Source organism: Nyctibius grandis, chromosome 3, assembly GCF_013368605.1.
Source record: "Nyctibius grandis isolate bNycGra1 chromosome 3, bNycGra1.pri, whole genome shotgun sequence".
Lineage (NCBI taxonomy): Eukaryota > Metazoa > Chordata > Aves > Nyctibiiformes > Nyctibiidae > Nyctibius > Nyctibius grandis.
The window spans coordinates 17,443,801-17,515,889 of record NC_090660.1 but is presented as its reverse complement, the minus strand read 5'-3'; the positions used below and the strand labels follow the sequence as shown (position 1 = coordinate 17,515,889).

Below are 72,089 nucleotides of genomic sequence, written 5' to 3'. Positions count from 1 at the left end.
TAGAGATGCTCCCTGTGTGTGTACATGAGCAAGCTTTCCCTTGGAGGTGTAAGCATTGTGAAGGACCTTTAGCCAGAGCTCAGATACAGCTGAACTGTTGTGGGTAATGCATTACTTGCTGTCCACTGAACAGTGGCAACTGATTGTTTGCACACTTACAGTCTGGTGTAAAGCGGAAAGAGAAGGCATTGGTAAAACTCATTGATTGAAATGTTTCTTTTACTATGATTTTACCTTACATTTGCAGAGTTGTACTCTTAGTCATTTACTGCAGTTCAGTTCATAAGCTGAGATGTATTAAATTAGTTAAACCACAGTCTTATGTACCAGAATAGAATTTCTGCCATTATTAGTAAACATTAATGCGAATCCTAACATTTGCTAAAAAAATGTGACTTTGTCAATTGCAACTTACTGTTGTGTAAGCAGTAACCTCTAGTAGCTCTATAGCTCTACTGCCCTTGCTATCCTCCTTGAAAGAACAGAATTGGCAAGAAGCAGAGCTGCTTTTTCCTTACTGCCATATTTCAGGGCTTCTTAGTCCTGCTCTTTTAAGGAAACAATAATTTAATGAGGATTAAACCTCCCACTAGCTAGTTTTATTTGAATAGATGGTTGCTATGCCAGTTCATTTTGAAGTTCGGGAGACATTTGGAGTACTTTCAGTTCAGGACAGGTGTTTGTTTTCTTGATTTTTTTTTTTTTACAAGGGTGGAAAAACTACTTCTCATTGGTATTTTGTTTCTTGAGTTAGAAATACAATTTTCCATGCAAAAGTATCCCTTTGATGATATTCTGAAATCAGTTTAAGGACTAACTTTTAAATATTTAGCCCAGCTGGAACTGTTGGATGTACTCAATATTTGGTGTTCAAGGCCTGGGGATGGCTAATTGTCCTCTAATTCCTTGTCTCCTGTCAAGATGTGATCAGCCTTGTCTCCTTTGAGCCTTCTTTCTCCCTCTTGACCACCACCACAATTTCTCTAGCAGTTACTTTCTCTGCAGCCTCTGTGTTGGAAACGACCGTGTTGGTAATGATACCTTTGCAAGTTCCTTTTTCCATCCACAGGAGGCCAGGGTCATGGCAGTATTTCGAACAGGAAACAAAATGATCACTATTGCATAATTAACACCAAATAACTTTCCTCTGCCCCCAAACACTGTTCAAGATATTGATCTGAATATTTTGACAGAAACCTATTTCTTGTTTTACAATTTTAATCAAGAACGACTCTTTAACAAAATCCTGCAAGGGATTCTGTACATTTGCAGTGAGACTTCTTAACTAATGAAGAAGAGATGAAAACCCTCCAGGCTTTCTTCAGCCTTGAAATCAAAGCACCATGTCTAAAGCTTGGCTTGGTATGCTCAGCAAAGTGTAAGTGGACTTCAGCCAAGTTTGGGCCCAGTTTTTTTTACTAACCTTCTTTTCAGCTTGTTTGAAATGCTGTCATCGGGTGTCGTGTTGCCAGCCTCAGCCTGGTGCAGCTTTACAGAATGTCCTTTCTGTGGTGCACTCTTCAGGTCCCAAGTTCATGGCACTCCATTGTTGTGTGGCAATGTGTGCGATTCCATGTTTTCAGGCAGCTTTGTTTTACTTAATGCTCCCCGTTCCTATGCTTATGAGAATATATGTCTGTCTTTCTCAGAAAGAGAGAGAGGAGTATCCCCACTGAAAAAACCCACAACTAAACGCATCCTCTCCAACATAACAGCTACATGATAACTCAAAATGTGACTTGAGAGTGCTTTGAAGTCTCAGAAGCCAGAAGTTGGCTAAGGAAAGGACAACAGTCATTATAATTTTTTAATCTCTTGACTTTTTTCAAATGATGTCGTGATTTTCGTAGTTTGATTTGTGAATTTTTAGTATTTGAGATTTCCGCTAGTCATATTTCTCAACAGCCAGAGGGAGTGTTTTAAATTCTTCTCTTATTATTTATCTGATCAGATAAATACACAAGCAGAGAATCACAGAATCACAGAATCACAGAATGTTAGGGATTGGAAGGGACCTCGAAAGATCATCTAGTCCAATCCCCCTGCCAGAGCAGGATTACTTTGATCATATCACACAGGAACGCGTCCAGGCGGGTTTTGAATGTCTCCAGAGAAGGAGACTCCACAACCTCTCTGGGCAGCCTGTTCCAGTGTTTGGTCACCCTCACCGTAAAGAAGTTTTTCCTCATATTTATGCGGAACCTCCTGTGTTCCAGCTTGCACCCGTTGCCCCTTGTCCTGTCAATGGATGTCACGGAGAAGAGCCTGGCTCCATCCTCATGACACTTGCCCTTTACATATTTATAAACATTAATGAGGTCACCCCTCAGTCTCCTCTTTTCCAAGCTAAAGAGACCCAGCTCCCTCAGCCTCTCCTCATAAGGGAGATGTTCCACTCCCTTAATCATCTTCGTGGCTCTGCGCTGGACTCTCTCTAGCAGTTCCCTGTCCTTCTTGAACTGAGGGGCCCAGAACTGGACACAATATTCCAGATGCGGCCTCACCAGGGCAGAGTAGGGGGGGAGGAGAACCTCTCTTGACCTGCTAACCACACCCCTTCTAATACACCCCAGGATGCCATTGGCCTTCTTGGCCACAAGGGCACACTGCTGGCTCATGGTCATCCTGCTGTCCACTAGGACCCCCAGGTCCCTTTCCCCTACGCTGCTCTCCAACAGGTCTGTCCCCAACTTGTACTGGTACATGGGGTTGTTCTTGCCCAGATGCAGGACTCTACAATTTCTTCTCACTCTGTAGTAATGGGCACCTGTTGCACAGAAGATGTATAATCCTTATATGTAAGGATTCCTTTCCTATATATAGACCTAAGACCTTATGTAACGATCCTTCACAATCCTTCTATATATCCTTATATATAAGACAATAAACTATGATGTGCTTTGTTCCTCAGATTTTTAGTTTTCTATCTCTAGAAGCAAAATAGCTTCCCTGAGCTTGTAATGGAGCTGGTGGCAGGAATTTTTGTTAAAGTTGCTTACCATTTCCAATTTTAAGATCCTGTTTTCAGTTGTTTAAAAATTTCCCAGGTTTTTGGCTGCTCAAGCCAAAATTTTCCAAGCAAAATTTGCATCACATTGAATTGCTTGGGAAAATTCAGCAGAAGCAGTCTAGCTGTTTCTGGAAATTTTAGAGGAAAGAAGTTACTTTGATGATATTGAAAGTCTCACATCCATGTGGTTGAAATGATCAGGCACCCCCATCCTTTGGATCAAGGACTTGATGGTCGGCAGGTGAGCAGATGCTGGATATGAGATGGGGAGACAGCTAGGACCCACTTTCTGCATGGTAGTGGTTTGGATATGGGAGCAATGTAGATAGACTGCAAGCACAGGAACAGAAGGGACTGTAGATAGTAAAGCCATGGCATTTCAAACTGACCTTCCTCTGCATGTGCACCATGACACATTTTAAGTATTTGTCTTGAATTTTGCTCTTTGGGTATTTTTTTTCCATTTCTTGCCTGTTAAAGCGGAAAAAAGGTGACCTGTGGCCTAAGCTGCTAACTGCAAAGGGTTTGCACTAACAGTCTGCTTTCATTTGAGAAGTTCTGGGATGTCAGAGTAATTGCCTTTCAAGTCCATGCAATACACATCTCATGTGTAGATCCCTGCACCTGTTTCATGCTTGTCAGTAGGCCATCACTTCTTTTCCTTATAGGTTCAGGGAATGTGTTGAAGTGTGAGATGGGATCCTGCTGCGTGTCTGAGCCTTGTCTAGCTAGGTGGTACTTACAGAGTTGGGAAGAGTTTTGAGCGTGCCTGCCAAATTGCATCTGCTAGAGTAGGAGAACCAAGTTAATCAGTTGATTAAAAATAAAGGGATGGATTTACGCCTGCAAAGAAATGCTTCCTGGATTGCAGGTAGTTTCTGCCTTTTAGCTTCATATCTCTGGCACGCCTTGTGGACTGTATTAAGCTGTGGAAGAAAGAAAGAGAACCCTGCATCTGGAAATGCACAGGTAGTAGATACACTTTTAATAAGTTAGACATATTTCGCTGATCAGTATCGATATTGTTAAACTGGATGACTGCTGCTTGTGTTCAGATGTAGCCAGTTAAACCTATCTGTTCTTTCATGGAGTGGCACATATTCCTCTCTTTGGCGAGAGTCTATCGGGCAGTAAATCCTAGACAGTTATTGATGAGCTTTTCAGGAACGTGCATCTCTCCCCTTGCCGTCAGAGTGCTTTGTCCTGCCATTAGGACATGATGCATCCTCTAGTGACCTCTACTGGGTGCAACACAAGGGACTGCCTCTAGGTTACCCTCTTTGGCCACAGTGGGAGCAAGGTTGCCAGCCGTTCCTGTTGTGGGACTCGGAGATCCTCAGTAAGGCTCATGCCGTTATTTTCCTGTTGTTGTCAAGTGAATGTAGTATTATCTCCCCAAAGAAGTAACATCACTAGGTGCAGTCAAAGATAGTATGTACATTTGCTGTGATTTCCCAGAAAGTAATACAGTGCTGTGATGACCCATCATGTTTTAACTGAAGAGCTTTTAGAAGAATTCTCAACAGGAAACATTGCTTAAACAAAAGAAATATATGAATTTAGAAAGGCAAAAATGAAGACACTTGTTCTAAAGTAGCTTCAGGGATGTAGATTGCCAGAATGCTTAGGATTTTAATTAGTTTACAGCAAATGAAATTTTTCTTTCTTTCTGTGAAGAGATCCACCTTCAGAATCTCAAAACTGATTTCATATCAAAGGTTTGAGATCTGAAAAGTCTGCAACCTCACACTTGCATGTTGTTCTAGTACTGTTAGCCAAAAGAGCCATGACCTAGTGTGAATATGTAACAAAATTTTTCACACATTGTGTGAGGAGCTTGCAGGACACTGATAAGGAGAATGACTGAAATATTACTACACATATCAGCACTCAGGATTAGTAAGATTCATAAAGAAATTGAAGAAAGAAAAAAAAGTGTAAAATTCTTTATGTACTCTTCCATGATGACTTAAGAAGCTCATTGTACGAATGCCCTCTAATCCTTCAGAAAAATTGTTCTTTCAGAAATACGTACTAGTATTTTTCTCAGTAAAAGCAAACCAGTGAGATTTTATTAAGATTTTTGATGTTGTTTCCATTTATACTGATTCTGCTTCTATGACATATATGCATGGATAAATAGAAAGAAAAGAAAAACTAAGGAGACACTCAGAAAGTAAAAACATGTTAGAAATGTCTTTATCCATGTTGTTATTGCATTTGGTAGTGTCAGTTGCTGAATGATGTTTTTTTTTTAACGTTCACTTTAAGTGATGATCTTTAAGTCCATTCTTTAGCCAGCTTGATAGAAGATGAAGAACCAGTTGTTCAATACCATACTGTCAATGCGAATGTTGTCCCTGATATGCAGCTCTGTTGAATCTAAAGTTCAGTCACATTCAACTACTGAAACCGCTAACAGTGTAGAATTGTGTGTTTCATGCAAGGCAAGCAAGAGTGGTAAAGAGAAGATAATTAATAGACGTGTACAAACCATACTAGCACTCTGTTCTTTCTATAAAGTGGTTTCTGTAGATTCACTGGTAAATAAAAAAAAATCAAGTCTGTGGTTGCTGGTTTGCATTTTGTCTCTGATGCAATCTGAAGCTGTTTCTGCAGTCACGGCTGAGCTTGAAAAAAGATCCACTTTTCTGTTTATGCCTAGCTCACAATGATTTTGCCTTTTTTCTTGAGTGAATTGTAGTTTGTAAGGAAAAAGAAGTTCATTTCATTCCACTGTACTATTTTTATTGCAATTCTACTGTTTTGCTACTGTCAATTTATTTTCCAGTTTTTAAGACCCTAAGGCCAGTGTATGAAATGGTATTTGTTCGCAAGAGAACTAAAGCCATGGCATTGCAAAGAAACAGATTTTAAAATACCCTGTGTTAAGACTACCAAAGATTGCTTTCTAGTCCTTATCTACACTGAAGTATTTTTTCCTGAATTTTGTGTAAGTCAGTGACTGTTAGAGCTCTTTGCCAGTTTTGTTGCACACATTGTGAAGCCACTTTTAAAGTTGGAGTGGTAACATGTGTCAGATTTTTTTTTTGATTGATCTGCATATAAGTTACATTTGTTCTTTTGAGTTAAAAGGTCTCTCATGAAGCGCAAGTTTTCCAGGCTATCTCATAAGTCCTCATACATATAAAGGTGGCATGGACTCAGAGGTATTTCAAGAGCAGGGCAAGTGTCCTTGCCAGGGACCGGCAGTAGGGCTGTGCTCGTGCAGGGACTCCTGGATAATCTGAATCCTTAGCTTTGGGAGGAAATGAGCCAACAGCAGCCTGACACCAAGATTGCTGTGTCATCTCAGGACCCTATGGCATGTCCATTCCAGACTCATCCTTCTCCCTCTCTTTCTAGAGAAGTATTGTTGTCAACTGCGAGTAAACCGTTCCTAGAGCTCCCTTGTTCCTCTGCATGCAATGTGTCCTGTGGCTCTCAGACCTGTGAAGGTTTAGACTCGTGGCTGGTGTGATCAGAAAGACTGGTGGTCTCTACCAGAGTTCATATTTGAGAATAGTACTTCCTTGAATTCACAAAGTGAGGAAAGAAGGGGGATGGGATCTAAAGAGCTCTATGGGTCTTGCTCACTTTTCTGTGGTTCTGGAGAAAATGTGAGTTTGGCTTCCTAAGGGAGTGTGAGGGAACAGTGCTACTCTTTGGTCATGATGTTCCTTTCTCAAAGCAGTGTTAATTGAGAAAGAAAATTCAGAGCGAGTAACATCCAGTAAATCCATTTTCTTTCTGTATGTGATACTACAGCTGCCAGTGGCAGGTAACTGTACTTTTGGAAAGCCTGCATCTGTTCAGTGAGTTGTAAAGGGCCTTTGGTAATAAATACATGTGTGACTATGAACAAGCAGAGACCCTGACTGAGACTGTGTGAGGCACAGTACAGGTCAGATCCACTCCACAGAATTCATTATCTGAACAGCTGGATAAGAGAGAAGTAAAACAAGAAACGAGTACAGAGTCTCCTCAGGTCATGCTCTCAGTCAGTGACATCTGTACAGAGACATCTGTAATATGGAAATGAAACTGCTGACTCTTTGTCTGGTATCCTCTTTACATAGCTATATGCCGACATCTGAGGGGAGGCATGCCTCCGAACCCTCAGCCTACTGGATCCCAGCCATTTCATGAATGCCGATTACTTTGCAAAGGTCCTGTAAAACATTTGGTCCAGGATCTAAAGTTTCAAAGATCTATAGCAGCATCTAGATGTTTTCTTTATTCTTCTGGTGTTCATTTACATGCAATTCACTCCTTCCTCCCACAGTTCGTTCTCCTTGGTTTTTATTTAGATCCTATGAATACTGTGGTGAGAGGTTTATCATAACCTTTGGAATATGTGACTGTTAAAACATACAAAAATCAGATCAGTTTCAATACAGCAAAGGCATAGATATTTATTTCAGTGTAAAAAATGTTGAATCTTGTCTGTCTTCCTTTAAAAACTCCGCTTTGCCCTTAGATGCATGGCTTAGCAGAGAATTCTTTTGGCCATGATCATTCAAAGGTGTCTTGTTACAGGTTACCTACCCAGCCAATTTGTAATATACACGGAGGTGCAGGGAGATAACATCCAGACTGTCCCTGTGACCTTTCTCTTCTGGCACCCTTGTGCAATATCTGGTGGACACGTTTAGCAGAAGTCACGGTGCAGTAAAAGTGACTTTCCAGTGCTGAGTGCAGCGTGAGGATTCCACACAAGGGCCTTTGCATAGGAGAGGTCGCGTTTCTGCCACCTCAAACAGAAACCTCACGTGTAATAAGCATTTTGAGGAGCTGAGGATCTTCATTTTTCCCCTTATATGGAAAATCTAACGTAATTCCTTGTGTTTGGTCCTTCTGTGTCTGCTGAAAATGGTTTAGTTTTCACTCCTGAGTTAAACAAATCCTTTAATTGCTTATATTGGAAACATAACTGTTTGTTAAGCACACATTGTGTAGTATATAAGGGAGGATTTTTTTAAAAAGTACTATGTAGTCAAGTACTTTTAAGTGCTTGATTGACATTTACAAATGAAATTCCTGAGAGAAATTAAAATGGGGCTCTATAATATGACCTTATGCTTAAAAAAGCACACAGAATGTTGTTATAATACACGTAAAGGAATTTGTTATTGCTACTAAAAAGAGAAGAGAGAGGTTTTTTCCATAGTTCCCTGTCTTCAAGGCTAACTAAGCAGACATACTGGTACACAAGATCACACTAACTTCGCGCCTGGACTAAACAGTGATGGAGCAGATTTGTGGGCAGATAGGTTTAATTTCAGCTATGACCCTATCTAGTTATGAGCCTGTCTGGTTGACCTCATATCTTAAATAGTGACTGTAGTTGAAGACGATAGGAGAAAATTATAGCCTTTTATCTTAACTATTGGCAGTGAAACAACAAGGTGCAAGATGATTTTCTCTCGACCTTTGATGATGCCACAGCCCTTAATATCATCATTACATTTTAAAGGACATGGACACCGAGAGAATTTATGCTTTTGTCAAACCAAACTACACCTTCTGCTGTCTTTCTGAAATTTGTGGTAGACCCATGTTTGGTAGTTCTAAATTTGGAGAAATTGTCTAAAGCCTCTTGGTCCTGCATCTTTTAGACCATCCCAGAGTCATCTTAAGTCTCCTGTTTATACCTACCCTGTGTATTTCTTCCAACTCATATGTTAACAGAGCTTTATTATGGTTTCATAAGAAATCTGTTCTATTCTGTAAGAATAGAAATGTATGGTATCGAAATGTAGCTTGCTGGTGAGGTCATCTAAAGAGTTGGAGGGTCTAAACATAAGTCCATATAGCACCACTAAAATGGAGAAATGGACAGAATTCAGAAGATTAGGACAAATGAATTGGACAAATTGACTAAAACTATTAACTTATGTTTCTATAAAGATGTATTGTTTTTCAGTCACTTCTAATCCTCTTAGCTGTCCTCCTTTCAAGAAGTATTCTAACCATTACAAGGCAGATCTGTCTCCCTGTTGCAGCTTTCCAACACTACGTCCAAGATCTGTATCTTTAAACTCCGTTGTGTATACGCTTCATTTTTAGCTGTAGAATAAGTCACTGTTAAATAGAGACACATGCAAAGGTATGGATTTATCCAAATACTTAAATTGCCCAGGTTTTTGAAGGCATTTTCGCTTCATTGTCCTGATTCCACATATAACTACCGCCTCTCCTGTCATGTTAGTTACCGAGTTTGTTAAACACAATATTTACAGCGCTTTCCTTGCTGCAAGGAGAACACTTTATAGACATAATTCTGCATAATAAAATCGGTATTACAAATCTTTATTATAAAATTGTACAACAAATATAAATTGTAAATTCAACTGTAAGTCACTTATTAAAAATTGTTCACATTTATCAGGCAGCTCCTCCAGAGAGCAAGCACGAAAATCTTTAGCTAGGAATTCATGGTTAGAATTCCTAACAAGTCAAACAGATTTTATTTAATGATCTTCTTAAAGAATACCTATGAAATATTTTCTGGCTGCCACCACTTGCTAACAGATTGATTCAAAATGTGTGTGAGGGCTAGCATGGGACTTGTAAAGAAAGCTTGTGTAATGCCTCTTTGCACTATTCCTGGCTCATACCTGTGCTGTATGTGATCCCCCTGCTTCGTTAGCAGTAATTTCATGCATGGTTAGATAGTTCAGGAGGCCAACTCAGGATGAGCATTTGCTCCTTATGTCCTCAGGCAATACAAAGTTTCACTGCATTAGATTGATTATGAACAGTGTAAGTGAGTGACAGTTGTCACATCAGAGACCTGACAGTCTAAGTAGGCAGGCTGTTACAGGACTGTATGGAGAAGCAGGAGCTCAGAGGGATGGAAAGAAGCACCCAAGGTCACCCAGCAGATCTGTGACAGCAGCAGGGATATAAGCCAGACTTTCTGACTTCCAGACCAGCGCCTGAGGCATACTGCTACCGCAGCGTGACCCTGTTGCAGTAAAAGAAATGTCTTCCTTATCACACCTGTTTCTTATATCTGGAATTGTATTCTCTGACACACGTTGTTTGAAAGCCTTCATGTTATTAGCTAGCATTTGCCAAGTATGTGGGAGATCTTTTTTTTCCCCCACAAATTCTCCAGTCATCTCCATTTCAGCATCATGTGACTGTGGTAGAGAAAATTGGCTTCTTAGCTATCTCTGGGTTCCAAAATCAGTGGAATGCTTAACTGAAAGAATATGGGTTGGCAATAATGTTTTAAGCTCTATTTCCAGATCTGCCAAGTTCCCAGGATCTTCTGCATCTGGAATCATACTCTTAATGCATCCAGTGTCTGGAACTATGAATTGTTTTCCAAAATCTTCAGCAGACACCAAATTAAAAATTAAACTCTTAAGAATAAAAAACCCACATTATCTTTCACTTACATTTGACTTTAGAAACTGCATTTTATATTTTAGCTTGGAAATCATAATAATTTATAGGGACCCGTCAATGCAAGGAAGGTCAAGAAGAGAAGAGCTTGTCTGTAGTGTGATATACAAGTTCTATCAGCATGAGTTTGGAATGGGAATTAATTTGAGTGTCAAATGAAACACTGAGATTTATGCCAAATATTTTATAGAAAAAAACCCCAAAACATTGCTTTGGAGCATCTGTTTATCCATTATTCAATATCAGTCCTGTTTTTTTTTTTTTCTCAGCTTATAAAAGCATGCTTCCTTTGGTCTTTGTGGTACTCCACTGTAGTCCAAAAGAGTCATTCAGTATTAGAAAGAACTAGAAGAAAGTGAAGTGTAGCTTTCTGAACTATGTAAGACATTTAAAGTACTGCTATCTGTTGGTCAATTGTAATTGCAAACAAGCAAGTACTGTTTGTTCCAGTGGAAACCTGAGATTTTCTGCCTTCCAGTGAGCTAAAATGACATGCTAAAGGATATGGCTGGAGATGCCTCACCATGTGGGTGGTCTTGGATTACACATTATTTACAGTGAGTCTGTTCACATGGTTGAAATTAAGCATGTGCTGAAATGCTTTGTTAAATCAGGGTTGTTAGGTATTATGTATTTATTTACATTGAGATTGTCTGAGCACACATCCAATAAAAAGACAACTATTTTTTCAAGAGCTCATATTCTATGTGTAAATGAAAACAAAAGGAGAATGACACAACAGAACAATGAAGTTATTGTTCAGTGAACTTGTCTTTGTAGCGAGACTTTGCTTAACTAGTATAATGCTTTAATCGCATCAGAGGACTTTTTCAAGCTTCATTCTGCAGGATTTGGTTTTTGTCAGGATTTTGCTGTACCATGGATTGTGTGATAAGCCTTCTGTTGCTGATTCCTTGAAATAGATTAAAGTGCAATAGAATAAAGGGAAAGCTAAAAGATAAATCGGAGGAGCGAAGAAAAGCTGGCCCCTTTTTAATTTATTTTTAAATTGTCAGAGACCCAGATTGCTTCACTTGTACAGAAGTTCTCCACTGAGATCAAACCAGCCCAAACTCCTTTGGAGTTATTCTGGTTGACACAAGCCAAGAATTGGTCTTCTGTTTTTCACTGAGCAGAAAATAAAGAAACCTCAATTGGGATGATTCCCACTCTGCATCAGAAAGTGGAATTCCAATAAATAAAATGTGCGTTTCAGATAAAACTTGCCCAGCTGCCACTGATCCATTGTCAGAATTGTGGTCAAATGGGAGTTTCAGTTGTATCCCTGAAATGTAAATTCTTTGGTTTATGAAGCTGAATTTTTATTTTTTATAAGCCATTGAGAACTAGCTGGGTTCATTTATCTTTATTCTTTTCTGGTGCTTTCATACTTATTTTCCCAGAAAGTGACCCAGCATCTCTGTTTTGTGAACATCAGCTGTTCCTTCTGATATTCATATCAGTAGGACTCCTACAATATGGGAGACAGGAACTTGGACTAACATCCCTTTACTGTCTGAGCATCAGTTTAAAATCTGTAATGTGTGTAGCATATATGCACTGCTATCTGATTGAATGGAGTGGGCTAGGAATTGTTTGAAAGATTGTTCCCGATAGTGGTCATCTGAGTGCAATGAAAAGAGAGAAGAAAATTGCTTTCAGATGAACTGTGAACTATGGATTACATAGCATATAAACCTCCAAACCTAGTAGGCTTATGTTTTTATTAGGAACTGTTGCCAAGCATTCTTCTTGTTTTAGAGATCCTAATGCAGATAATCCTGCATTCATTTTCTAAAAACTAAACCCGCGATTTCTATGAGCTGCAATAGTAGGTCTCCCATTGTGTCCCCGTCACCTTACCTGTTGTTAGCTTGCTGGTGTTCAGGAAGAGTGTCTGCAAGACCGGTAAGAGAGGCAGGCTGACAGATTCAAAACTGGTCCCTGTGTGTATGTATGCAGGCACATGCCTAAACTCTCAGCAGTCTGCCAGTTACTCTGCTTGGACTAAGTTGGAACAACAATACGTCTGTCTCCAGCAAAGAGAAGTCCTCACCGATTAGTTATGGGTATTTTTCAAATACTTTCCATGTGATATTTCAGTTCTGTCTCAACTCAAAGTGTGGATCCTAGGTACCTTGCACACAGTTAATTTTTTTCTTTTGAGGGACTGATAACGAGCAATTGCAGTTTGCAGTGACCTCCAGTGGTGAAAAAGCTTTTTGGAAGAATGACATAGCTAATATCCCAATTTTGTCTGAAAGTCATTCCTTAGAGGGTTTAGGTGATGCAGGATTCAGTCCTATAAAGCATATTACATTCAGATTTATTTATCATGTTTTGTGCCTTGTTTCTGTTATTGCTTTTTTAAGAAAACTTGGATTTTTCTTCTTTCTGCTCTTTCTCCTCTCAGGATCTTCTTGCTTTTTTGATTGTCAATATTTGACAGCAGCCATACTGGAGCCATATTGTATATGAGCTGTATGAGGCTTTGCTGATTATGTGTTTCCTGGTATAATAGTGTGTGATCAGTTCTGGTCTTCCTCCCCTCAGAAATCTTATTTTCTGTAGTCTCCTCAGTGTTCACAGTTTCTTTCAGCTCCTTCCACATCTGCCTTTCTGGCTTTCCCATACATTTACAAAGTCTCTCATATGTTGTTCATTGAGGACTTTTTCCATTTCACTTAAGCTGTCTCAGTGTTAAGGGTTGATTCTGCGATGGTTTAGCCATCTGCCTAGTCCAGACCTCACAAATAGTATGAAAGAGTAGATTTTTGGAATTGGTGATGCTGGAATATAGCATTGGGGGTAGAGAGGAGATATTTCCATATTCTACGAGCCAGAATATACCTTTATGCATTAGAGTCCTTCATAGGAATTTTTATTAGAAGAATGCTTATCTTTGCCTACACTTTCTGTACTGTGGGCAGCACAGATTAGTCTGATTGTTGTCAAGTGATTGGCATTCTTTCTTTACTTCCATTTCTTAGCATTACTGACCTTTCCATGTAGAAAAGAGAGAGCTATCTTAAGGAATGAAAGGGAGCTGGATTCTACAAAGAGCAGTAAAGATGTCAGGTCATTTGTGGTTTTATAGGGGAGGGGAAGAAATTTTGGGGAGTTAATATGATACAGGAATCACTTGCCTTTCCCAGATGATTTTCATTCTTTTACACTTCATATACCAACTAAATGTGCTCTGTGGTAGACATGCAAGGGATCAGAAATCATCAGACTTCAGCCAGCTGCTGTGAATGTCAATTCACATGTGTGTGACTTGAGCGGACACATTCTGAGTTGCCAATGAGCTTATAATGGGATTTGTCTTTTCCTGGGAATATCTAGATAGAGAATCAGAAAAAACAGGTATGAAGATAAAGTTTCAGAATTTGCAAAAGAAGACTTGTTTGCTGACTTTCTGAACCAGGTTTTGCTGATTATAATGGGTCTTTAATTCTCATGGAATTTCTTTGGGATGGTATTTGAGAAATTGTTGGAATGGAGTACCTTGTCTTGCTTGAGACGGCCTAAATTTGGCAAACTAAGCAATTAAACAACACAGCAGAGCAGCCCACTGAAAGATAAAGCATGAAACATTCTTCCGCAAACTGTGCTTAGGCTGTCTCTGTCATAAATCCTTCCTGAAGAGATCAGCTGGGTGCTCTTGCATTTCCTTTAGAGAGGCTTTCTGTACCTTTAGAGAGGCTTTCTGTACCTTTGCCACGACCACACTGCCTGGGAGTGAAAGATCCTGTTGTCCTTGGAAAAGAAGGGAGTGTTGCCCTTCTTGACCACATTTCTACTTTCCTTATTCTGGGCTGCAAGGGGGCAACTATGCTCATAAATGGGAATATTCAAGTCTTAAGACATAGGGAGCTTGGGTGTCATGTTGGCAAGGAGCCAGTTAACTTCCTGGGAATTTCTCAGTAGCCTGCTCCTTGTGAATTCTGTAAATGCCTGGAAATTGAGTGCATATTTCTAATAGCTGTGGAATAAACAAGTGTAAGAATAGGGGTGGAGAACTGGTGGTAGTCGTAGCCACAGCTGGTTCTGCAGTGACAGGCACGTGCTGCTCACCCTGTAAGATTTCAATGGTAATCTCAGGGCAGTGGAACACAGACATCAGGTTTCATGCCCCTCTGAGAGGCTGTGGACCTCTAAAGAGATGCTGATGGTGTCAGAGCAGCTTGCAAAGTTAGAAGACTAGTTGTCAACAGCACAGCAGGTGTTGGAGTGACAAAGGTTCAGACCTGTGACCTGGAATGTAATGGTACAATGGCTGTAGCTGGCTCCGTTGTTCTGGCTTATGAACCATTTATATCAAAGCTAGCTGGGAACTGAAGTACCTGCAGATGGTAATGAGACTTGTGGGCTTAGGAGACTTTCTAAAGGGGGAAAGTAATTGTCTCCCTGTACTCAGCACTGGTGAGGCCACACCTTGAGTACTATGTCCAGTTCTGGGCCCCTCACTTCAAGAAAGTCATTGAGGTTCTTGAGCGAGTCCAGAGGAAGGCAACAAAGCTGGTGAAGGGCCTAGAGGGTATGTCCTATGAGGAGCGGCTGGGGGAACTGGGATTGTTTAGCCTGGAGAAAAGGAGGCTGAGGGGAGACCTTATCGCTCTCTACAACTACCTGAAAGGAGGTTGTAGTGAGGTGGGGACTGGCCTCTTCTCCCAGGCAACTAGCAACAGGACTAGAGGGCATAGCCTCAAGCTGCACCAGGGGAGGTTCAGGTTAGACATTAGGAAAAATTTCTTCACAGAAAGGGTTATTAGGCATTGGAATGGGCTACCCAGGGAGGTGGTGGAGTCACCATCCCTGGAGGTGTTTAAGAGAAGACTGGATGTGGCACTTAGTGTCATGGTCTAGTTGACACAGTGGTGTTAGGTCAAAGGTTGGACTCGATGATCCCAGAGCTCTCTTCCAACCTAGTTGATTCTGTAAACATGGTGTCAGTGGTATGAATGTTAACTATAACAAGTCCACCTCTCTCCGATTGTTTCTGCTCCTTAAATGGCTCCAGGCATATTCATATGTCCCAGCTAATAATAGATGGGATTTACAGATGGCTCATATACCCAAAGACTTAATACCAAGCACTATCAAAATGTGTCATAGCCTCAAACAATAGTTTTGGATGTTCTCCATGAACCGACTTGTGTCAGTACTTTCCAGGAATGCTTCCTGAGGACAGTGGTGTTTCCTGGTTTGGTTGAGCAGTGGCAGGCATCTTGACAATGAGCTGTTTTCTGAGGGATTCTGGAGAATCGCTAGATAATCTTTAGGAACTAATGCAGGCTAATTAGAATATGTGATTATAAACTGCTCATCCTATCCCAAAATATACAGATCTGTGACTCTGTGTATTAACATAAAAAATAATTAAAGCTGCCTGCATCCACCAACCTTATTTCCCAGCTCAAGATGAAGCCGGGCAGAAACAAGATTTGTGCCTCTGGATGATCAGTGTCTAGATAAGGAGTGAATGATATCACTGTACAAGGCACTTCTGATGCCTTCCTTAGAGAGTTTCATCTATCCCACCTTGAATGAAGGAAAGCTGGGATGCAAGCCACTGAAACACTTTCTAGTTTAAAGACATTTGCAGGGTTTCATGTTTCAAATGATTATTATATCTACCTGTAGACTGGGAGGTAAGATGGGAAGAGAGGAGAGGGTGGAAGAGATTAATTTATTTTTTTATTTATTTTTCTTTCAGTCTACCTGTCTCTTTCTCCCTTGTATTTTGTTGGCTCAGATTCTTCTGTTAAGTATTTAAAAAACAAACTAAGTTTTAAAACAATTGTACTCAACTAGTCTGTCTTGAGCTTGAGCAGACTAACTCATAGTGCTGTGAGGGTGACTCTAGCACTAATGAAGCAGACTGAAACCCTTTACTTTGCAATCAGGTTTAACTCTGTCTCTGCAATTTCTAATAAGCCCCGGAAGCCTGAGAAACCTCAAAAAAGGAAATTGCATTGTTTGTTCATATTAAAGCACACATCTAAGTCTCTATTGGGGATGTGTAAATTATTGTTCCCCACAATGGAATAAGGTATTCAAGGTTCATGTAAATTATTTGTTATGTTCCCTCACTGTCGCCTGTCCAGCGAAAATTTTCCTTGATTGGGATTAGTCTGTTCAGGCAGATGAATGCATGTTAGTGCGCTGAAATGGTGTGAATTTAGAGCCTACCAGCAAGAGATGCTGCGCGTGGAGTTAGCATGAGGCAGGGAGTGTACTGCCTATGTGCGTTCTGTCACGTCTAAACACCCAGGTTACAAGAATCAACAGCTTTGTACAGGATGCTTCTGAACAGTGACCTGAGCACAGTGATAATGTGTTCAAGAGGAGTGGAGGGCTGTCAGGTCCTTGATGTTCAAGTTGGACCATTTCAAATCATGTTCCTTCAGCTGTTATTCATGGCTTTGTGGCTATGGGTTATTTTTCCTATAGCAGTAAGCAATGATGAGAGTACTCCTTCAGAAAGTAGAAAGGTTAAAATAGATAGTTTACTTTAACTATCATTACTCAAAAGAGGCATAATTTTTCTGTTAGTGTGACACATATCCACTCCACTCCAGCTCTGATTACATCCGTGACGGTTAAAGATGCTCCTGTGCATAGCTTTCAATGTAACAGTTCTTTGCATTTTCATGGCCTGATGCCTCCTTCCAATCTCAAAGCTCTCAAAACATCTTATGACTCCTCTGAATGATACTGCTGTATTATTATCCCCATTTGAAAAATGGAGAAACTGAGTCAGAAAAGTATTACACAACTTGCTTAAGGGGATTCACAGCAAATAGGTACTGAGCAGAAACTTGATCTAAGTTCCCTGATATTTTTCCTTGGTCTCAAAAACCTGAAACATGAACCAAATGAGAAGAAATCTTTTAAATTTTTCTTGAGTATTAAAAAAAATCCTAGACTTTTTTCTTCCAATTCTTTTTATTTTCTTCATGTTCCACTACAGTTCCCAGTTTCAGCTAAGTCTGAAACCACTGGACATAGTGATAATGTTTTCAAGGGGAGTAGAGAGCACTAACAGGTCCTTGAGATTCAAATTGGACCATTTCAAGAAATCATGCCCCTTCAGCTCCCAGGACTGCTATGCAAGTTTGGGATGTTCCCTTGTCACTACATGGATTCAGGGCATGTTCCTTAAAAAACATGTAAGATTTTATGTATTGAGCAGCAAGTCAAATGCATGACTAGCAGTGTCTAAAAAAGGTTAACTGCACGTGCAATATTGCAGGTACCGCTTGCCCAGAGACACGCCTATATGACCAAATCAATGTTTGGCAAAGAGGCACTGAGCTAACCTAAGAGAACAGTGATTTAACCACCTTTGCCTTTTCTGTGTTAATCCTTGACGCCCAGTGGTGAAGCTATGGAGACACAGTCCCGCCACTGAGGCCCAGGGCAGTATCTGCTCCCCACTCTGCCTCATGTGACACTTCATTCCTTGCAGTTACAGTCCTGATCCATGACACTTGATTCTGGATGGTGGCAATGCAGACATCTGATCCTTCGTGCTTGATCTCTGACACTGGATCTCTGTTAGGAAAATTACTGGTACCTGATCTGCCTAATCATGCTACTTGATATATGGTGATGTTCCCCATTGTGGCATGTTTACCACTGAAAGTAAATTTGAAACAGCTAGGACAGCAAAACAGAAGAATTGAAGGATTTGGCTGTACTCTGCGGATACTGTGGCCGAAACATGACATTAAGAAACCATGTCTTTTAAGGAAAATGGCAAGAAGTAGTAGTGCAGGGGTAAAAGAAGAAAAGAAAGAAAAATTATTTTAAAAAAATCTGTGCAGATCCCAACAGTTATATCTGTTGTCAGAGCTTCATGCTCTGCTTTAACTCTGTACGCTGTGTTCAACACAGACTAGGCTCTAAAACAAAACCAAAAATAAATACCCCCAGCTTCATGTAAAATCAGCTTTTAATGTCAAATGTATTTGCTTCTGTTTCACAATGAGTATACTTCAGTTCTATCAGTAGGTTTCCAGAAGCTAACAAAGCCTTTGACTAAGCAAGCTGGTTGAAATTTGTTGCAAATAAATTTATAATCTGGCTCATTTCGTAAGGTTTTCGGTTTCATTGTAATCAATGAGGGCTGCAAAAAGCAAAACTGCACTGAAAAGAAAAATAGACATGCTTCATTCCAGTAGGGGTGCAAGCATTGCTTTACCTTCTTCCCCAGTTAATTTTATTTGGAGGTAGCACATCCTCATGTGTCCTTCAAAGTCTTCTGTTTTCATGAGCCATCATTTTCCAACACATTCCAGTGTTTTGTTTCAAAACTCTCTGGTTAGCTCCAGTGACAACTATTTTTAATTCTCACACTGGATCATATGAATTGGTCAGGGAATAGAGACTTGGGCTCCTGGTAATCATAATCCATTTTCCATAGTGTCAGATGAAAAATTTAGGTAAAAAAGAATATACAGCAGTCATGAAATTGAATCCCACAGGCAGAAAGGTGAGTGAGGTCATGGCAAGTCTTCCGAATGTTTCCAGGTGCAATCAGGATGGGAAAGAAGCCAAAGAGCCCGAAGTCTTCCGTGCTGTTAGGTAGAACAGACCTAGAAGTAATGAATATCACTGCTATGTTCTAGTGGCAGAAATAAAGGATTACAAACAATTAAGCAGAGGTTTTCGTGTGAATATTCTGGATTTAGAGCTGAGCCAGCGTCCCAGCTGCAGGTAGCTAGTAGCAGTATCTAAAACGGGAACATGAAGTGAGATTCTTCCCTGATGAGATCCTCTTAGATTCAGACAGTCAGACAGCAGCCCATGGCCGGAAGTTACATCTTTACTATTGCTACTAATGAAGCTATCCTTCGTAAGTTTGTCCAGTGCCTTTTTATCTGTCCATTTACACCATCGCCCCCACAATATCCTGTGGCAGTCAGCTCCACAAGTAATTAGTGTGAGAATCTTTTTTTCTCATTTGAAACTGATGTGCAATACTTGTGTTGAGTGTCTCCATTCTCTTGCGCTGCGAGAAATGACAATCATTCCCCATTCATCTTGTCGCAGCAATCATGGTTTTCTAGAGCCATGATACTACTTACAGACATATGCATGGCTTTTCAGTGTGTACTGAGATTAAGGCAAAAGCATTAGTTAGAAACAGCATATTTCTTTTAAAAATACAAAAAGAAAAAAGAAAGAAAGTGAGAGAGAGAGGAATGAGCTGTTTTATGAGACCATAAGACCAGCTGAGCAGACTAACAAGAAACTAAATGGCATGGCCTAATTGAAAAGTGAGATTGCTGTGTAAAATTGCCGTGCCTTTCCAAAGAGTGTGGATTTTGTCCAGCCTGTGAAAACTGCCTTTCCAAAGAGTGAAGGTCAGATATTTTGAGAGGAATAATCCCTTTTTGCTATGCTCATCTGTGTTGTGTAGGCAAAGTGAAGAAATAATTTGTTATTTCTGATCAGTCCTTAGATATTTCATACTCTTAGGACAAAGTCTAATCCATGATTCCTGATGATGCCATTTCTCCAGGCAACATTCATGAGAGGTACGTTGATAGGAGTCATGACAAAAATACCATCCACTACGTCTTCTCACAAAATTGAAGACCCACTAAATGTTTTGAGACGAGAATAAGCTGTTTTATTGTCCTCTCTTCTTAGAGCCTACCCTGATGGTGCAGAAGGAGCAGAGTTACAGGACTGGCTCTTGCCCAGAACAAGGGCAGACATAGTTTAAACAACGCTGAAAGCCGTAATTCAGGTTTCTGTGATGATGACGGACTGTTTTCTAAGCACAGTTGTAACCATCTTCAAAGTGGGGGCGAAAGGTGAGATTAGTCTTCTCTGCCCATAGCCCTTGAAAAGTTATAATTGAAGCTGGTCTCCTCCTTTAGTCAGAACAGTGAGCAGTACCACCGGGGACACTTAGGCCAATTTGTCCTCCATTGTAATGTGGGGTGAACTGTCCTGTAGACATCACTCACTTTTTCTCTCCCTCAACTATAGAGGATACTTACCTTAGGCAAAACATCTTTTAGATTACTAGAGTTAGATTTATGGGTTTTAGAAGTTCTGTAACTTCATTTTCCTTGGGTTTATATCCATCTTTAACCACTGTAATAGTACTAGTTGCTGGCTATCCAGCTGAAGAGGAGAGGAAAGCCAGACAGGAGTATCAGTAGGGCTTTATCTACCTATGCCTTCCCTTTAAATCGGAAAGAGAAAAATTGTACAACTTGTATCTGTGATCCCAAAGATATTACAGAGTTTAAAAGTAAAAAAAAAGCCTACAACATAAGCTTCCATCATCTGCATGAAGTGACAAGCGACTATTTTGACCCTCCGCTCTGCCCTTCCACTGGGCAGAGACCATGGAAATCAGCCAGGCGTTTTCTGTATGGAGCCCAAAAACTTGTGATCAAATTAGAGCGAGTAACGTTAATGGAGTTCTGTAAATAGAAGAAGTGAGCAGATGAGGATAGGCCAGGGGAAGAGAGGAGAGGGCCTTTGAGGTAAGAGAAGAGTTTGTTTCATAACAAGACTGCTCTTCTCGTGTTTCCCTCTCCCAGAGCAGTGTCACTAGACACTCAGGAATCTAGATCTGATCTTTCATTAACATCAATACAACCAACTTATTCTAAGCAATGTTATGTTTACTTTTTTTAATACTGAAAAAAGGTAATAATTTAGCCTGAAAACACATCAAGAAATGCAAAAGATCTGGCTCCTAGAGAATATTAGTTTTCTTTCATCACATAGCTATGTTTCTTAATCCTGATGTTTTTTCAAGTCGGTGTTCCCTATTTTTGAGGGTTTATTGTATGTTATACTACTGCGTCATGCAGGATGATCACTGCGATGAGCTGTACAATGCAGTAAGAAACTTAACATTTCTGTTCCCTGTTTCTTTGTATTTTAGCAATGCAAAGTTAGAGATCGCCTATAGCCCCCTTATAGCAAAGCACAGGGAAGTTACAGGTACAAGCAGACAGAATCACAGAATCAACCAGGTTGGAAGAGACCTCAGGGATCATCGAGTCCAGCCGTTGCCCTGACACCACCCTGTCAACTACACCATGGCACTGAGTGCTATGTCCAGTCTTTTCTTAAACACATCCAGAGATGGTGACTCCACCACCTCCCTGGGCAGCCCATTCCAATGTCTAATAACCCTTTCTGAAAAGAAATTCTTCCTAATGTCCAACCTGAACCTCCCCTGGCGAAGCTTGAGGCTATGTCCTCTTGTCCTATCGCTAGTTGCCCGGGAGAAGAGGCCAGCTGCCACTTCACTACAACTTCCCTTCAGGTAGTTGTAGACTGCAATAAGGTCACCTCTGAGCCTCCTCTTCTCCAGGCTAAACAACCCCAGCTCCCTCAGCCGTTCCTCGTAGGTCAGACCCTCCAGACCCTTCACCAGCTTGGTCGCCCTCCTCTGGACTCGCTCCAACACCTCAACATCTTTCTTGAAGTGCGGGGCCCAGAACTGAACACAGTACTCAAGATGCGGCCTCACCAGTGCCGAGTACAGCGGGACGATCACTTCCCTAGACCGGCTGGCTACACTATTCCTAATAGAGGCCAGGATGCCATTGGCCTTCTTGGCCACCTGGGCACACTGCTGGCTCATGTTTAGCCGGCTGTCGATCAGCACCCCCAGGTCTCTTTCCGCTGGGCTGCTTTCTAACAGCTCTTCCCCCAGCCTGTAGCGCTGCATGGGGTTGTTGTGGCCAAAGTGTAAGACCCAGCACTTGTTCTTGTTGAACCTCATGCCATTGGTCTCGGCCCATGTATCTAACCTGTCCAGATCCCTCTGTAGGGCCTTCCTACCCTCCAACAGATCGACACCCCCACCCAGCTTGGTGTCATCTGCAAATTTGCTGAGGGTGCACTCAATCCCTACATCTAGATCATCTATAAAGGTATTGAACAGCACCGGCCCCAGAACTGAGCCCTGGGGAACACCGCTAGTGACCGGCCGCCAGTTGGACTTTGCCCCATTCACCACCACTCTCTGGGCTCGGCCATCCAGCCAGTTTTTAACCCATTTAAGAGTCCACCCATCCAAGCTCCGGGCAGCTAGTTTGTCTAGGAGGATGCTGTGGGAGACAGTGTCGAATGCCTTACTGAAGTCTAGATAGACTACATCCACAGCCCTGCCCTCATCTACTAAGCGGGTCACTTTGTCATAGATGGAGACCAGGTGCAGACCAGACCGTGATGGGGAAACATTGTCACCCCCTTTTCTTTTCCCAGATAGGATAAGAAAACCAGTTGGTGATTGGGCCAACTGCATGGGGTGAGTAGGAAAGGCAAGGGTACAAACTTTCCGCCTGTCTTCCTCTTCTGGACAAGTTACTAGGAGAGCACTGAGGCTCTCCCAAGGGCAGTGCCTGCTCTGACCACCTGGCTTCATTAAGAAACTAGGCCTGTTAACCAGTGCATGCAGCTGGCGTTCTGCATGAGTTGTTCTGAGGATGACCGCTTTTCTTTTCAGCTTCTGAAGGGTTCCCACACTTATAACATAGCAGTGCAGTTTTTTTCACCTGCATGTTCAAGCAGGCACTTTAGAAGTTCACAAGTACATGTGAACAGCAGGCAAAACTTTTCCGTTAAGACTTTTCAAAGAGCAGTCAGAAATGCTTCTGGATGCACATAATGATATCAGATGGTGAAGCACACTGAAACATGACTACTCTCAGCAAAGGTTGCCTTGCACCTGTTCTGCCTGCCTGTGTGCAAGTTCCTTCCTAAATAGATCATACTTCAGTTCTAGTGTCTTTAGCCCAAAATCCTGCTCATAAAACTGCCGTTGAATTCTGCAGCATGGGCTTAGCAAAGGCTTAAAGCCTCCACTTCAGGAGCCTGCAGGTGTGCACTGTAACTGAATTTTAATTTGGAGCAGGTGTCATCAGGAAAGCACAATGTGTGCATTTTGGCAAAGAAGTGATACAACTGCTGAGCTCAAGTAGGCAGATCAAGTCCGTTGGTTTGGTTCTTAGGTACTCACTGGGAAAAAATATCTGGCTTTAGACACTTGTGAGCTGGTTTAAGCTATTCTTAAGCCATTTTGTTAAAGCAAGGATTTCTTTCTGGACTCTAGTTTAATAATGCTGACTACTGGAGTTCAAAGTCTAATAAAAGGCTGCCTCACACTTTCTGGAAGAAAAAAAGGAGAAAGCTCTGGTAGTTGCATGAAATCAGGGGTCTGAGAGGTAGGACTGCACTTGTGTACGTGATGCGATGTGGTAGGAAGGTGAGGCTTCTCGGCAGGCAGCATAGCACTAATAAAATATTTTTTCCTAAAAGGAAAAAAAAAAGTAATTCCTCAGCATTTACAGACTGAAACACACTGTTTCAGCAGTGGAATATTAATGAATCAGTAATGCCAGACTCTGTTTTATTTAGCCAACTTCTGTAACACTGGTGTACTTTATTGTTTATTCAAACTGCAGACTTATCCAGCGTTACATGTTGATAAAATTTCTATGAAAAGAAACTTCTGTCTGGGAAAAGCTATGGCTGGCCAAAGGAAGCACTCTTTTTGCTTAGCCAGTTGGCACAAAGGCCAAGCACTTTAAATCTTACATGATTTTACTTAGCCTGCACATTAAGGTAGGGAAATAGTGTTTCAGTTATAGACACTGTAATCCAGCTGTGTGTCTTTTGGGTCATTGTGCTCATCAGATGCCCAAGCTGACCTCTGAAAGCAGTTTCCCTGAAGCATTTTTATGAAATAAAAACTTAACTCATCTTCTTTACTGAATGATGCAGCTGTTCTTTTACTCCTGGCCTGCCTTAAGGAATACTGCTTCCCAAGAAAAGCACTGAGAAGCTGAAAAATGGCAAATGTTCAGCCTCGAGTTTCTCTTGAAGTTCTTATGGACTGTCCTAACATCTGGTCACATGCTACTTTTTTTGGGACCCTTCTGAATGATAAACAGGAGGCTGTTCACAATAATTTGATTCTCAGGACTTTTGTTTCTTCCCATTGAGTGCATCCTTCCTCGTGTTACTCCACTCCATTTAAACAGGTTCTTTACTGATTCTAGACAGCCTGAAGGGTGTCATAGAGAGAAGTGAAAGCACAGGTGAAAATATGTCAGTGTGCAGGGGTACATCTGCCAGTGCAACTGCAGGCTCTTGAAGGTGAGAGAAGCGTCTGCAAGGTAAATCCTGCCCAGACTCCCTGCATCTGGAAGGAAAGTCCTCCCTTGACTTGATGTCTTCCAGGAAAGCAAGCTCCATGCAGCTTGCATATAGCTATGAAAAGACTCTATGAAATCTCTGGCGTAAGAGCCTTAGAAGTTGATGAGGTCTGAGCGTTTTTTGTATTCAGTTAGCAAAGACAGGTAATTATCAGCAAGAGTCCTCTACCCAGGTTTTGTGTAAGAGGTGATAACAATACATTTAGCACACACAAAAAGTCTTTTTAAGTTTCTTTTTTTTCTTGGAAATAATTTAATTTGAAATTTCTCACAACATTAAGGGCAAGACTGATGTTAATTTTTTTGAAGTTTCAAGTTGAACTATTAAAGCTTGACAAATTAAAAGAAAAAGGCTTTATTATAGAAGGTATTTGGTGAATCTCAGCTTATTTGATATATTAGTGTCCTGCCAGCTACCATGTCGCCTTTTAGATCTCATCAGGTAATTGAAAATTGAAGAAGTGCCAGACATCTTTATAATGGTGCCAGGATCTTTATAATGGTTGTTGATATTGTTCATTTCCCAAATGTCTTTGGTTGGGCACTGAATGTGGCTAATCTTTACAGCCAGGTGGCTGGGCATCTGGAACGATCACTTAGTTGGAATATGTGGAGGTTAAAGGAGACAAAAATAGGTGGTGATTGTGATGGCTTTCAAAGTTCAGCTGTAAGGCTGAGAACTTGCCATGTTTCATCTTGGAATGAACATTCTAGGGGGAAGAAAGTAGCTACAGGAGAAGATGTAGCTAAAAGGCATTTCTGTCACTGAGAATATCCACCAACGCAAAATGGTATTAGCATGCACACACTGGGCAGGGCAAGAAGACAGGGAGGAAGATTTCTGTGAACTTTATTTACTCCCTGTTCATTCATCCTGTCATATGAAATTGAGCAGAATGGGCTACTTGTATTGGTATAAAACAAACAGATCAAAGCAGAGAAAAACTGTAATACTTAACTTCCTTCAGGGCTTTTTAATATAGCCCAAAAGTTAAATTTTATGTAACACCCTTCCTTTGAATTCTTCATCCCTAAAGCATAAAGGTATGCTATGGAAACTTGCCAGGCACAAGTTACAATCTATTAAAATATCAACAAACATTCACCAGAATTAGCAAACCCTACAAACAAAATCAGCTCAAATTACCCCTTCCCTAAAAACACTGGTCTCCAGTATATGCATTTCATGCTGCTTTTCCTTCTTCTTCTACATAGTCCTGGATTCTGACATTCATGCTGAATATGAATGTGCCATTTATTTCACTTTTTTTGACACTAGACTTTAAAGAAGAAAAGAGATGGGTCAAGGTATTTTCTGCATGCAGGTTTTCATGCTAATTTACTTACTTAAAGTCTGTTTAATTCCAACTCTGGTTGAAGTCATACCAGTAAAAAAAAGTTTTCTTCAGCAGAGCCTGCCTGGATAAATAACCAGTGCCCTGGCTCACCTACAGAATGAGTGGATTCCTGGTTTTGGTGCAGTGCCTTAGTAGAGCAGGATAAAATAATTTCTTAGTGAGTATATGATGCAGAAATAGGTTAATAGTAGTTGTGGAGAGTGTTTACTGATATTTTAAAGAAACAAACAAGCAAAAACCTCCAGTCCCTCCTTCCCACTTCTGCACTCCCATAGCTAGTCTCACAGTAGAAGGCAGCAGGGAACAAACCACCACAGGTGAAAATGAATCAGTAGTGATTCAGCAGAAGAGCACTATATTCCCCCTGCTGGTACACTGGGACCTTCACTAGCCTGGGTATTGTTTTCTTTGCAGTACTTGCAGCAGAGAAAATAGGTTAACTCATAATGAATCTGAAGATAATTGCCTTTGCTTTTTAAAGGTTAATTTCATAAACCTAGCTGATCACAGAGTGACAGCCATAGACACACATGGATCTCGACTACTCTTCATATTGATACTGCCTGTTGGATGGGCAGCCACCGCAGATGATGTCCACTGTTTCTGACCAGGTGGATATCTGATATCATGGGCTGGACAGTAGGTAAGTTTTGCAGCTTGAAGGAAGCTGAGCTATCAGTATGTTTCTTCTGGAGAAGATAATACATCCTTTGTAAAACTTTTACCTCCCAAGAGGCCAGGCAGCTTTGGGGCTCTTCTCTACAGTTCTTTTAAAGATCTTTTAATCAATTCAGTTTCCCTTTCTCACTGAAATTACATTTGCTGTATTTTTAGTATGTTCTGATGGAGCGAAAGGTGTTACTTACATCCAATTTTCCATATAACCACTTCTGATGACTGTGCCTTTCAAGTCTTTTCAGCCTATCCATTCTGAATTAACTTTTTTGTAAGAAAAGACCTTTCGTGGTTTATAAATTTTAATACAGGATGCTAGCTGCCAGAAAGTTTTGGATTGCAACCAAAGATTTTAACCAGTCCACCCAGCAGATGAAATGAGGTACAGCTCCTGCTGCACCTGGAGACAGTACTTCTTTCATTGCGCTGTTTCAGAGTTATGACACCTTTGCTTTAGCCTCAGAAAGTCAGGAATTTTCCTTTAAACAGGCTTCCTGGAAATAGAGTTTTAGGCTATTAATGGGTAATTTATCACACAGTGTTTTTCAGCCTTAAGAAACTCTGGGTTTTGAGGTTTGTTTTGTTTTTAGTATATTAAATGGGGACAGCTAAGCAGAGATGAGACTCTTGGTGTGACATCTTGACAGCAGGAGATGATGATAGTGGAGACCAACCCTCAGTGAAAGAACATCATGCATTTTGACAGTGAAATGCTTTGAACTTCAGCTTCAGCTGTTAAGCAGACAGATGCTGATTATGGTGGCTTTTGTATGTGCTGTGCAGTTTTTATTCACCCAAATAAACCTGTTAACAGTGGGACACCATGTGTGAATGAGTTGTGTTTGACCTGGATAAACGCTGCACTGTGCAACTTGCAGTGGATTACCTCTTGTGTGCAAATGCTTTTCCACATGAGAGAGATCTGCAGAGCTCCAGAGTACGAGCATCACCCTCAGAACATGGGTGGTGTCTCCCATTATCATTTTCATCTTCAAAGATCTAGATATTTTCTACAGAGAGATATATAGCTCAATTAACATTTTTTTTTTCTGAAAAAAAGTGGTCATATGGATGCTTACAGAAAGGCTCAAAATTTGAAGCTGGTAGTATATCTAAAAGGCCATCTGCAGATTGATCACTGAACTGTGACTAGGATCTCTCTATAGTTTGTTTCGGGAACTTGCTCTCATGATATATCTCTAGGGTATCTCCAGGATACTTAGTTTCCAGGGTCATTATAGTAAAGGAAGTCCTAATTCATAATTAATTAACAGGTCGTAGGGTAGTTGTATGCAGAGAGCCCTGTGGAGCAGTAAATTCCCTAGTCCTACCTCATGAAGTTCAGTGCCAGACTTTTCTTGCTGTATGCTCCTGCCCTGTATAAAGCTGTTTCCTTTTCTGACCTTAAGCAGAGTTCCAGACTAATGTTTTGGGCAGACCCCAGGGGACCCATAAAAGTATATCACTTATGACACAGTATGTCACTTAATCTTAGGCATACAGTTATTTCAGCCCCCACGGTGAAAGAGTCCAACATGACTGCTGATTGTAGAAATGTATCGTTTTGGATAAATTCCCTGATCCACGTTGATCTATCTTTTTTGGTTGGGAGGGGTGGGAGGCAGGAGGGGAGAGGGAAGAGAATGGTTTTCCTGTCCTACCATTGCAGACATCTGTGAACTTTCAGTAAACAGCATGAATTTCTGAATCTGGTTTGTAGCTTTCATGCTTGTTTTCTAATCTGTTTCAGAGCTGAGCAGCTGTAAGCTTATATTGTTTCTCAGAGAGCTGTTGTTGGGTACCAGGGAAAGAGCAGACATGCTTTAGCTCTCATTTGTGCACTACTGCATACAGTACTTTCTCTGCTTCGTGACTAGCATATAGCAATCCTTGAATATTTTAGATAGCGTCTCTCCTGTTCCCTGAAGTCTAAAGTTGTTCCTTCTTTGAGGCTTATTGAGATTTGAATCTTACAGAGATTTCTACAGAAATATTCTCTAAATGATATAAAGGTCTTCTTCAAAACACCTTATTTGCGAATGATTAAAGGACGCAGCCTTCTTTGCTAGGGATGTCTACCATTTATGACCCCTATCAGAATGGGGAAAAATACAAAGACATGATTTATATTTATGACCACTATCAGAATGGGGAAAAATACAAAGACATGATTTATCTGTAAAACACAATTGATGAGTCAGATATAAAACATATTATTGGAACTTCTCAGCTAGGTCCTATGGCCAGTCCCGCCACAAAATGTGCATCTTTATGGCCGATCAGAGAACAAAATCTGCATCTCCCTTGATCGGAGTTTCAGAAGAAGATTTTTTTGTTTGCTTATTTGTAAAAGATACAGCATTAGAATTATGAATTTGAACTAGAATTTAATAAAAGTAGGCTAACATATATTCCGTATCCTTTCTTAGTTTATGACTGAGATTTCATTAAGTGGATGAATACAGATCAATCACGGGATAAAAGTTGAAGACAAGAAGGTGATCAAGATTGCTGGAGAGAATTAGTTTTTAAGGAAGGAAGAGGAACATGGAAGTTCCGATATATAGGGCAGGGATATATAAGGCACAAGACAGACACTGAAAGGAATAAAAATAAATGAAAAGTCAGCAGAAAAGTAAGATAGTGGTAGATAAGGATAATCTTACAAAGGTCTTAATTTAAGTAATTAAAATATAGAACAGTAGATAATAATTTTATTATCTGAGCTTCCGAAAAGTTGACTCCTGCTGTATGTTTACGAATTGATGTTTTTCTTTGATCTGTCCTAAGATTTTATTTTATGGATTTGAGCAATTTTTTTAATAGAAGAGCAAATCAATATGTTCAAAGGAAAGCCAAATCTTACGTTGTTTTCTGGGAGATATACAGCATAACATGTTATCTTGTACAATTGTAACAAAGGAACTTATTATATGTCCACAGACATGCACAGAGTATCTTCCATTTCTTCCATTTCTTTTCATATAGGAAGGCAACTTATTCAGAAAAATATTAAAGAAAAATTTTCCCCTTTTTTTCTCAATACTGATCACTTCTAGAAAATTGTAATATATTTTTGTGTGCAATATAACTATATACTTGAGAGAATACAGAGAGAGAGATGCAACAATAAACTTCAAATACATTAAAGGTATCTGCAAAGGAGAAGAGAATAAACTGTTCTTGTCATCCACGGATAGGACAAGAAGAAGTCAACTTCAATTGCACCAAAGGAAATTTAGATTATGCTTTAGGAAATCCCTCTAACAGAGAAAAATTGTCAGCACTGTGCCAGGGTGCCTAGAGAAGTTATAGAAGCTCCAGCACTGGGAGTTTTTAAGCTCAATGTATGAGATAAACTTTCATCCAAGTTCCAGAACTGTATTTTCTCCACATTGTCCTTTAGCTGCATAAGAACAGCTGACTTTCCTCCAGATATTCCCACTGTTTTAGTAGTAAATGTGCAGGAAGATTCAGTATGGATATAACTTGAAATACGTCATGCCCTATCCATTCTTACCTAGATTGTGTAAAATTTCATATAATGCACCTCTGAGTGATCGAGGGAGGTTGTTTTATAACGTCTTTTTTTTCTGAAGGTGAAGGTCACAGTGGCCAAGTCTAAATTACCATTTGTAAGTCAGAGCTAATTGTTCACACTTCCACCTCTGCCCTTAATATATACCCTATGCAAACCTGATCCTTGGCAGGACGTAGGTACAGAAATGTCAGGAAAATGTATGCTGCTTACACATATGAGTGAGCAATGGCTGGAATGTGGAGCATGCATCATACATGTGCTGCAAACCCATGCGTGGCAGATGGCCCCCATGTTATTTCTGGGCGAAAACCGCCCCAAGCCTCCATAGCCGTAAAATATCAAACTGGACTTGGGAGTTTTGGAAATATCTTGTCTAGAATGGCTCAAGATTGATGAACATGGTACCATGCTCTCCAGATGAGGTGTGGTGATAGCAGTCTTCCACGAAGTGCGGCGTATCCCAGTACATGGCTTACGGCCCAAGAAAGTTGGAATAAGACTCTACAACTCAAACATTTCCACTTGTGCTCTTGTTTATAATGTTTGATGCCAGCAGCCATAAATTTACGAGGTGCTCTGTCTGGGCCTTTAATGGTTAGGAAATATGAAGAACTGAACTGAACTAAACTGGAAAGACTCAGGCTAAAAAAGTGGGGAGGGGGAGGAAGACTCCTTTTAATGTGGGTCCAGTAGAAGAAGATAAGGTAAGGCAGAGTAGTTAACATCTCAGGACCAAGAGCTGGTGAAAACTAAGTGAACAACTTTTTTAAACAGAAAGTAGGCTTTCTTTGCACTGATATCTTGTCATGTGAATTTTTTTTTAAAAAAGCGAGTATTACCTCTTTTTACTGATTAGAGACTGTTTGGATCTTTTGCGCTGTGATAATTTTTTTAAAGATGTTTTTCTCTAGTACCTATGAGACTGACATCCAAATACTGTGGAGCTTGAAGTCCTCCCATCCTTCACAGGCTTTGTGTCAGAATGTGCTAAAAGCTTGGTCTGGGCATCTCTGAACTGGAGGCTCGCTGTTCAGAAGCAAGAGGCTAACGGAGCTGAGCTAGATGACAGACTTGTCTGCAATAATTTCCTGATGCTAGCCTGCTTTCTGTATTTGTGTGTGCAGAGAAAATAACACTGACTGCAGTTTCGAGTTCAAGAGAGAAAGCAAAAGGAAGACTTTACTTCTCTAGCCTGTCAATCTTCACCTTTAGCCCCTTTATCTATGTCTATACAAAGTATGGAGTTGTATCACCTCTCCTACAGACCCATTGTATCATGTCTATGGACATGTTAAAAACGTAAAAGTCACAGTAGCAGGAACTTATCCATTGCTACTTTGTTGCTATTTCTTCCAAATTTTAGATGCCTATATGCTTTGAAAATGACACATGCTGCTTTAAGGACTTTTTCAACTGAACTTGAAATAAAAAAGAAATACGGGTTAATTTTTTGTATAAAGGCCACTTGAAAGAATTCAACATCCATGGAGCAGCAATTGTATGGAAGAATTAAAATTCTTTTGGCAGATTATTAAATACCATGCATTTTCACAGTTAATTAGCACTGTATTATATGTTGCAAGTGTTTGTTACACCTGTGTGCAAAAATTCCCAGGGTGCGGTGTCAGCCTTTGGGCTGATACTGTCACCGCCATGGTGCAGTGGCCTAGTGTTAATATTCTGAAATGTCATATTAGGCAATGTTAGGCATATGGGGAATTGCGTAATCTTCAAAACTGGTGAAATTGTTTTCTTTCTACACTAATTTTGTTGTTTGTCTTTGGTTTTGGTTCATGAAGGGTAACCATTGCTGCAGCTCATACCCTTAATCTCCAACAGACTTTGTAGCAGTTTCGGTACTGCTAAAAAGTGCAGTTATGACCAGTCATCACTAAAATTTGTGAGATGAAAATAAGAAAGCTGTTATATGGGCTTATTTTGTGCATTAATGATAGGTACAGTTTCTAAGAGATTCTTTCAGTGATTAGGAAAAGTGCATTCAGGTTTTTGGCTATTAAAAATATTTCAAATTATTTACATATACTATTATTGAATTTCATAAAGTAGCTGTGATAATAATCCACCGCACAAAGAAAGAAACATTCAAATACTTTAAAGAATACTATTTTTTACAGAAGACTTTCCCTTAAGTAATTCATTCTCATTGAACTCTTGAAAGGTATCTGAATAAGTAAGATTATTTCCAGTTTACAGAGCAAGAGGCAGGGATCACAGTTTCCCAGCTGCAAAGGAGATACTGACAAGAGCTTTCTGAGCCCAGAAAGCAAGCTGATGTTAGCTTTCTTTCATTTATCCCTCTTTTCTAGCCACTACACAGCACTTCTCTCTACCAGTTCACTTCAGCTTCAGACAGAACTACTAACACATACTGATGAGTTTTTAATGAAGCATTTTTATAGTTTGCTTTCTACATTTTAAAAGTGTTTGACATTTTTGTGTGTCATGGCATAATATTAAATCAATAGGACTTTACAGATGATACTTGATAATAGGATCTTACCTCACAGAGCTTAGAATTTTTATTAGTGTTTATAGTATTGGTTTGAGGTATTTCACATAACATTTCCCTGGGCAACTGTTAGGAGAGATTTAAATGTTTAACATATGTGGCTTTGCACACTAATATAACACATGATTTTACCATTACTATCTGTGTGTCCTTTTTTTTTTTAATAATTTCCTTGCTTTTACAAAATAATACTCCTTTTGGAGAGGATCCTTGTGGCTGACAGGTTTTGCCTGTGAAATCCCCCAGAGCAGGAGTCCTAGCTGGATGGGTGGCAAGGTCTAATAAACCTTTAACCTTTTTTTGTGCAGGTGGTGGGGAGGACAAGGGAAGCTCACTGTGAACTCCTGCAGGGGTGTTTCATCCAAGAGAAATGGCTCTTCAAACCTGGCCATTTTACAAGCATGCAAACACATCTCCTGGAAGTTTGTATCTAACAGGGGCTTCTGCAGATGTGAAGCTATCAGGAGGGTTTAGTTTATGTTTCTAACAGAGATGAACGGAAGAAGGCAAAGGAGTTCAAACATAACTGCTCTCTGCTGGAACCGACGTGATGTTCTCTGCTTCGGTATTCTTTTCTTTTTTTAACTGCTGTCCTGCATATTATTCTTTCCATGAAATACGGATCCCTAAACTCCTCGTCTTTTTTTTTTTTTTTTCTGTCCTGTTTCCTATTTTAAAATCATTTAACCTTCTCAATCTGCTCAGTGAATGTGCTATGCACAATAACACATGGTGGTCACCTCTTGGTAATGTCTGTTATGTAGAGATTTCAATCCATGTTTTAGGGTCATGCATGGACACAGTTCACCTTTCACTCACAGTAACACGCTGCTCTCAGAAGCTGACAAATATACGCAGGAACTTTTATGCTTTATTAACCTGTGGTAACTAGAGAACAAGCTCCTGAATTAGCTTATCAACACTGACTACATGTTGATTCATAGATGACTGTGGAGAATGCCTTTGGAAACTTTTGAAAACTTTGGACTCCAAAAGACATCTTTGGCACCTGACAATAAAGAGGAGACTTTTCATATTCTTCATTTACTGAACAGATGCAATTTTGAAAGGCTGTTTAGTGTGTTAGATATTCAGAATTCACTGTGTGCTTTACCTAATTATCCCTCACGCTCCCCATTTAAAGGATGGAGAAACTGAGGCTGGCAAAAGAAATAAGTCACCAGGATCACAAAGAAGTTCTTGATCCTTTGAGTAGAGCAGCAGTCTGGCTGTTTACCAACCAGCTGGCTGACTTTATGTGTTTATTTCTATAAGAGCTATGGCACAAGTGCAGACTGACCTGTGTGTGGTCAGTCTATGACGGTCATTTGTCCAAGGTAGTCTTTTCTTTGTATTTCAGAGGCAGCCTTTCTCCATCAAAGTGATCCATACTGATTTACTTCTTGCTCATGTGGAATACAGATGACTTGATAAGTTCTGGTTTTATTCTTTCTTTTTAATTCTGTTTTTATTTTTCTAACCAACATGAGAAATGTTCAACATTTCAGACCTACACTCAGGGGGATCCTGTTCCCAGTCATGACGATTCTTCTTTGTCCAGTGTTGTCTTTCTGAAAGGAATTAAAGCCTTTTGCAAAAGCAACACTTAAACAAACTGTTTGAGTTATGAATACTAATCACTGATTTTGAGATGTTTACTGGCAGGTAAAGAACTGAGTCTCTCTAACAAACTTTGTATTTTGGAATTTATATGGCCAGATCACAGTAGAACATAAGAGCCTCTTCATTTGTGGCAAATTAGTACAGTCTCGATAAATACAGAAGTAAATTAAGATGTTGGCTCTGAAGAGAATTGCTTGTGTATAAAGAGCTAGGTGTGTGCTGAAATATAGCGTAGAGAAAGGGGCTCTGATTTTTTCAAATATCTGCATTCCAGTGTCTCCTTCTTCTTTTACTTTCCTTAATGTACTTTTTTTTTTAACAACTCTATTGACTTCCTGCCTGGCATAACAGGCTTTTCAAGCAATAGAAGTTTTCATCTGAAAAGCTCACCTTAAGACATAGTAATTTCAAACAGCCACATATAACGTCACTGTAAGGAGCCTTATTCTCTTCAGAGCAGGGATCACATTACCTATTAGGCTTTTGAAAAGCAACAACACCACTGCCAAAGTGTCTCTACCCTTAGAGACTTCTCACATATCGCGTAGCCTTTTTGCTGTCAAATTCCTTTGGAGTGCAAATAGTTCAGTCCCTGCTAGGGCTGATGTCACTGAACTGAGTGCATTTAGGATGTATATCTCTATATTCACTTAGTTTGGAAACATATATATTTCTCTCTCTCTCTAAAAAGAATGGATCAAAGGCACTTTTCTTCCTAAATAATTTGGGTGTCTCTTTCCTCTGTTTTAGTCAAATATATGAGAGTAGTTTATAAATTAGTTGAGCTGGAGTTGCCAAACTTGGCTGTATATCTGAGCAGTCTGGATGGGAAGACTTTGCAACTGATATTGTCCTCAGGCAGCTGGTCATCAGAGCATTTCCTTCCCCTACCCAAACCAGCAAAATGACCACATCCAGCAGGCAGAGCTATTCTACGTCTATGGTCAACAACTTGGCCAAAATATTTGATCCAAATGCTTTGCAAAACCAAGGGCCTGATAATGGAATGGAAGTCCCCCACATTCTTCATGTTGCAAGCAGTGATGTCAGCACATCTGAAAGTTTTAACGTCATGGATATGAAGTTTGCCTCCCTTGAACAGAAAATAGATAAGCTGTTGACTCTGCAAGACAATGTCCTTAAGAAGCTTAACAGCGTTTCCCAAGAAATCTGTTGCATTGAAAAAAACACTAAGATTGTAAAGGTGGAAGCATCTGAACCTGGATCAAGGATGGAAAGAAACAAAAATCTGAGAAGTAATGAAATGAAGAGGCTTTGCCTTAAAATGGAAAAATCTCTTTCTGATATAAACAGGAATGCAGAGCGGCAGGTTAAAAGACTAGATGGACTGGAGCAAAGTGTTTCTGGACTACAGAAGCTTGTAGGGCCTCTGGTTGAGAAGGTTAAAACATTAGTAATTCATAATTCGAGTGTAAAACACCATGTTCAAAAACGTAAACTTTGCAAGGCAGGTGACTATACAAAAGGAGTGGGACATCTTTTTAGGATGCAAATTTTCTCGGAGACAACAGCTGATGCCCTGCTCAAGAAGAAAAGTGAAAAGGTGAGCCCAGGTTTGTGTTTCATCTTGTCAGGAATCATTGCAAGCTACGGATATGTTCTGCTATATGCTTAGCTTTTTCATTTCATTAAGAGAGAACAAACAATATGCTTTGAAAATGAGAAGTATTCGAACAAATTGAGCAAGTTTCAGTGGAAAAGATATAGCAAATCTACAGAGTGATAAATACTTTCATTTTTTTTCTAATGATTTCTTTATAGTTGTAAAACATAACTAAGGGTCACTGACATGGGTGAAAAAGATAGATTGATACAGAATTTAGGAAGCTTGGGTCCTGGCTATACATTTTACTATGGTCTTCTCTGATTTTTAGTTATCTGGGGGAATCAAGTTGCAGCAGTCATGTTATATGCAGTGGGGACTAGAGCTTAGTGAAACTGGTAAAAATCCTTCTTGGGTCAGGGCGTGTACCTATGTATGTCCTTTATTTCAAAGTACAACTTAAGTGTGCTGTTCTGATCTGGTATTTCTGCTGACATTGGTGGGGGCGGGGGGGACTTCTAAACTGGGATCTGAGGTAGGGTTACCGTAACTGGAGCTGTGGCTTGTGTAAACTTCCTTGGGGGAAAAATGCCTGTGACACCATAACAGGAGTTTCATCGTGTTCTTTACAGGTCCTATTAAAAGACCACAAAAATCTCTTGAAAGGCTCCATTGATTATAATAGGCTCTTGTAAGGTAGTTGGACTATTCTTTGTTTGGTAAAGAAGCCCAGCAGCATTAGAAAATTAAAGAATATCTTCTGACAAACTGTGTTGATATTTAATTAACCTACAGTGAACCAAAAAGGTTGCCTTTCATATTATTTTCTGCTTTGCTTTACTTTTTTTTCCCCTCCAAAAAAGTCACGGACAGGCTTTACTCTTTGTTAAATTTAAAGAGTAATTCTTGAGTTTGTTTATCTGAAGTTTTTGAGCAGGAAAAACATTGTGTGAACGTATTATTGGAAATGGCATTCCTTGAAAAAAGAAGCACCCAATATTACTCAGACTGGTCTGATCAGCAAACCAGGTTACTCTTAGGCAGCCCCACTTTTCAGGTAGATGAGAAGCTTTTGAGCCATCTTAGGGAACTACAAAAATAGCGGTCAGTGCTGAGTAGCAGCAGAAGAGCATCTTGTAAAGCTCTGTCAGCTGAACTGGCTGATCTGCCTCTATGTAAGGATATAATGTGTGCAGCCCTGTTTCCCGAGCATCATTAGCTGAAGGGAAAAGTTGATGCCCTGCCAAAGGAGACCAACAACAAAAATGGTTTTTACAGGCCCTTCTTGAACACCAGGTTTGACTGGTTTCAATAAAGGAGATTTAACAAAATAGAAGTTTTCTTCTTTCGTACCATTACTTTGATGAGAAAAGATTACTTATTTTGAGCATCTGAATTTAGGGCTTCTTTTACTTTTCAAAACATCAATGAAAACATCTGTTGTAAAAGGCCCGTCGTAGTGAGACCCACAAGTCATCTAATGCTGCAATCACTCTGCAGTTTGTGGTAGAGCTTTACCTGTCTCGGTGAAATTACATATGCATGTGAACTATTTATAAATATAAACCAAATCAGGCCTGGGATGTTAATGATGTTAATGAACTGGCAGCTCCTGGAGGCCCGAGTAGGTGCGAGGCTCTCTGCGCTAGAAACACAGGGTAAGAGAAAAGAGGGGACCATGTGGGCTTTGCTGGTGAGTTTGTGGGAGCCGGTGGGTGTAGTGGAAGGGTCAGGTCAGAGGAGAAGGTCATGCTTCCAGCAGGCCAGAGAGGAGCCAGGGTGGCAGAGATGCGGGTGCCCAGCAGAGAGTTCAAAGCTGCTAAGGGCCTCGACATGGAGAGTGGGGGTCTGGAACATGATGGAAACAGAGGGAGCCTACTGACAAATACCCAAAAGAAGAAAAGGGTGAGCGGAGTCTCTTTTTCCAACAGCAGCTCCATTTGTAATACCCTCATTGATTCATTTTTGTTTAGGCAGGCTCTTGGCGATGTTGAGTGGACTTGGTAGGAGCTTGTCTAGCATGAGGGCTTAGGAAAGGCAGCAGGAGCACGTCTGGAATCACGCTGGTGATGTTATTACATTGTTAATATTTTGTTTGTTTTATGAGATAGCATACATATGTTAGCTTGTCGTTACCTTCCTCTCTGTGTGTTTGATTTATTAGTAAAGGGCCATCATAAAATTACCAAGCTATCCTGTGAACAACAGCTGGCTTTGGTAAACACTTAGTCATCTTGGATTTAAGTAAAAACAGACTTGAATTCAGCCCTGCATTAAGAATAATGGAACATGCTATGATATCCTTCAACAGAGACTGCTGAGCTTGGCTGTCAGTTTAGTAGGAGCCAGTATTTACTGGCATTCAGGACAGACAGACTCTCCTCTGCCTGAGGGGGTAAGAAGAACATCTCTGAGCAAGTTAGTGAAAAGACTGTTCCATGAGACAATAAAGTTGGTTGCGTGTGCCTCTGCCTGCCACATGTTCAAATGGGATTTACAAATGAGGTTTTAAATGGTTGTAACAAAAGCGAAAAGAGATACGTGGTGACACAGCAATGAACAAACCTACCTGATTATGCAGAAACCAATCCTTGCTTCTGTTAACACAATCCTTATCACTGTGTCTAGTCCCCACCTGATGGCAGTTTTGAACAATGCTGACCCTGCAGAAGTGTTGGCCACCAAGCAGTAAGACGAACATTTCTTTCATCCTAGGTGGACTCTGTATGGCAACACTGAGCAACCCTGCAATTGCTTTAGACAAACACAATCCTATTCTGTTTCCTTACGGCTGTGAGCGAGGTGATCCATTCACTACAGTTAATTTGGAAGGACAGCACCCACTTCTGTGCACTGCTGGAGATGGTCAGATGTTTTGGATGATGTGTCAATTTGGCATCCATCATGCCCCACCTATGACCAAATTCCACCTCTTAGTTCTAATGGCTGAGCTGTCTGACAAATACTTGGCTGTCCCTAGCCTGGCTCTGCAAAATAATCCAATCATTCTTAATTACCAGTAGGTGGTGCAATAGGTGGCCATGGATATATCTGGATAAGGCAGTGGATTGTGTTTACATGCTGCTTAATCACTTGCCTTCCCATCCTTTCCTCTTTAGAGAGGTGTTGCTCTTTGCTTTATTAATTGTGGGATTGTTTTTTTAATTTTTCCTAACTGGCTTATTTTACAGAACCGGATTAGGTTGAGAGCAGTAGAAGAGGCAGAACAACAGGGAGGGAAGAGGGGGAGTGGGAGAGAGGTAAAGAGGGGGTGATAAGCAGCTGGGGTGTATAATCTCTCTTCTGGCTTCAGCAGCAGCTGGAACAGTTTCCAGATCACAGGCTCCACAGGGACTTTTTGTGCTCTTGCAAAATATAGGAATCGCTCTCCTCTGCAGCAAAATTTCTGCTTTCCTGCCTTTTACTGCCATCCTGAAATACCTCCACTGCCTCATACAGGAGGTTAGTTTATTTCTGGTTTGGGTTAGAGTTATAATATTGTGTAGCCTGCAGACACTTCGTGCTGTGTCAGTGCTGCCAAATGTCTCCCAGCCATTTTCCACCGTGTGCAGCGTGACCCTATCACCAGATGGCTGAGAGGAGTAGCATGTATTACTTGTCATTTGAAGTTATTTTCTCACAACTACCACCCAGGGAAATCAGCAGTTCTACAGTAAGGGTCTTTAAAAGTCTTGAGGTTTTCCTCAAATTCACCTTTTTAAGTAGTCTGTGATAATCCTGTTGCGAAATGGCTCTGTAACTCCATTTTCAGTCCTATTCCTTCCACTTATAAAGAAAGGGGGTAAAATAATACTTCACTTATTTCCTCCAAATTAAACAGGTTAGAGATTCTATACTATTAACCTGCAAATACTCACCTGGAGAGTCAGAAAGTCCCTTTTGTTGCCATCGTAAAGCGGTGTTGAACTTTCTGCAGTTGCCTGCAGGTTGCTGTAACTGCAGTCTCCTGACATGTCTACGGGCTTTGCCATAGGACTAATAACTATTAGCAGTTTGAGGCCGTTTCTCACACTAAAAAAGCCCCAGCAGTGGGAGCTGTGCTTTCTGTTTGAACCCTCTGTCCCTCCCGTGCAGGTATCACACTGCAATTGCATCTCACTGGCTGCTTTAGTAGGAGTCCACAATGAAACTGCTGTTTGCCATGTGTGTTTTAAGATCCATTCAGCCTCAGTCTGTAACTGTTCTTCTGATTCCTTCATTTTGCTTACAGATACAAACGGGTCCCTTACGCATTATTTAAATTCTCTCCAGATTGTCTGTGTTCTGTGAATTTTTCATATTCCAGCCAAATAGGCAGGAATTATTTAATTTTCTTTTTTTCATCTGTCTGCAAGAGTTTCTGCTGTCCTCAGTGGTTTTGAGGTTAGAGGATCAGCAGATGGGTTGTCTGCTGCTTGGGCAATGCAGCCAGTCAGCACCTTCGTCTGTCGTTATACTCGGGAATGCTCTTCTTCCCCTCAGGACTGGTGCCTTTACCTAAATATGTTCTTGGTAGAGGTATTCCAGTTTTTGAGTGAGCTATAGTATATTAGTTATAATTCTCTCTCTGACTTTCTTTGTCTGTAAAACTGGTATGTTTTCTCCAGACAAGACATTTTCATCTTGTTTTGCCCCATTTTCTCCCTTACTGACAGCCACAGGAGGTTTTTCATGCCCTTCCAATTCAGAATGCTGTTTAATTTTGCTTTCATTTATCCTCTGAAGTTGCTGTCTGCTCTACAATGTTCCCTGGGTGGGATCCTGCTTGGGCACTGTTGTGGTTTTGCTCTCTACAACTCTGAGGAATGTGCGGAATCAAAGCAAGCACAGCTGATTTCTAAATACCTGCATGCCACCTCAGATGGCTTGTAGGCATGGCATTAACGCCTGTGTGTTACAGCGGCATTTCCTTTGCAAAACTAGAGAGATGATGAATATGATAACTGGTAAGTGCAGGACAGCAAGACAAGGCGGGTCATCAGAGAGCAGTCCTGTAAAAGCAGAAGGTTCCTCGAAGAGGTGAGACAGCGGTAGAAGGGATTTGCTCAGGTAAGAAGTCTGCGCCCACTCCAGTCATCTAAAATCCACCTTTTGTCATCAGATATCCTAGCCATTTAGTAAATTTTCAAGTGAGGACTCCTCTCAGCTCCTATCAGGAGTCAGATACATCTGCCAGTAGTAAGGGTACCATGCTTGAATGACTCCTCCAGTAGGAGAGTGCCATTGCAGCTAAATATGGGGTCTCCACCATGCTGACTTTTGATGACAAGGGTAGCCGCTCTGGAATGCAATTAATTTGGTGTCATCCTGGCAGCACCCTGGGTTTTGTGCACATGTGCACCAGTGAGGAGGAGCGGTGGTTGCTGGCTGGGCAGCAGCCCCAGCAAAGCCTAGGAGGAGTCCCACCATATTCCATTCACTGTTGCTGCCTGCATGGTGAGGTGCCACAGGAGAAGGTCTGTCTGTAAAGGGGAAATAAAGAGATGCCAGGTCTTTCCCCTCCACGCAAAACCCCTTCTTGTTAAATGAAGTGCATTATTAGGAAACCTGCATTTCTGGAGTCCAATTCAAAGTGAGGCATCAAAGCTGTAGGGGATGGTTTCTGACGTTCGTAACCCTTTGGAAATATCCCAACAGTGTGATTTCTCAAAAGCATCTTAGGAAGGGTGGTTCAAGAAGTCTGAAGATATTTTCCATTCATATCATTGCATGATTAGCTCAGATAAGTTAGTAAAGCTGAGAAATACTCTCTTAACAATGAGGCTACTTAACTGATATTGTAGCAAAAAAAATGCCTGACTAGTTTGACAGATGGGTGGTTTATGCCCACAGTTAAAAAGATCCACCAGTGATTCAGCTTTCAAGCCGATTTTTTTTTCCTCCTTTCTCACATCGTGACAATAGTGGATCCCACTTTAGAGGATGAGCCATTTAATGGTAATGGGGAAAATGTGTAGAATATTACCTAAAAAGTTTTGCGGATATTTTACATTGCTGGGGGAGAAAAGGGTATGTATTGAAGACGAACACAAAAGGGAAGGAGGGGATGGATTCCAGCTTTGGGGGATAGCACAGGAGGCATCACCGTGCATGCTGTTGTCCCAAGATCTCTGTTGTATGTGATGCATTCTCCCATGTACCAATGCGGAGATACTGAGAGCATCCACACTACGATGCTCAGGTGGCAAAGCCCATGGCTGATTTCTGGCTGCTAGTGAAATGAATTCATCCCAAAGCTCAAGCAACTTAATCATGTTGATAAATGGATGGTGATCAGGTCTTGCACAAAACCAGGATATCTTGCCATATCAAAGCTCTGCCGAGTATCTTAAGAACATGAGAAAGAGACTTGAGTAAGAAATGTTGTTTAGGCATATGCAAAGTTTTGTGGCTTGATATCGGCTGATTGAAGTTGAGAATAATGTCTTGACATCAAATGAAATGTGATGGGGTAATAAAGGACCTCTAACTAAAAGGTTGGGGCTGCTTCATGAGGCCAGTCATTATAAAAATTTTTGCAGTAAGGAAAAAAAATCAAAGAGTTTTAATAGGTGAATAAAAAAAATTTGAAAGTTAGCTAGGAAAACATTCCAAAGGTAGGGCTGCTACAGTATAAAGAAGGAATTTAACTAAGTATAGCTCATTAAAAAGGAGTCAGATGTCTATAAAAAACATTAATTTATCACTGCATTTTAAATTTCTGTTAAAATATATTATATTTATATATATAATTGCTTATTGCTTAATTTCTGCAGGTTTCTAAAGGCTAAATAATTTCTGAAAGTGTTTTTTTTCCCATTGCTTTATACTGAAGTTTTAGCCTCTGGAGTATCTCGCATTATTCTGTTATCACATGGGGTTTTATTCTGTCTCTATTGCTTAGGGTCTAGCAATACTCTGTATGAAAGAATATGTTTAAGTCTGGAAAATGTATTTTCGAAGACACAATACCTTTTTGCTTTGGTATATTTTGCATGATCACAATGCAACCTTTCATATTTAACCTTTTGTGGAATTAAAATGAAAACTTTGTTGAAAGCTTTTGGCTTGTATGAATAGGGAAAATTACTGTAGTGCCATTAACCTTATAGTGCATATTCAAGTCATTAAAGAAAGGGGAAAAAATCAAGTGGAGGCATAATTTCCACTAAGAAATACTGATTTCTATAACTTTAGAAATTACAGACTGGAAAAAGTCACATGTCACCAAAGTTCAGGAAGAATAATAAAAAAATAAAAACCCATTAGGGATTAAGTTAAAAAGACCCTTAAGAAAGCACTGCTAACAGACTGAAGGAAGAGGAGTGTTATGAAGAGTAGTTGGGTGGGATGGATGTCATTAGCAACCCACCACACCTTTCAGATGAGTTTTTCAGAAGCGCGTGATGGCCTTGGGTGCTCACGACCTGTGGGCCCTCAGAGCAGCTGGCTCGACTGCCTGGGGTCAGACATCACGGGGGTATGTGCCCCTGACAAGCTGCAGGGAGGTCTTTGTGCCTCCTGTGGCATGCAGCCGGCCGGGAGGGACGCGTTGACTTCCGTCAGCTCCAGAGAACCTGTCACAATCCCACTCTTCACGGGGAAGAAATAATCAGTGAAAGTGTGTGTTTTTATTGCCAGGTCAAGATCTGACAAGTTAAAGTCACGTGTTGCTACAAATAGGAAAACATGGAGAAAACTGGGATGCTCATGTGTAGACTACTCATGTGTCTACAAATAGTCCAATATCTAGTTCCTATATTTGTATTTCTTATTCTAGTGCACTGCTGACCCTATATTTATTGCAAATGGCTACATGTATGGATTCTGAAGGATACCAGCTATGTTTCATTTGTATTCTTTCCTTTTCCTCATTTAAATTAGTATGAGCTCCTCATCTGCTGTTAAAATGTGAGAGATCAGAAATGATGCTTGAATAAACAATGTAGTAATTTATGTAACGCCCTGGCTTCTGTATTTCACACCTGCAAACTACAGCAATATTTAGTAGGAAGCACTGTGTGCCTGCAATTAATTCTGAATGCAGAAGTGAAATCTGACCCCATGCATCAAAGAGCTTGGAGGCCATTTCTGTGGTTGTTTGCTCAGCTGACTGTGTTTGATCAGAGCTGATGTCCTCAGCGGTACGGTGAGGTTGACATACTTACAGGAATTCGAGTGCATTACTAATTGCGGTCACATTGCAGAATGAATAAGTCTGAGGCTTTCCCCTACTTCTTTTAGTGCTTTTCACCATCAAAAAAACAGAATGAGCATTGGTTGGTTCCCTGTGATCCATCTGGAATCGTGACATTTATATTTAAGTTCTGTGTGAACAAGGCACCAATTTATATTTCAAGGGTACTTTCCTAGTTGTATTTAGGCCTTTTTCATTTTGTGGCTTGCAACTTCCTGGGACCAACTGCATCCCAAATAATTGTCAGTCTCGATTCTCCTGCTCATATGGCAGTTTCTTTGTCCGTTGCAGATCAAGATTTTCTGAAGAAATCCTGCTGAAATCATTTCATGCAGTTTCATCCAGTTTTTCTCAACTCTTTGCTTCTCATGGAGTTTCCTTTCCCTTGAACTCAGTGTTTATAGTGGATACACATTGCTTAAATTTCATGCCTATTTTCTATATAGCCCGATGAAATTAAAACAAAAAAGAATAAAGCATAAAAAATGCAGAGGGCTTACCAGAACAAATGTTTAGTAATAGGACTGATTCATGCCCAGAGTACAACACAAATAAGCCATGGGACTGCTTGCACGATTAAGACAATCAAAATTGAGTGCCTGGCCCTCTATATTTTGTTGAAATACAGATTACACTGCTTCAGCTGGCAGCTCAAAGACAAAAAGTAGTCTCTTAGAAAATATTTGGAGTTAGCTGCGTTTTTCACACCCTGTGGATCTATTACTAATAATGATAGTGCCAGTTTCCTAGTACTGTGAGAGGAAGAAGGCAGGTGGAAAAGGAGCACTGAGCAACAGCAGACACTATGGTTTACTGTGGTCACCGTCCTGCTACAAGTCTAGGAGTGGCCGATGTAAAAACACACTGAGCAAACGGCATAGGAATATGAGTAAATAGCCATAAAGGTAACAGTAATAGCAGAGTTTTTATGAGGAGCTGGGGTGGTATAATGCACCTCTAGATGTCACTGCAACATTGTAAAATGTAGATAAGGGAAAGCTACAAAGCTGACATTATGGTTTATACGCTCTGATTCCTGGTAACTGTTTCGGTCAGCCTGTAATAAATTATTGGATCATTAAAAATACCATTACCAGATGTTGATTAACAGCAAAAATATTTTAGAAATCTGTCAGTAAGACTGTTACTGAACATTTTACTAGAAAATTAAATATTCCTAGCTTTGGTTTAACTAACCTAGTTTTTAACAGCAAAATCTAGTGCAGGGCAACAGCTCATTTCTGGATGTTTTTTTCTTTTAGTCCCTGAGGCTCAATCCTGATCTTTTCTGGGCTGTGTTTATGCCAACACTGATGCTGATTATAACTGAGATCATTTCTCTTTCATTTCACTGGTACCAATCTGATCAACTTGGTAGTGATTAAAATAAGGACCGTCATTTATAGGAAAAGCATGAGTTAGAACAGAGAGTACTTGGATTGGACCAAAAAAATCAGGCTGCAATTTCCTGAGGAACAATACAACAGGAACACTGTATACACTGACTAATACATCACTTGCCTTCTCCACAGGTCATCAAAGAAAAGTCACATTTGAATGAGACAGGAACAAAAGAGAAGAAGCCACCAGATTCAACAGGTTAGAATATTTTTTTTCTGATCAGTTTCTAGTTCCTAAGGGTACAACTGCACAGAAACAGCCATTGCTCTCCTGAGCAACTCCACGGAAGTTGGCTGGGTTACGTGTGTGCTCATCAGCATGAGTAAAAATTGTTCAAGCAACATCAACCTACTTTTCACATGGTGGCAAACAGCTCAAAAAAGTGCTTTGCATGAGGAGTTTATTAACCTTGACTTGGCTGGTAATAAATTTGAGTGAGAAAAACATTTTCCACTGCTATGTCTGAAAGGAAGAGTTTGTGACCCATGATATCCCAGTTTTAAAGAAGTAGTCTGCTCTTGCTTAGGAGACATTTACACTGACCTTGAAAGTGGGAGAGGAAAGCAAGTGCCTAGTTCAGAATGCATCAGAAGTTATGCTAAGTGCGCAACCCTACTTTAATATTGTTACTGACTATTAGAGAATTACTGACAGATTCCTTGGTAATGTGTTTACTTACAGAGGGGGCCGTCCAGAAGAGCCAGTCCTGCTCTCAGGAAGAAGTTGATAAGCTTAACAAGGAAAATGCTGAGAGGGAAAGTTCTGTTCTCCTTCAAATGGATCCTCCCAAACTTCATACTGAAGGGCCAGAGGAGAAAGCAGAAAGTTTGGTTTTTGAAAGCTATTACAAATACAGGAGGAGCTCTGTTCAGAAATCCTTCAGTACAGAAAAGCAGCAAGAAGAAGATGCTGTTGATGCTGCTTGTCAAAGGATAACTGGGCAGGAGATAGAGAGCGAGTCCCCAGCAGACGGGGAGAGGAAGGAGGAACATCAGATGTCTGGAAATGAAAGACAAGAGAAGAGGGAGAATGAAGGGGAGGGAAATGCTGATAAGAGTGAAAAAGATGTTGAGGAACCACCAGCTCCTTCCCAAAATGAAGATGAGGCAGGACAAAACCATGATCAAGAGACACCAGAGGGGAGGTAAGGTCAGAAGCTCAGGCTGCACATTCTTAAGAGACCTATGCTTTAGAAAAATGTGTAGTTCAAGTTTCAAGTCAAAGTGGCTGGTTAATATAAATATTGGTGAAAATCCAGCCCTATACAAAAGTGTAAAATGAGTTTATCTCTCTGATCTGAGCTCTAAGCTGAAATTATACCCTTAAAAAAGACAGGCAAACAATCTACCTTACGTGGTACTAGCAGTGTGCTTTGGTTGTTTGCTTGGGAAATAGGTTAGGAACATGGGAATTAAGTTAGGCTATTCTTCATCTCTGAGGAGAATTCTCACATTGTTATGTTTATATACTGCAGCATCATATAACCTATGAGCAAAGTAAGGTTAGATTAAGCCATGTACCAGTTGGGAATTAAGTTACTGCAAAATGTAGTAACTTAAGTGATAACATAAAACTGTGAAATTTTGCCCAGGCAATTAAACTGATAAATGTTTACTGTAATTCTTTCTTTGCTGGATTGATATATAGCCCTTCAGGGATAAACCAGTTTAAGTTCTCTGGAACCTATATGAACAGAGTGAAATCCCAATGTGAGATTAATATCTAAATGTTAAATGCAGAACTCAGGCGAGGATTTCAGTAATGGAGAAACATTTTGGTGTCATGATTAGTTGAGAGGTCATTTTTATTTCTCAAAGTGAATATTAAAACAGTTTATTTTACACTATGAAGCAAAATAACCTAATGTTATTTGAATGCAATGTACGTGTAAGCATTTTTCACCTGTGTTTCTAAATTTGCTCTGCTTTAAGTATACCCTGCTCTAATGCCATGTTTTGTTCTTGCAGGTGTAAAGGCTGCGAAAAAGGTACAGGAAATTATAGTTCAGTCACTGAGCAGACCTGCCAATTTGAGCACAGTAGTAGCAGTAAGCGTCGAGTGAATGATGAAGGCCTAATCAAAGATGACAATAAAAAGAACAGGCTAGATGCAGAAAGTGCTGATGGCATACGTAAAAATAAAAAAAAAAAAGCTCTTACAGGAAGTATTCCTAAAGGCAAAGCATTTGATTCCACTGGTATTACAGTGATGATCAGAGAGAGACATCTGTAGAAGAGAATGATTTCATTATTGTAATTAATAGGGGGAAAAGGTGTGCATGGTAGCTCTGATGGGAAGCAGTTGTTCATGGGCCACATCCTAAGCTGATGGGAAATAACACAGTTCTATTTGCTTCCATCTTAGAGGCTTCTGTTCTGGCAGCAATTTGTCGCAACTAATTTGCTTCTACCACAATTACAACTACTCTACTAATACTATCCTCTTTCCCTCTTCTTTTAACAACAGAGCTATACTATCCTCTTTCCCTCTTCTTTTAACAACAGGGCTAAAACTCCTAAGTATAGAGTGGTGGGAGAAATTATATCATGCATGGCAAAATTGGTTGACCTGTGGAAGTGCTGAGGATGCGTTCATACAGAATCTGCAATGCTCTGGATGTCGCCTGCAAAACCAGCTTGCTCATATTCTTACTCATTGCAATCTGAAGGGAGAACAACTGCAGCCTATAAAATAAAGAAATATAGATTTTTGTGTGGAACCCTGACTGATGCTGCAGAACAGTCAGATAAATGATGCTCAGGCCCGAACTCTGAAGCAGTGCTTACTGGGGTGAAGCAGAGGTTTCTAATATTAGACCTCCAGCTTGAGAATTTCAGTACCTATCCCTGTATATGAAATGATGGCACATGGGAGGATGGCCTGAAGGATTTGAGATATATGTGTGTACATACGCATGCATAGGACTCAGAATGAATTTCTTTGCTTTGGGAATGGGGGGAGAGTGGGAAAGGGAAACATTTATTAAATGTGTGTGTGATAGGCTCTTGTAGCAGGAAACAGGTGATAGTGTACTAAACTTTAAACTCCATAACCTATCCTGAGCTCTGGCAGGTTGTTAGGGGCAACATTAAGGTCAGAGTTTCTCTCTTGGAGCATCTTTGATCTGCAATGGGAGGTCATTCTTGAATAGGGAGAAATTCCCTCTGGTGTGCAGGAAAAGAAGAATAGAGGGTCTGTCACTGGGAAAAACTTGAAGGCTAAAACTTAGGCATAGTTTTAAAGAGGCACTCTGGCCTCTTTAAAAGTACACTTCCTTGCTGAAAGTTTGGTAACATTTGGGAGGTGAGCTTTCAGAAAGACATTTTCTTCTGTCACTTACATGCTGAGGTCCTTGGGGTTTGTGTTGTTAGAATCAAATTCTGCCTTTAGGGTAGAGGTTTTCTTGGCATTTTGTGGGTCTCGGTAACACGCAAAGGCCCACACTTAAGGTCGTGCCATTCAAACTCTGCAGAACCCCATGTAGGTGGCAAACTTCCAGAAGCCCCAGCTTTTCACAATTCCTTGACCATGAACTAACTTCCTAACCATGTAAGTTATTAACACTGTCAAAAAAAAATCTAGGTACACAGCTGGTGTCCTGGAAAAATGGACATTCACTGTGAATAAGGACAATCTACTGCTACATTAATGACCAAAGTGTTCCTGCCAGCTACATGCCGTCATGGGGTTTTTTTGTTTGTGTTTTTAATAATTTTCACTGGAGTAATGAACAGTTTTAAAATTGCTCAACAAGCCTCACACAAAAGGGAGCCGGCATTCCAAACCGGAGAGCTCATGTTGAAACGCTGGGGCTCTAGCCCTCCCAACCAGTTGAAGAAGTATTTGTCACCTTGGTCAGCCAAAGGTCACTCTCGGGAATATCAATCAAATGAAAAACAACGTGGGTATGAAACTGAAGTTGCAACACCCTGCAAAAAATCCAAAGAGAAATTAGGCATGCAGGGCTGGTCTCCAGCAGGGATTTTGACATCAGGACAGCAGAATGGTCCAGCATGTGGAGGTCTGGACAATAATACCAGAGACCTGCATTCATGCTGAAACTCCATAGCTGCTGCAGTGTGATGTTGGGAACACATCTCTTCTCTGTGTTCTTCTTTACCTTTTATCTGCCATCTTTTTTTAAGGACAGAAATTCTTCAGAGCAGCACATGACAGTTACCATGTGTCCTACCACACCGGGTCCTGAGCCATACTGGAAATCCCAGGTGCTGCCTGCCAGGGTGAAACTCCCTTATTTGCACAAGCTCTAAATGTGATCTTTGAAGGTGCTGACCACACTGTGGAGAATGACAAGTCGTGTCAATCAGTAGAGAAGGAGATTCTTCACTATGAACAGCAAAAGCTGGGAAATAGCCTCTTTTGTCTGGGCCTAAAGGAGAGCTCAGTCTCTCTTCCTACCCCACTGGAGAGTTACAGTACATACTCACCTATTAACAGTCCCTGAGGAAAAAAAAAAAAGAAAAAAAAAATCAGAGAAAAAGTGGAATTCCTTCCAAACAAATTGCTGAGGCCCTTTGTGGGCATGAAGATACATTGATTTAGTCTAGCGGTCTTCACTTTGCCTCTTGCTACCATTGTGCAGAAGATGCTAACTAAATAAAGGAGTCCTTGTCTTAGTAGTGTAGCTCCCCAACAACAGCCTGTTTTCTGAGCTAGAGCTCCTGGAATAAAACTCTTAGATAACAGAGAAAGACCTACCTATAAAACTTACAGTAGATGTATTCAGTTCTTAAATGAGCTTACCTGGGGAAAAAAAGGGACTAAAATATGAGATAGAAAGGAACTGTATGTGACCACTCATATGCTCTCTGTCTGTTTTGTCTTTTGTAGATGGTAGTCCTACTCCACCAGCACCATTTGATCACCGGATTGTCTCAGCCAAAAGGATGGGGATCAGCAGTTATTATAATGTCAGCAAGAATGAAATCCTGGGAGGGTAAGTCAGGTGAAACCAATCAACATGGAAAGTGAGGCACAAATTTACAGCCAAGCACCCCAGGAGGTGAATGGAAGCAACATGCCTCACTAGAGCCGAAAGTCATGAAAGTCTAAGCTCTAACAGTGCTTTAGAGAGGGATGAAAACAGGAGGCTCGTTTTACTGTGTGAGTGAATTTTGGCTTAAGGTTTGGCACCAGCAAACTTGGCTTATATTTGGTATTGTTCTAGGTCAGCCAGCTGCCCTCAGGCTTTATGACAGGGCTCCTAGGATGCTGTAATACTTTACCTCACATTGCAGCCAGCAGGTTGTAGAGACATGTTGTAGCCTTCTTTCTCACAGTGGGTCCCATCCCTGAAAACACATGCATGCTAATCTGACAGGCCATGTTACTTCATCTCTCATGCTGAAATTGTTTAGGAGAAAGTGATATTGCCATTTTTGATGGCAGCCTGGTCTTGAGTAAGGCTTTGTTTCATCATGAAATCACAACCCTCCCTTGGAGGACAATGATGAGATGGAGAGGGGCAGATTGTGCACATAAGTGAGTTATTATCCTTAGACTATGTTGACTTCCCTGGGATTAGTCATCACATGTTATGAGGTGAGTATAATGAATCATACAAGTGGGATAATATCAGCTAGAACACTGTGTGATTTTGGTGTGCCTAAATGAGTAGCAGCAAGTCTAATCTACACAACAAAATAGCAGCAATAGAGCAATTGAAATGGAACCCAGTAGGGAGAGGATAATTTCTGTTGTTTGTAACCTAGTTTACATTCAGGGCCAACACCGGTACCACTGGATAATTTTTTTTCTCCTTTTTTTTACCTAGAGGACGATTTGGTCAAGTGCACAAATGTGAAGAGAAGGCAACAGGTCTCAAGCTAGCAGCCAAAATTATAAAAGCCAAAGGTCCTAAACAGAAGGTTGGTAGAGTGTGATGTTAGTCTTTTGTTCACCCATGGATCCCACACTGTTCTTCAGCTACACAAAAGACCAGTGTCTCACAGGCCATCACACTCATAGGACCATTAGCTCTAGTTCTGTTTTCCTTCTCCTCCAGAACTTCTAGTAACTCATTCAAGTCCTCTTTTTGGGTTTTCTCTTTTTTTTAAAAAAAAAATCTTATTTTTTCCAACTTTCTCTTCAGTTCTTTGTGTTTCTTTGGCTTCCTTTTTTGATTTCTGCTGTTAATTCTATTACTGTTTTCTTTAATGGTAAAAACATTTGTCAGGCCTGTGACATAGCATATTCCCTCCCAATTACACTGTAGCCTTTGCTGCAATGACTTGATGTCACTGTGAGGAATGCTGATAACAGGCATGATCTGAGCTCCTGACATCAACACAAATACAGATGAGAAGAATTAGTCTGGCCTGTTTTGCAAACGTCATGGCCATCTGGGGCTTGCTTTCACAGGAAAGACATGCATAGCATCCTTTGTGTGACAGCAGTGTCATTAATAGCATTCAATGGTGGGATTTGTCTCAGCTAACTGGGGTTGCTAAGGTGTAGCTGTGGCCAAGCTGATCACCAAGAATCCCCTTATAGTCAATGGAAAGAGATTGGCACCACCAGAGAGTGACTCAGCCCATCCTAAACTGCATGTCTAAAATAATTGGGCTGAATGGAAGTACCAGTCTCTTTCCCCTGACTGCAAATGGAGATTTTGAGGACTGTTCTGGACTTTTCTTACACAGCTTGATTTTTTATACCTGCAGCTGGTTGAACCAAGTCCTGTTCTGCTTCCCTCTTTTCTTTACATCCCAGTGAACCCACCACTTGTCCGTGCAGGCTCTCCCCTTCATTTTCTCCCCAAATAGCTTATTACTGAAGCAGTCCCCCACTGGAGCTATGAGTTCAGTCTAGTCGCTCCTATAGCCTTGACATCTACCACTGCAGAAGCAATCAAAGGAAACCCTGGGTTTGGTTGCCATGAGTGAAAATATGAAGATAATGTAGATGTCTGGTTCCAACTGTGTCCTGTTTTGTGTAGCTTTCTTAGAGAAAAGGCTTCTGAAACAATACTCATGACTCTTTACAGGATGAAGTAAAGAATGAAATCAATGTCATGAACCAACTGAATCATGTGAACCTCATCCAGCTGTATGACGCCTTTGAATCAAAAAATGACATTGTCCTGGTCATGGAATAGTAAGTGTGTTCTTTTGTTTCCCTTTCTGTCTTTACCACTTTTGCTAGAATTGTCTGTTTCCTTCTTACATTCTCCTGAAATTAGAAATAGAGCTTCTTGAAGGTCGAAAGAACATATGAAAGATGTTCTCAGGAACAAAAAAAAAGGAATTTAAGAGAAAAGTTTTCCCGTGCATCCATCCATCTATGCATTTTTTTTCAGTGATGTGCCACATTCCTGGTGCTGTAAAGCCACTGCTCCATTTGAAGATAGAGCTGTGTTATATATCTTCCCTTCCATTTCAAATTTTAATTTGTGTCAGCTAAGAAACAGACCTCTCAGAATACCTCCAGTTCTGTGAGGCAAATGAGAAGACATCTTGGACTGAAGAGGAGGCAGCTTTAGGTATTGTGCCTAATCCATTCCATGCCTGAATGGATAAACCTATTTTTTATGCTGGGTTATCAAGCTAATTAGGCACAAAATAGCTGCCTTAGAGTCAAGTTAAACAGAAGTTGTCTTAAAAAAGCCAAAACAGGCATAACTAAAACATTGAAAGGAGTGGCAGAAGGTTCAAAGTTACATGAATTTGGCTGTTCTGGACGTTTTCAGATAGTCCTCTGAATTTGGTCTATGTGATTAATATATCACAAAAGGTAAATGTCTGTGTAGCTATGAATGGGTAGGTTGGAGGCATTCTGAAATGTCATGAGGAATTAAGAAGTCATTTTCGTTGACTTTAAATAGTTTCAAATTGAAATTTTGGTTCATTCCTCTTAAACTCTAAGAAAGGAGACCACAGATTTAAATGCAAATTCTCCAGCATGTTGTCTTGGTTTTCCATGTGACTTCATTAATTTCACTGCTACAAAATGATGACTCAAGACAGCATAAGATTCAAATTTCAAGGCTTTCATACCTATCAATGGACGGGAGGCTGGACTCTCAGACCTTGAAGAAGTTCAGGCCAGTATGCATCAGAACCCAGTTCTTGGAAAGTTCAGGTCAGAGTACAAGCTCATATTGTAGACCCACCTTACAGAACTTGATGGTGAATGATTAAAATAGTCAATAGTATAAATTTTGTATTACTCTAACTGCATGGAATTGGATTTGGACTTGGTCACCACTTCATTGTCTTTCTCTCATCAGTGTGGAAGGAGGAGAGTTATTTGACCGAATTATTGATGAAAACAGCAATTTGACAGAGATGGATACTATCTCATTCATAAAACAGATCTGCGAGGGAATTCAGTACATGCACCAAATGTACATTCTTCATTTGGATCTCAAGGTAGAGATTTGAGCTGTATGTTTTGTGCAATGACAGCTGTGGTAATTCTTAATGGTAGGCCATACAGCTTAGCACATTCCCATGGCAGAAACAACGAAGGGCCTTATTCTGCTTTCCTTAGAGCAATATGTATTTACTTTAACCACATTGAGATGAGTTAAATTACTACAAAGTTAAGTAAATTAGATGAGAATTGTGGTCATATGTCATCAAGCCTCATAGCACTTGAATTTTCCACTGACTGGTTTTACAGAAAGGCAGCAGCTGACTACAAATATCTTGCTATTTTCAATTTTGATATATGGATCTCAAGATATTGTGCAAATGTTATTTAATTCAGCTGCACAAGATCTCTGTTTTACACATCAGCCATGGGATAGGAATTATCCCATTTTTTACCAAGCAGAAACCAAGGCATGAGTGAGTGGAACTAAATTCAAGGGTAATTCAGGATCAGTGGAGACCCTGCGCATCTTTATGAGGACTACACTACACTACACTGTCGTGGTCATGAAAAGGCATCAATACATAGCCAGCTTAAGGGAAAACTTACTAAAATGTACTTGCTAACATGAAAGAAATAAAAACAGTCAATGGCTGATGTACTGAACAAATACAGTACATCTATGTTGGGTTAGACAATAGCTGCTCGTGCAGCTGAAAGCCCAGAGAAGGGTAGCAGATTCTTTGCCACTTGCTTGCTTAGTTATCTGAACTATTCAACTATAGACACAAAAAGTCCCCTCACTTCTTTTTTAAAAACAAATCCACTGATTGCACATTCTCACTCTGGTTGACTGCTAATAGTTAACTGTCAACCCTTTGAAAACATTTGTTGTAAAGGTATTTTTCATTAGACTGTACATTTGAGCTGGCTCTTTCTCCCTTAACCCAAGTTTTTATTAAATAATAGACTTGTTTCTTACCTCTGTTTAGTGCAGGAATAAAATGGGATGATGTCTTTAGTTTTATGACTGGCTATAAAGCTTTCTGGTGATCCCTGAGCTTTGCAACAAAGCAAAAGGAAACAGAAAGTGCACAAGACGGTTTTCTCTGTGGTGAGATTTTTATTACGGCTGCTGTTTTTGGCTTGTAATAACTCAGTTAATGTAGTATATCTTTAATGTCGTTAGCGTATATATTATTGCAGTGGTTAAGCAAATGAGCAGATGCTTGTTGGGACCTGCTTCAGTTGCAAATCAATGACCAGACTCACTTTTCACTTTCTTTATAAACATCCAGTTACCTAGAAACCTGTCAAGAAGAAGTTCACACGGTTCTTTAGGACACATTAATTATGTTCTTGGAGATGACACAGTTTTAACATGAGGTCAAACTGCTGACAAAAAGATACATATATACAATCCAAGAAATTCTTCCCAGAGACCTCTTTTCATGTGCTTGCCAGCTATGGCTTCTCCCTTCTGTTTCGCTTGTTCATAGATTGCTGTCAGTAACAGATGAGTATGGGAAGAAAGCTTGAAATGGAAAGAAAATCATCCTGACCATAATCATCCAGGACCTCAGAAACTATGGACATATGGTGTTTAAAAGTCCAATGGTGTTTAAAAGTCTGACACGTAAAATGAATTAGTAATGGTGACAAAGGTTAACTAATGTTTTAAGTGTTGAGGCCTGTTTTGTTTCAAAGAGGACTCAATGAGCAATAAGATGGAGTAGCTATAAAACTGCTGGCAGTGAATATGAGACTCTATTTTAGGTATTTACATTTCAAAGACAATTGGCCAAACCCTGTTCTCAGTCCCTTCTGTATGAATTTGGAGTAGTTCTAGGAAGTTAATGGATTCCTGCCAGAGAAGTGAAGAACAGCACTTGACCCTATGAAAATCCAGAGGGATTTAACCTGTGAATCCTACCTTTTGCTAAAATATCTGAGAAAAGCATAAAGTTGATGTGACTAGCTTAATATATCAGTGTTCAATCAGACAGTTACTGCTAAAATATTCATGAACTCAGAAACTTAAAGCTGTAAGATAAACTTCAAAGCCCAACAATTTTTTTTTTTTTTTTAAATCATGTCAGCTTATTAAGGTCTGTAAAATCACAGTGCCAGCATCCTGAAACCCCTCTTCGGAAGTATACATTCTCTGTCCCACTCCCACTAATGAGTTCTTTATCTGAACTGCTGCCTTATGTCAAACTGAAAAGCCAAGGAGAAGAAAAAGCAGTTGCAGGGCACAGAACACATGGCCCCAATTGCTGTGTGATAGCGGGGGGGGTCGGGTACCCATGCAGAGAAATCTGACCAAGGAGGAAGGCAAAAGGTGCTTATAAGATGTTTGCTGTGTTTTTCTCCCTACAGTTTACTAAAAGCCCAGTTTTTCATACTTGTTTCTCATTAAAGTGTTTTTTGGTTTCTCTTGGCAGCCTGAGAATATCCTGTGTGTGAACCGAGCAGCAAATCAAATAAAAATTATTGATTTTGGATTGGCAAGAAGGTATGTGCATGGGTTCTTGCTAATCGTAAATGAATTGGGAAACAATGAAAAAAAGTTTTACATCTCTACAATGACATATTTGTTGCATAATGGTTCTCCTACTGTTCTTAGGACAAATTTAATGTGTCTGTTTTAACCAAGGATATCTTTTAATAAGGAATGTTTGGAGATGAGCAAAAAAAGATTTGTTCTGAAGCCTTTTTTCAGGTAGAAGGTTGAAAGAGGGCTGATTCTGACTAAGCACACACATAAGTATCTTGGAACAGCTAAAATCACAGAATCACAGAATCACAGAATCAGCCAGGGTGGAAGAGACCTCTGGGATCATCGAGTCCAACCGTTGCCCTGACACCACCCTGTCAACTAGATCATGGCACTAAGTGCTATGTCCAGTCTTTTCTTAAACACATCCAGAGATGGTGACTCCACCACCTCCCTGGGCAGCCCATTCCAATGTCTAATAACCCTTTCTGAAAAGAAATTCTTCCTAATGTCCAACCTGAACCTCCCCTGGAGAAGCTTGAGGCTGTGTCCTCTTGTCCTATCGCTAGTTGCCTGGGAGAAGAGGCCAGCTGCCACTTCACTACAACCTCCCTTCAGGTAGTTGTAGACCGCAATAAGGTCACCTCTGAGCCTCCTCTTCTCCAGGCTAAACAACCCCAGCTCCCTCAGCCATTCCTCATAGGACAGACCCTCCAGACCCTTCACCAGCTTGGTCGCCCTCCTCTGGACTCGCTCCAACACCTCAACATCTTTCTTGAAGTGCGGGGCCCAGAACTGAACACAGTACTCAAGATGCAGCCTCACCAGTGCCGAGTACAGAGGGACAATCACTTCCCTAGACCGGCTGGCTACACTATTCCTAATAGAGGCCAGGATGCCATTGGCCTTCTTGGCCACCTGGGCACACTGCTGGCTCATGTTTAGCCGGCTGTCGATCAGCACCCCCAGGTCTCTTTCTGCTGGGCCGCTTTCTAACAGCTCTTTCCCCAGCCTGTAGCGCTGCATGGGGTTGTTGTGGCCAAAGTGTAAGACCCGGCACTTGTTCTTGTTGAACCTCATGCCGTTGGTCTCGGCCCATCTATCTAATCTGTCCAGATCCCTCTGTAGGGCCTTCCTACCCTCCAACAGATGGACACCCCCATCCAGCTTGGTGTCATCTGCAAATTTGCTGAGGGTGCACTCAATCCCTACGTCTAGATCATCTATAAAGGTATTGAACAGCACCGGCCCCAGAACTGAGCCCTGGGGAACACCGCTAGTGACCGGCCGCCAGTTGGACTTTGCCCCATTCACCTGGTCTCTTGTCTCCAATGTTATGAGATTCTTCAAAAGGGAGTGTAGGAGACCATCAATGGCTGTTGCAACATATCCCATGCTATACCACTTTCTAGTTTAACTAGGTACCATAACCTCAGTGAAGGATTTAATGATTAAAAATTCCATGCCTATGACATGGAGAAGTCCCAAAAGGATGATAACAGCTGCTCTGAGGAGTCCTTGAAATCTGAATATGTTTCTTTGTATAGCAGTTGAGTTTTGCCCTGAAGTGTGATATAAATCTTGCAAACATTTTTCATTCTATATATGGGTGTATTTATTTTTACTTTGTACCTCTGTCTGTCCTTGTTTTCCTACTGAATTTCCTGCATGCTTCTGAAATGCCTCTAAGTGCTACACAACTTATGATGCAGCTTTAATTAGAGCTGTAATTGTTATCCTCTGTTAATGTTTCCATTTCCTAGGTATAAACCCAGGGAAAAACTTCGAGTTAACTTTGGGACTCCAGAATTCCTTGCTCCTGAAGTTGTGAATTATGAGTTTGTCTCTTTTCCTACAGACATGTGGAGTGTAGGGGTCATTGCTTACATGCTGTAAGTAGGATTCAGTACCTGCTTTGTAAGCTGTTTCTAGGTTGAACTGTGTCAGTCATCCAAATTTGTTGTTATACTGGAAGATTGACAAAATCTGTACCAAAATAGAAAATGTAGGCTTCTTTCCAAATTCCATATTCAGTAATTTCTCCTCTTTTCCAATCACCATGAACATTTCTTCTTTGTTTCACTGAGCATCTCTCATGAGTGTTTGGACATCACAATTCCAGAATAATGTAGACTGCTTGTTAAGTTCCCAGCAGGTATCTGCAAGAGTGGTCAGAGGTCTAGAAGATATCACCTACCATGAAAGAGAGTAGTGCTTGGTTTGTTAGGGAAGGAGGGTGATTGTTTAAACATGTAAATAGAAGAGAGAATGGGAATGGTCTGAAGACTTTCTTAGACAATAATGTGTTGCAAGATAGGCGAGGAGTGACAGAACAATCATAGATGGCACATCGGAAATCATGTACAGGAAGGGGAAAGACAGGAAGATTGAACTTACTTCTTTTTGCTTTAGTCTCAGTGGATTGTCTCCTTTTTTGGGTGATGATGACAATGAGACCCTCAACAATATCCTGTCCTGTAGCTGGGATTTTGAAGATGAGGAATTTCGAGATGTTTCTGATCAGGCCAAAGATTTCATCTCAAAGCTTCTCATCAAGGAAAAATGGTATATAATCCCTGTATCTTTGAAATGTGTGTTCTGTGCCATTATGTCACAGTTGTGTCACTTGTACTACTCTATTGAAGAACTATCATGACTTTTTAAAGTGTTTTACATCCACATAGAATATTATAATGCCACTTCATTGATGTTGTTCATTAAATCCATAAAATGATCTGAAGTTACCTGAATGTATTTTGTCTGTGAAACCAAACTTAACTTTATAGATTAACTGTTGTCTGGTGTAGTGTCCTGAAATGACAGCATTGCATGATGGCAGAACACATGAACTGTTGTTGAATTGCAAGATTCTAGGAAAAACACTTAATAGCACTCTGTTTTTTCCTTAGCTGGAGAATAAGTGCAACTGCTGCCTTAAAACACCCATGGTTATCAGATCACAAGCTCCACTGCAGACTTCAGGTGCCTAAATTTAAATATCCTTGTGCATTGTAGATCTGCTGTTGCCTTCTTGTGTTGCCACATCACTATTTGCTTTGACATTGTTCTTGTTTTTGAGTCCTCCTTGCTGCTGTATTTCTTGCTGCTGTGAGCCATGTGTGTCCCTTTGCTTTTATTTAGCTGTTATAATTTGCATGCTCACACTTGCTCATCAGTTCTTGCATGTCTGGGAAGAAATATATAGTTATGCAGTTGCTGTGTGTTGCAGAGTGGATCCATTTCGTAGCAAAATGGGACTATTTACAAAATGAGCACTGAATTACTATATGAAAAGAGTTTTCCAGCTGGGAATGGTTCTGCCTCCTACTTTGAAAACCCTTTCAGGCTCTCCTGAAGTTCCCCATGAGCGCTGTTAGATTTCATCCTACCTCTTCCCAGCGGATACCTTTCCCAACAGAGCATGGAACCTCAGCCAATGCACATCTTTGTACTTAAGCACCCTCTTGCCTTTTGAGGGTAGCCAGCTTAGTGGCCAACACAAAAGAAGTTGTTTGTTCACACGAACAATTCCACTGGGATGAGTTGGAGGATCAACAAAACTTAAATCTGGTGAAGGGTCTGGAGGGTATGACCTATGAGGAACAGCTGAGGGAGCTGGAGTTGTTTAGCCTGGAGAAGAAGAGGCTCAGAGGTGACCTTATTGCGGTCTACAACTACCTGAAGGGAGGTTGTAGTGAAGTGGCAGCTGGCCTCTTCTCCCAGGCAACTAGCGATAGGACAAGAGGACACAGCCTCAAGCTTCGCCAGGGGAGGTTCAGGTTGGACATTAGGAAGCATTTCTTTTCGGAAAGGGTCATTAGACATTGGAACGGGCTGCCCAGGGAGGTGGTGGAGTCACCATCTCTGGATGTGTTTAAGAAAAGACTGGACATAGCACTTAGTGCCATGGTGTAGTTGACATGGTGGTGTCAGGGCAATGGTTGGACTCGATGATCTCAGAGGTCTCTTCCAACCTGATTGATTCTGTGATTCTGTGAATATTCCTCTGTTAAGTAGTCAGTGAGTTTGGGAGATTCACACTATTGATGAGCTTGGTGTTGGCTGAATCTAAGTGGGTCCACTCTGTGATTCAGTGGTTCATGAGGGGATAATTTTAAGCAGGTTTCAGAATTTTTACAGTATTTGAAGTACAGTATTCACTTCCTCCTTGGCAGTCAAAGCACATCTATGATAAATAAAATGACTGCTGTATTGCCTAGGATGTATATGTCAAGGTGCCTTTTGAACTACAGCCATTGTTAAGAATTGAGAGACCATATTATTAATTAACAAAACAATCTTATTAAAATAAGAGCAAAGATTATGATGACAAGAAAGCAGTAGTAGCTCTGCTGACGAGATGGTATGTATTCTGGGCAGGATGAACTGAGTAGTGTCCTGACAGCTCTGTCCTTGCGAGATATTCCTGTTATACAGAGTAAGGATAACAAAAAGTAGTATAAAATGAGAAGTAATAACCATCAAATAAATTATTATAATTTTCATTGAAATTTAGTTTTCATTATAATCTCCCAGAACAGCAATTCCCATGAGATTATTAGATTTATAAGTGTGCATACACAGTAAAAATAAGAGAGTTTGTCAGAAGTAAATATGTCTTTAGAGGGTTTCATAGGATACAATTTGACTGCTTTAGTTGATCTCCAGTGAAGCTCCGATTCTGCAACCTGGGGAACAGGCTGTCTTTTCCAAATGCTGCAAGAACATGGGCTACTTACTTTCTGTGCTGGTTTCTAGCACCAATTTTCTTCTGGGGAAACCCTATCCTAATAGCAATCTTACAACTTATGTTGTCCTTTGTAGCTCCTCCCCCAGTATTTTTTGTTTATACTTCTTGAGCTTTACAAAAATAGCTTCACTAAACGTGCTGATGTTGCAGTGTTCTGCCATTATTACCTTAACTAGAGGTAAAATGTGATTGATCTTCAATTAATGCTCCACTAAGGGCATCTTTCTTTCTTTTTTTTGTTTTTCTTTTCACCTAGGAGGTGGCTAAAGGTGTGTCCCAAGCACCCTCGGCTCAATAAGCTCTCTGAAAGAGCTGCCAAACAGAAGGTTTGTTTCGTGTCCCAAGTGTTTCTTCAGGCATAAATACTGTAGCCCCTGCGGAAGGGATCAGTGGGCAGTCAAAAACCTTGCATGGTCCAAAGTACACGGTTCAAACTGTATTCACCATCCCTGCTGTTGTTTGGAAAGCATTCAAAATGTAAACTGGCCCTATCACTTGTACCAAGTCACAGCAATATGAAAAAAAAAATTGTATGTATGAAGCCATATGTGCTGCAAATCATGGCTATTTTAGAGGGAATAGTTATGCTCCCACTGGCTCTCATGGGGCAGGATTTCACCCAATAATTTTTCAGTGTTGAAAGCTTTCAGGTTTTCATGCTGTGGTTAGGAGTAGGCTTTTAAAAGGGTAGAAATATGAAAAGTAATTACTTTTTAGCAAAGGCACGGGCCAGACCCTGAGGGCAGCTCCAGTAACTGTAGTGAAAGTGAGGTGTCCCCTAAAAGAAGCTGCTCCACACTTTTGAGGACCCAATTCTGACAGGACACTTCTCTGCCCTTTTAGCTTGTAGCAACCCAAACAATTTTGACAGAGCATCTCTCTCTGTCCTTTTTTTCTGGCTCCCCGTCTTTGCCCTTTCATTAACAAACACTTCATTAGTGATTCTCAGGTTGGCTTGGTTGCCTTCCCTGGGGATCAGGGAGACTCAAGTCTGTTCTCATGTTCTGTTTCTGGTCTTTGACCAAAGCATACTCACTCAGCCACTTTGAAATCAGGCTGCCTCAGGCGGTACAGTGTCTCCATAAACCAGGACACCAATTCCCACAGCCCCTTTTACCAACTACCACAGAGTTTGGTGCCTCTGTTGAAGGACCATGGGAACCATGGGAATCAAAGGTTCTAGGGGCAGCTCTGGGCAAAACTCAGTAGAGGGTCAAGATGTGAATGAGGCTGAGAACACACACACTGTAAAACCACTTCCTTTTAGTCGTGCATCATGAGTAACAACCAGGGTGCCAAAATAAAAATAGTCCATTTCTCACCACAAGCAAGTTTTTAATACTGCCATCATCCATCATCTGCTTGGTAGGGCAAGTGATGTACTGGGTTTTGTTTGCAACAGGCTGTCCAGAAACATGTAAAAAAGAGAGTATTGTGAGAGGCTGAAATTTTTGTTCTGTTTTGGCTAAGTAAGATTAGAACAGATTTTATACAGCGTAGTGTAGTAACACAGAAGTTAATGATCTTTAAATGAGCTATCTTAGGGACTTGAAGCTGCCTTTCCATGGTACACTGGAGGTTGGTGAGGGCTGAGGTACCATTATTATATCCTACTTGCACTCTGAAGCCACCTAACTTCCTGATACGGTAATGTCTGAGCGTCAGCTTCTGTAGTGGGAATCCAGAGGGAGTGTGATCCTCAGCATTCATCCCCACATCACTGGTGCTGGAACAGGTTACATGAAGCTTTGATCCACCACCTGTATGTGCTTCTACGTAGTAGTTTTTTAAACAGGCTTTCCTGACCTGTTACAGGACTAGTGTTTTTATCTGTATTTCCCATTTCAAGCCATTAACTGCACAGCCACCAAATGGTGAAAATTCTCCCTCTCTAATGCAGGAGGCACTGTATTACACAATTTTCTGTTACAACCAAGATCAACTTGGAGACAAATTGACTGTCCAACAGCAGTCAAAATTATTTTTAAATCAACTTTTTATTGCTTTGTAACTTAGTAACCTACCCATGATCTAACCTGCAGGAAAACCTGGTTTTGGCTTTTGCAGTGTTATTTCCTCTGTGTGTGTTTTTATTTTTGGAGTTTATTTGAGTTTATTTAATGAGTCTATCATCTAAAGTCGTAGCAGTGCTTTGTTTTTAAAGAATCCCTTTAGCTATTTTTATCAGGCAAGTAGTATGGTTACAACATTTAACCCAAAATAATACACTCGAGTGCCAGTTGATTTAGACCTGGCATTATAAATGCCTGCAGTGGTAACACAAATAAATGGAGAGGTTTGCAGCATGCCTTTTCACGCTGTGATCTGTATGACAAGAGAGGCAAAAAAGCAGAGTAGCTGCATTTCAAGAGAGACCTCCAGAACCAGAATCATTTCTCCACTTAACAAAGAGGCCTTGTCTTTTTAATATTGTATAAAACATCTCACAAATGAGGTGGTGGGAAGAACCCTTTGTAAGCAAGAAACTTCAGCGCTGCTTTCTTTTCCTTATGCACAAAGAAACCACGATGTGGTTGTCCTAGAACGCTTAACCAAATAAAAAAGTATACTGCCGAATTAACTGGATTCTTGTTTTGGTTATTTTTGCAGAAAAGCTGCTGTGTGGTTACTGCTGCTAAGACATTTGAAAATATCAGCAGTCTTGGTGCTTTACCCCTCTGCCATGACCGAGACTTCTACTAAATGGACCAACAGCATTTTAGCTGCAGGACAAGTCCCAGCATTGCTGAGCTGCTGCTTCTCTATTCAGCTGTTGAAAGAAGGAAAGTATTTTCCAGGTTGCAGGAAGGTGTTTCTTCTGGAGCACCATGTTCTCCATGTCTGGGAATGCTACATTAGCTTGGTTTCATAACGAACTCCTCTCTATCTTGTCTTACATCCTTATTTACTTATCAAAGGCTCCTTAAGGTTGAAATTATCAGGTTAAATTGACTGTTTCTCATTTCAGCCCAGAAGGCAGTCTGTCACTCTGTTGTATCTGTAGCCAAGGTTGATTTGACACTGGAGTCAAATAATTTAAAAAAAAATAATTACAGCCAATTTAAAGCTGTCTTATGTAGAAGATTTGAAGTTTGTTTTTCCTGTCACACTAAAATGAGCTAAGGATTAGCTCAACCAAAGTTAAAGCCATGTTAATGTAACACCAGTGGAAATGAGAAATGGGGCTTTCTTTGCATGTAGGTGAATTTGCTGCAACTGTGGTATGATACATTTTTTTAGCCTGACGAATTACTGTTTGCTTTAAATACACATGGATTAATTAAACAAGAAAGAAAACGAGGCAAACAAGAAAGAAAACGAGGCACTATTCACTTGTACCCATGCAGACTCTGTTCTCCAATATGCAAGTATAATTCAGAGTTATTTTAACAGGGGGTGATTTTACACTAGCTAATTTGTTTAGTGCTAATAGGACTGATTAAGACCATTGGCAAAGAGGAGAGTCAGTCCTATGCTCATTATAACCTCTGGGTACAGGCCCAAATGAAAGTCCTCTGTTTTTCTGAAGTTTTCTTTTCTTATCTTGCTCAGAAGCCTTTCTGGTTCTTAGCTCAGTAAAATCTGGGAGTCAGAACAGCTGAATTCTTTACTTGAGATTGTTTGAGTATAGTTCATCATTAAGTGAATCTGAGTCTTAGTTGCCTAGCCTGAGGTTAAAATAATGAGACTTATTCCCTGCTGTATATGGCTTCCTGACTGCTTGGTTTCAAAACTACATAAATGCAAAGTATAGTGAGTATTTTATTCAATGATGCTGACATATTGTGATGCCTTTAGATTTTCTTTGATTAATCCAGTTCTGATCAAACTACGTATTAACATAACTATCTCTATATATTTATCTATACATTTCATATGTATTTATATTTAAATTATGTCTTTTTTTTAAAGGGGATCAACATAAAGACAGAACAGTATTATTCTTCACCACCCAATGAATTGTTTTTCATACCTTTGTCCTTTCTGGATAGCATTCATATTGAAATAAAAGGGGCCCATTAATGGGATGTCATGGCCATGACGTTCTCTACAGCCAGTTTGATCCAATGTTTTAAAGCCATTGTAGTGTTAGCAATCGAGAAGAAAACTCATCCACATGAAGAGAAAAGCAGGCACTTCTCTATTGCAGCGCTGGGGACACGGGGGATAGCTCCACCATACATGTCCAACGAAACATTAAAATCCATCAGTCTTTATACACTTTTCCTGTCGAGTCATTATTACATAAGTTCTTTTACATAAAAATGCATAGTATGCTCGCTCTTAAATTTAACCTTTACGATTGGTTCCGTTAATTATAACCTTATTGATGTTCTTATTCTAAAACAATCATTAGTCAGTTCTACTCTACTCATTGAAAACTATCCCTGATATTCAAATCAGGGTGGGAAGGGTAAGGGGGTTTCCAAGCAGTATAATTGTTGTCTGTGACGGTCTCCTTAGTTTCTTAAACAAAACATAGAAAACTCCAGTATCTTCCTGGTGAGGTTTCTCTGGTTACCTATTTCATACCTAACAGTTATCTATTTCAAACTTAACAGTGCCTATCTGTGTGCCTGTGGTTACCTATTTCAAACCTAACAGTGCTTATAATTACCTATTTCAAACCTAACAGTACCTATGGTTACCTATTTCAAACCTGACTCTTCTATATGATCAAATCTTGATTATTTTATCAGAGTATTTGCAACAATAGTAGATCTCTTAAGACTGCGCCTGTAAATGGATAGGGCTCCTTACAGCTGTGAAATCTAAGAAATACTGGTGTGTTGTACTAGTTGTTGCAAATACATGAGTCCCATTACTACTATCACACGACGACTCACCATGTAACTATGATACCATGTAGAGCCCTGCCACCTTCAAATCTTTATCTGTAGTCCTAACTAAAGTAAGCTTTGACTAGCAGAAATGGAAGTTTCTTTGGGAAAAAACTAAGCAGTCTCAAAGCAAGAAAATGAGCATATGACTTTTAGATAGAAACTGGGCTGCTTATTTTTAGTCACCATTTATGTTTGCCTGTGCAAAATAAATAGAAAAAGTACCTTTCTGTTGGGGCTGGAGTTCCCACTCCTGTTCTGACTTCTTTCAAGATATTGTAGCATTTTGTACAGTAAACAACTCAGTGATCAGACTAAAATGCAGCAGACCACTTTGGAATGACAAGATCTCCTTATGCACTTTAATGCCAGTATTGTAGGATTGGGTTGGAGGTTTTGTTTTTCCTGTGGTAGATTTTACATGGGTATGAATAAATTGCATGTCATTTTGAATCTTATTAACTATACTAAAATAACACTGTGACTAGAGTCTTATCTGCTTTGTTGTCAGTTGAATTAAGAGATTTATCATTTGTGGATATATACAGCTGAGTAGTAATTAAGAGCTTAGTGCCATAAAGATCAGCCCTGTGTTAGAGTGTGTTGCACTGAGTCTGCCACAAATCCTCCGAGAGCTGTAGGAGAAAGTGGCCTCTGTTACGCACATCCACAGAGCTGATCCGTACAGCGCTTTGTCAGAAATACATACACGTGAATTACTAGGGAGGGTGGAAGGGCCTGACGTATTTCACAGGCTAGGCCCTTTCAGAAGGCATGAGTTGAGGAGGGGGCACCTCACTAGCCCCTTGCTTGTGCAACAGGGCAGTGTGCTAATATACCCAAGGGATTTAACTTTCATTCTTACTGACATGAATAATGATGGTCACACTCTTGAGTCTTCTCTGTAAACTGTCCCACTGTTTCATCCTTGGAACAGCTCCTGTAGTGGGGGGATGAGGTTGAGGTGGGGACAGTTGGAGGAGGTTGGACTGAACGAGTCTCTACAGTGACTGAAGGTGCCATTTGGTGCCCAGGGTTAAGCACAAGCGTGGGCCTGCAGGTGTCCAGCAGAGGAGGAAAAAGTCCCAATCGTACTTCTTGTTATTGCCCCATAGACTCTAGATCTGCAGCACTGAGTCAGAAGGGAGGCGCATTACCAAGATCATTATCATTTCTAAGGGTAAAAAAATTATACTGCTGTGGAATTATCACTGCTATGTATAGTGATGTGCCTGAGAAAAATGTCTCCAGAGATGTGTGTTTGTATCTTTTCTGGCTGTTGTAATTTTAGTTGAATAACTTGACACAGCTTCTTTTTAGTGGCTTTCTAATTCTGTCTCATTGCACTTTGAGCAGCATGCTGTTTTGTGTGTGTGTGTGTGTGTGCGCATGCAAGTTTGGTTTTGGTTCTGTTTTCCTTAAATAAGTTCTGTAATGACTAATAACTAGAGACTGTTGTGTTAAATTATTGTTTCAACACATCATTATTTATTTTCTACTAGGTAATAATAATGTCAACTAGGTTGTAATAAGTCAACTGCATCTATATGTTTGCTTATTATCATTTTTGTTTGTTGTGTATTGGTTTACACAATTTCATTTGGAAACTGTGAATTACTGTGCTTGAGAGCAGGTTTGGGTGTGAATGGCACTGCACTAGCTGCCGTTACTCCATTTAGCTGTATACCCATGGACAGTCGGAGACGGCTGCAGGTACTACAAGAGTGATATAGAAACATCAGTTGTGGTGGAAGGGATAAAGTGTCAAGATGCAGTATTTGCTCTGGGCATACTATTGTATTCTTCCTGACAAGTAAAAATTAAAGGCCATATCATGGGAACATGGTGATTTATACTAGGTGACGATTTGACCCCTAGGTTTGCATACAGACTCCCTGCGGGACTGCAAAAAGGCAGAGGGCTTCATGTTCGGAAAGGCAGCTTTAGCAGTAATGTTACATAGGGGTTGTTCTGCGGGGACAACCTGCGGGAAGTCACTGGAAATTGAAGGCACTCTGTAGCTGACAGATTTTCCCACGGTCTCGGTTGTAACTGTACTCAGAAGAGCACAACTTTACTTGTCAGGCACTGAAAGACAGCTATCACCTGGCGCTTATAAGAGTTAGGATACTGTTATTCCCGTTTCTATAGATGCAGCAGAGAGACTCAGCTAGAGAAAATCTCAGAGAGTTTTGCCCAAGATATACTAGAATAGTCTAACATTAGCATCAGGATTAGAAGCAAATTTATTTGGCTCAAGGTGGGACACTAGTGGCTTTCCAAATCTTTTTTACATGTTGAACATCCTGGAGGCTATGAAATGGGTAAAAACCTTTACTGCAGAAATATGTCCATACTATCATGTCCATGTTTGTGAGCACCTGCAGCCAGTCACTCCCCTGAGTACCCTCACAGCATAAGCAATTGGCAATCTGTGATAATCCACTCTGGAGATTACAACAGAAGTGACTTCTTAATTTTTTTTCATATTCCTTCTAATGTCAGAAACTGTGTAAAGTTAAAGCCCAAGCTAAATTCTGCTATAACTTGATTCCAACCAGGAATAACAGTGCAGCTCCACAGAATTAAGTAAGGGAACTGCTTGGTCCACCTTTTGTGATGTGAGTAGCACAAGAGCCCAGTTTAACACCTCCCCTCCCCCCAAAAAAATCTACTTTGCACCAGTCTTGACCAGTAAAAATAAAAAGAACCTTAATTTTTTAACAACTAAGGAATCTCAATCAAGATACAGTTTTTTCTGCAGTGGTTAAATTGCTGCAGTAAGAATCAAGGTATTTTAGCGCCTTCAACTTAATGCTGACATTATAAATCACTGACAGTCTCTTTCAGCAAAATGGTCCCCGCCAGCAGGAGTTGTGAGAAAAGCAGGTGTTTGTCAGCTCTTCTCCATTGATGGGGTCCTGAAAACATCCCGTCCCCTTCCCCTGGTCCCACCAGTGAGCAGGGCAAGTCTTAGTTTGTGAACTCTTAATATGTGATAACGATTGCAGTTCTGCTTAGTGTCAAACCCACAGCAGTGATGAATGAACACCGATGCTCCAAGCTCCTTCCAGGAGGATGCCACATCTTCACATACTGCTTTTATTGTCACCAATAGATACTTGTCGTTGTGTCTTGTCGTTGTGTCTTGTGTGAATAAAACTAAACACTGCATGAATCCGTTTAGGGACATTAGACTGTTTCACCTTCCATGAAGGCTTGGTAGCTGAACAACTAACTACCTGTTTCATATCTTAGATGAAGACTGGTAGAGATAATGCTTTGTAAATATGTTGTTTAGCTATGTCCGTAGAGTTAGTGATTACATTTTAGTGCAGCAGAACTAATGGTTGTGTATCCCACAGCAACTTCTCTTAAATTCAGATGGCAGGCATGTGAGAACTAAATTATGAAGCACGTGGATTTTCGTGTACCATATCACTTTGGCTTGCATATCTGGTTTTGTAGATTAACTCCTGTATCTCTGGTATGTGTTCTTTTGTGAAAAACACAAAGCAATCTTGTAAAAAGATGACTGAGGAATAAATGCTGATTTTGTTTACTCCAGGCTTTTTGTATGCTGTATTTAATGTGCCTGTCATTTATACTAGTAAGTAATGGAAAGAAACACGGCCTTTTTCCCAACTGCTGTCTCTAGACACATGAAGATAAAAGAAGAGTAATTTCCATTGAAACAAATATACCTAAGTCAAAGGTTTGCTCAGGCTCACAGCTTGTACTCACCCCTTGTACGAAAGCCTCAGCTCTTTCTGCAAATAACTAGGACTTGAGGTGCTCTTGGCTGCAATCTTGCTGCAAGTCCTTAGACCAGTTTACTAAGGACAAAAGAAGAGATTACTGACATTTCTGGTGCTCAGTCACTCAAGGGAACTGTTGTCGCTCTTTTCTCCCTAAATTGCCACACTTGTTGACTTGTTGTTCAGCATTGCTATCTGGGGAATGCACTTCAACCTTACCCCATCTAGGAGTTCACTGACTAACAGAACACAGAATCACAGAATGATTAAGGGTTGGAAGGGACCTCTGGAGATCATCTAGTCCAACCCCCTGCCAAAGCAGGTTCCCCTAGAGCATGTTGCACAGGGTTGCGTCCAGGCGGGTTTTGAATCTCTCCAGAGAAGGAGACTCCACAACCTCCCTGGGCAACCTGTTCCAGTGCTCTGTCACCCTCAAAGTAAAGAAGTTCCTCCTCATATTCAGATGGAACTTCCCATGTTTCAGCTTGTGCCCATTGCCCCTTGTCCTGTCACTGGGCACCACTGAGAAAAGTCTGGCCCCTTCCTCTTGACACTTACCCCTAAGGCATTTGTAAGTGTTGATAAGATCCCCCCTCAGTCTTCTCTTCTCCAATCTGAACAGACACAGCTCTCTCAGCCTCTCCTCATAAGAGAGATGTTCCAGTCCTCTGATCATCTTTGTAGCCCTTCGCTGGACTCTCTCTAGTAATTCCTTATCTATTCCTTAACAGCCTGAAATCAGAAGGAATGTTTCCTGCAGAGTTAAATCAACCTTAAACTGGGCTGGCTAGTGAAAAACTGAAGAGCAAGAGCAAAAATTGAGAAAAAAGTTACAGGGTAAGAAAGCAGGAAGCAACCTCTGACTGGCACTGGCCTATATTCAGTAAGTAACACTTTTTCTGCATGGTTTATCCACAACTCTGGTTGCAGTACTTGAGACATTCACCGTGCTTGAGGAGTAACTTTGGCTTCTTACACTCAGAGGCTCCCATTTAATATCAGCCTGTGTTTGACAAGCCTGAGCTTTGCAGGTGTAAGATCTAAGTGTACAACAAGACACCCTCCTGATTGAGCTGTAAGTTAAATCAACCAAAGAGTTTCACTCATGCTCCAGGGAGCTCAGCACTCCTGGCCAACCTGGAGCAAAGGCATCGCAACCCGGCTGTCCGAGCTTGGGGGCGAGAGGAAGAGAAGAAGCCAGAGAACAATTTTACAACAGCTCAGCGCAGGACATGCAGCTGCTGCCCCTTTACACCCGCTCAAAACAGCCCCAAGACCACCAGTCATTTCAACAGCACTATACTGGTTAGTCCAGGCAAAGCCTCTTTCTTGGCGTCCTTCCTGCACAAGTAGGTGAGAGATTTCCCTTCTGAATTAGTGGGCTGTATAGTCTTCACACAAGGGCTCTGTTTCCCCTTTCTCCTGAAAAATGTCTTCTAGCGGGGTCCCTAACATGATCAGCGCTGTTAGCGACGCTGCACAGATGGGAACATGGCGGTACTGCAGCCACATCTTGAGCCTGTGCTCAGACTCCAGCATGTGTCTGCGCGGGGCCCTGAGGAGTTCAGTAGGTGTCCAAAAATCTTCAGGGGTGAAACCCCAGAGTGAGTTCCTATGTGTGACCAAGCCTTATACTTTTGCTCTTCATTTGCCCTTCTTGAAGCCAGTCCCTGTGTTTTAGTTTTCGGTGCCTTTGACCCTGGCGTAGGAGTTTTTGTCCTGAAAATACGAGCGTGTGTGCTTTATAGCTGATGGAGAAGACTTTGCCATAGTACCTTGGTCCTCTCAACAGCTCCTGCTAAATGCGCACCACTGGCAAAAATAAAATAAATGGGGATAAAATAACACTCAGCTCCCTGTATGTGTCTGTAAAGCAACTCCACACTTTTAAAATGTGTTCGCTAAGTTCATGGGGGTAAAAATACGTTGACTACAGGAAAAAAAAATCCAACAAGGGACATTCATAATTCTTCGTTAATTAATAGTCAAACCTTTTTCTCCCCCAATTATTTCAAACACCTGCTCACAGTAAATTTCCTTTGCAATTTTTTAATGCTACTTTAATATTACCCAGAACTTGGAAACATACACTAAGTTTCTCTTATTTTTAATTATTTTCAAATTAATTTTAGTTTTCTGAATATTTTCAGTGCTGCCCATTTGTTCAATAAAACTGAATTTTAATTTTAATTTTTTTTTCTTAAAGGCCTCCTAAAGTTTCCAGAGGCTGCTTTTATGGGCTGTTTTAATGAAAGCTTTTGGAAAGGGATTGGAGATTTCCAAATTCCTCTCTTGAACCCTTCTCATCCAAAAAAAAGTGGCGGGGGGGGAGGAAATCACTTCATCAGAGGTGATTCACATCTCTTGCATACAGCAGGTATTCATCCCGGAGCTAAGCTGTCTTGTAC

At 40.6% G+C, this 72,089-nt stretch overlaps 1 protein-coding gene across 1 annotated transcript; it reads left to right on the top strand.

The window, feature by feature from the left end:
* Positions 1 to 34,956: 34,956 nt before the first annotated feature.
* MYLK4 (myosin light chain kinase family member 4) lies at positions 34,957 to 69,485 on the top strand. The gene is made up of 14 exons (XM_068395820.1): positions 34,957 to 35,924; positions 45,633 to 45,699; positions 46,183 to 46,645; positions 47,469 to 47,488; positions 50,353 to 50,458; positions 51,296 to 51,389; positions 52,508 to 52,617; positions 53,750 to 53,891; positions 56,280 to 56,350; positions 58,096 to 58,224; positions 58,745 to 58,897; positions 59,242 to 59,314; positions 61,339 to 61,408; positions 63,693 to 69,485. The coding sequence occupies exons 1-13, from the start codon at positions 35,265 to 35,267 to the stop codon at positions 61,378 to 61,380; spliced, it is 2,130 nt and encodes a 709-aa protein (XP_068251921.1). The 5' UTR covers positions 34,957 to 35,264; the 3' UTR covers positions 61,381 to 61,408; positions 63,693 to 69,485.
* The last annotated feature ends 2,604 nt before the right edge of the window (positions 69,486 to 72,089 follow it).

Bases quoted from the DNA above. Each gene is read 5' to 3' on its own strand.
- MYLK4 (XM_068395820.1), top strand. From the start codon at position 35,265: ATGACCACATCCAGCAGGCAGAGCTATTCTACGTCTATGGTCAACAAC. The intron at 56,351-58,095 runs GTATGTGCATGG...TCCATTTCCTAG, and splicing joins GATTTTGGATTGGCAAGAAG to GTATAAACCCAGGGAAAAAC. The intron at 58,898-59,241 runs GTATATAATCCC...TTTTTTCCTTAG, and splicing joins CTTCTCATCAAGGAAAAATG to CTGGAGAATAAGTGCAACTG.